Source organism: Muntiacus reevesi, chromosome X (genome assembly GCF_963930625.1).
Source record: "Muntiacus reevesi chromosome X, mMunRee1.1, whole genome shotgun sequence".
In the NCBI taxonomy this organism is placed as follows: domain Eukaryota; kingdom Metazoa; phylum Chordata; class Mammalia; order Artiodactyla; family Cervidae; genus Muntiacus; species Muntiacus reevesi.
In genome coordinates, this window is record NC_089271.1 from 103,663,835 (window position 1) to 103,732,866 (window position 69,032).

The 69,032-nt window shown below is 45.9% G+C and overlaps 1 protein-coding gene and 1 pseudogene across 1 annotated transcript; both read left to right on the forward strand.

The window, feature by feature from the left end:
• Positions 1–40,641: 40,641 nt before the first annotated feature.
• Positions 40,642–42,950, forward strand: LOC136154648 (heat shock transcription factor, X-linked member 3-like; annotated as a pseudogene).
• A 7,307-nt stretch (positions 42,951–50,257) lies between these two features.
• Positions 50,258–51,055, forward strand: LOC136153698 (melanoma-associated antigen 10-like). The gene has a single exon (XM_065915749.1). It carries the CDS (start codon positions 50,258–50,260, stop codon positions 51,053–51,055), a length of 798 nt encoding a protein of 265 aa, XP_065771821.1.
• Positions 51,056–69,032: the final 17,977 nt, after the last annotated feature.

A 69,032-nucleotide genomic window follows, 5' to 3' on the forward strand; every position in this document is an offset into this window, starting at 1 on the left:
ACATCTCATAAAGCTCTGTTTCTAGGCTGGGAGCAGAGATTGCTTCTCTCTCCTTTCTGTTTTAACTCTGATGGTAGTGCCTGGGATTTCATAGGTAGGGCTTGGCTACTGTTTATGGGAATGAAACGTATGTAGTTGACAGTGACATTTCTACATAGTTGACATTTCACCACTCTTTCCCCAGACATAGAAAGAGCCCTACTGTCTCTGTCACCCAGCACTCACCTCTGTGTATCTCCAGACATGGCCTTGGGGAGTGGAAGGTCGGCCTGGTGTGGAAGAAGGGGTGATTTTTGTCCCGTGCCACTGGTTTTCACCTCAGCTCCTCCTTCTCCTGATCCTAAAGCTCCCTGCTAATGAGTGGCCCGAGTAACTGCAGACACTGCCGCCCTGCTGTCATCTCCATATTGGTCTGGATTTAATCACACCCCTCCTTGCCAACTGGGTCCCGGATCTCTGCAGAAAAAGACCCAGAAACAGTATTCACATCCCTCAGCTCCTTCCTAGGTTACCCAGATAAGCGAGGGGAGGAAGAAAAACCAGGGCAGAAGGGCCAGTAGGTGCCGGTATGAACTCGAATGGGTCATCAGGTCTTTCTCGAACAGGAGTAACATCTTTAATTTGCACTTGGTGGTGGGCTCCCTCTCCAAGGTGAGCAGCCTGTGGCCAAGACATACAAATGGCTAACAAACACATGAAAAGGTGCTCAACATCACTCATTATCAGAGAAATGCAAATCAAAACCACAATGAGGTACCATTACACGCCAGTCAGGATGGCTGCTATCCAGAAGTCTAAAAGCCATAAATGCTGGAGAGGGTGTGGAGAAAAGGGAACCCTTTTACACTGCTGGTGGGAATGCAAACTAGTACAGCCACTATGGAGGACAGTGTGGAGATTCCTTAAAAAACTGGAAATAGAACTGCCATATGACCCAGCAATCCCAGTCCTGGGCATACACACCGAGGAAACCAGATCTGAAAGAGACACATGTACCACATTGTTCATCGCATCACTGTTTATAATAGCCAGGACATGAAAGCAACCTAGATGCCCATCAGCAGAGAAAGTATAAGGAAGCTGTGGTACATATACACAATGGAATATTACTCAGTCATTAAAAAGAATACATTTGAATCAGTTTTAATGAGATGGATGAAACTGGAGCCCGTTATACAGAGTGAAGTAAGCCAGAAAGATAAACACCAATACAGTATACTAACGCATATATATGGAATTTAAAAAGTACATAACATTAACCCTATATGCAAGACAGAAAAAGAGACACACATGTACAGAACAGACTTTTGGATTCTGTGGGAGAAGACGATGGTGGGATATTCTGAGAGAATAGCATTGAAACAAGTATACTATCAAGGGTGAAACGGATCACCAGCCCAGGTTGGATGCATGAGACAAATGCTCAGGGCTGGTGCTCTGGAAAAACCCAGAGGGATGGGATGGGGAGGAAGGCGGGAGGGAGGATCGGTATGGGAAACACATGTAAATCCATGGCTGATTCATGTTAATGTGTGGCAAAAACCACTACAATACTGTAAAGTAATTAGCCTCTAACTAATAAAAATAAGTGAAAAATTAAAAAAAAAATACCTGTATGAGAAGTCCAAAATATCCTATGATTAAATTGTACTTCTATTTGTTCACTAAAAAAACATAACTGAAGGATAATTGCTTTACAGAATTTTGTGGTTTTCTGTCATCCATCAACAAGAATCAGCCATAGGTACACCCATGGCCCCTCCCTCCTAGACCTCCCTCCCATCTTCCTCCTCATCCCACCCTTCAGTCTGTCGCAGAGCCCCTGTTTGAGTTCCCTGAGTCATACATCAAATCCCCATTGGCTGTCTATCTTACATCTGGTCTTGTAAATTTCTATGGTCCTCTCTCCATGCATCTCATCTTCTCCCTCCTCTCCTCCCCCTGTGTCCTTATTGGCTTTTCTTAGCCTGTGCTCTTGTATCACATCTCCATGATGGGTAGGTGTGTATGCATCAGGGTGGGGTGGTTTTAAGAAGTTGTCTTGTGCCTGAACTGCATGTTTCCTTAAGGAGCTGCTCTAATATCTGCTGTGAAGTTTACATGACCCATGGGGTTGTGGTTGGGGGAGTTGCTTCTGGATAGGAGGCCAAGTGACTATGAGAGAAACAGACTTCTGAGGAGCAATGCAAGCTGCACTCGGTGTGCAGTAAAGCTCTTGGTAAGCTGCTGACCCTAAGCCCTTTCTCATTACTCTCAGGCTGGTGTTGAGCATGTCAGAGGTTGATGTCTTCTCAGTGTCTATTCAGAACAATGCTAAGGACGTTCCACATTGAGTAACTTTCTACCTTCTAGGCTCCCTTAACCCCCTGAAAACTCTTTACAGCCAGGCCCACAGTTCTGGAATGAGGAGCCCTGGGACAAGGCTGTGGATGAATGTGTTAACCAGGCTTCACCCAACCATGCATGTAACTGCCGCAACTGGTTTGCTGACAGGATCACTTGTCTTTTCTCCAAGAGGAAAGGTTTTGTCACAGAAGCTATTTCTCTGTCTGATCTTTTGTGAATCTTTTTCTATCAGTGTATTAATCCTAAGAAGTATTGCTGGCTTAAAAGATTTATGTGAGTCGGCCAGGGGTCCACCACCATAGTGTTTAATCACCTTCATTGCCACGTGATCTTGAGCTCACAGCTGAAGGCCAGAACCACAGGTTTAAAGGGCCATGGGTGTTTCACTCCACACATCCCTGCTGAATTATTTACCTTCTGCTCATTGACTGGTAAAAAGGAAATAGTAAAGGTGTGTATTACTCTATTATTTTTCATCTAATTATTTAGAAAAGCCTCCCCTGTGAATTGATTAAGGTGATACACTGAGGGAAGATTTCAGATGGACTCTGGGTCAATCTAGAAACTCATGTAAATCCACCCATTACATCTAAATGTACTTCCTTTGAACCAGGTCACTCTGTAAATGTGATTGCCTCAATACTGTCTTTTGTTTAAACACATTTGTCAAGATAACTTCTCCTAGCAACCTGTTGGGGTATTAGTTTGCCCCTGATGCAAACGGAGTTAACTTTGAACTATGTAAAGCACAAAATCCCTTGTTTGGTTTCCCAAAATTCGTTTCCTAAAATTTAATAATATTTCCCAGTTTTTCTTTTGTTTGAATAACAGCAAAGGAGTTTACTGGATTAAAGATTGGACATTATCTTACTCTAGACAAAGGCACTGAGCACCAAAACTGTGTGGGGCTGCATGTTAAAGGGAGGGTCCGGTCCGAATCCTTTCTCATCTTCTGTTCCCATCTGGTCAGGTTTTTCTTCCAGAAGCTCATCTATTGTTTGCTTCTCCACTCCCACTTAGACTGTTTAATAGCCTCAGGTGTCATCACCTCAACTGGGGGTCCCTGTGGTTACCTCCAAGTCTGCTTCCTTGATCTTAATTCTAGATATACCAGGCAACTCTGCCTCCTTTTTCTCTGCTAATTATCCCTAAACATGCTTCCACTGTGTCCGTCCCCAACTAAGAAACATACTGTGCTCCCTATGGATTACCACACACCTTCCAGTTTTCTCTGCTGGACTTTTGAGGCCCATCACAATCTAGCCTGTCCCACACAGCACAGCATGCTCTCATTCTCCATTACTCAATGCACTTTGCTTTTCCCTCTTACCATGAGCAAATCAGGACCTTTTCTAGGACCAGTGGATATTGGTGTCCAGTTTGTGTACTGCCCCCGGCCCTGGGCATCATGCAAAGCTGGTCATTTCTACTTCCGTGATCTTCTTTCTTCCTACTGCTTGCCTGTCTGAATTCTTCTCATCCTTCAAAACATCCCTTAACCACGATGTCTTCCTTAGTTGTGCCAAGTTTCATTTGTCTCCTGTTTCTTTGAAGTTTTACAAGTCTGATAAGCTTCCCCCCCCCCAAAACAGTTCCTAATAAGAAAATATCCCTGCTATGGAGGGCATGTTGTTGTTGTTATTTAGTTTCTAAGTTGTGTCCAGCTCTTTTGTGACCCCATGGACTGTAGCCCGTCAGGTTCCTCTGGCCGTGGAATTTCCCAGGCAAAAGTACTGGAGTGGGGTGCCATTTCCTTCTCCAGGAGATCTTCCTGACCCAGGGAGGAACCCATGGCTGCAGCATCTCCTGCACTGCAGGCTGATTCCCCAAGGACATGTACCCTCACTTATCTTCCCATCCCAACAACAGAACACAGTAGGGCTTAGTGACTTTGAATAGTTTTTGCTCTTTTCAAATGTGATTATTTTAACTATCCCAAATTCTTTCTGAGTTCCTGGAGAGAATGAATACTACCATCCACATCTGTACTCAAACAGTGCATAGCACAGGATTGGGGTTCTATAAATATTGGCTCTTTGATTCCTCAGCATGATCTATAATTGAGACAGAAAGAAGGAAGAACATCAAAGGTTGATATGCTTCTTAAGGCAAAATCAGCATCATTCTTAGTCTGAGCCCAGAGATATGTAATGTGAGCTAAATGTGTGTGATCTTCAAGTAATAAGGCCTGTTCCAGGAAGTTGTCCACATTGTCCAGAGAGAAGAAAGACTTAATTATTTTTTCACCACCAACAACATAGTTGATTTCAAGCAAGGCAGCTTCAATTATTTAGAATACAGAGTAGTTATTCAGGGTTGTTAATAGGCAAACTAAAAGACAGAAACACTAGAAAAGCAACATCTCTGCCCTCTTGTTAGAGATTGAAATTTTATGAGGACTACCTGTTGTCATGGCAGAAAATTATTCTAAATACATACCCAACAGTAACTATGAAGAGTCATAAATTCTCTAGTAAATGCTCCAGAAAACAGGCACAAAATTCTGTCATCTCATCTGTCTTTTTCTTCTTACAGAGGGTCTGTGCTGCCTTTGAAAGAAAAATGCAAAATTGAAGCAGAAAGTAAAGCAAATGCCTCCTGCAAATGCCTTCTTTGCTGTCTCCCCCTCTAGTATTTTCCCTCTCATACCTGGTCCTGTGATGGTTGGTGCTTCTTTGTGGTGCTTTTAGGATGTAAGCATCAACAGAAATACCGGGTTTCCACTTGTTTTGCCCCTTCCCAGACTGCCTTCAATCCTTCTCAAAACCTCTTGGCCAGCAGATACCGGTCTACCTGATGACCACCAGTGTGGATTGTTCATTTTCAGGTTTATATCTTGTGGTAGTGGTGCTGGGTGCTGAAGGGAGATCCATTTGTACTAGATATGGGTCCAATTATGAAGAAGCAACCATTTACCTTGTGGTGGACATCATAATTAATGCTGCAAGTGTAAATGGAGCAGCTTGCATCTGTCTTCATCTGTGGTCTGTATATACACACTCACATTTAGAAAGTTAGGCTCAACCCAAGTGCCATGGGTCTTAGAAATTTTGTGATTAGGGTACCTATTTTGAAGAGGGGGGCACAGCAACCCGCTCCAGTATTCTTGCCTGGAGAATCCCGTGGACCGAGGGGCCAGGCGGGCTACAGTTCATAAGGTCACACACACATACCTATTTTGAAGATCTGATGACACCTATGTCTCTTTCATCAGAGAAGTATGCAGGCATTTTTCATATGACTTCAGGAAGTTCCCAGCCCTTTTTGAATCTCTATAGCTCAGATTGAAGAGTAATAAAGATATCCTCTCACAAACCTGTGCTCCTGACTGTGCCTTCATTGTTCTAGATACTTTACACTTACTCTCTCATGATTTCTCCACAGGGATCTAACGAGGCGGGTCATTCCTCATTATGCAGATGAAAGAACTGAGACCAAAGAGGCAGCTCATTCAGCTTCCAAAAGTGCTTCCAAGTCTTTCCTATGATTTCATGGACTCTTGAGTTCCTTCTCTTCTGATGTCTACACCATAAACAGAGGTCTAAAAAGTATCTTGTCCATACAGCTTAAGAGGAACTATTAAGACTTTACAAACATTAAGGCCTGTTGATCCTCTGAGTCTCCCTTGAAAATAAATAGGACGTTCCATTGTGAATGGTGTATGCGAACATGTATTTCAGATTGACATATTTGAAAAGTGAAACAGTATCAATGTTGATCTGAAATCATAAGAGTACATTTGCCTGTAATGCCCACCATGCAGAGAACAACACTGTAAGTGAGGGGGAATTGTCAAGGTATTTAGAAGGAATGATAGCAGCCAAAGAGGGGCCAAGGATAACAAATATGCATGTAACTCCGTGGGACCTTAACCAAAAACTGGCTCATCCTGAATCAAGTGGAGGGCGGAGTCAGGTTCTTTAAGCATTGACAATGCAGGTTTTGATGTTTCGTCGGGAATAAACAGGAACTTTATGACTAACAGCTTTTCGTACTTCTAAATCACTAGACATAAGAGAATTTCTGTAGATGAAGATTTCGTTAGTAGCTCTGCTATTAGCAGTTATACACTCTTACTCCTGCAAATGTCTCCTCCTCAAGTTCTCTTTTTCTCTCCTAAGAGACCAGGTCAAAGGGAGAGATCCAGATGTGTGTCACAGTGTAATTCTCTAAGAAAGTTCTTCATTGTTGCTCTTATCAACATTACTTTCATTTTTAAGTAAGTGTATTTACAAATAAAGATTGATATGTCATAGTGTTTCTCTTTATTATGTCTTGACTTCAGACTTTAGGAAAACTAATTGGGGGATTGCCCAGAAGACATTCACAAAGTTTGCGGCCTTGTAAAAATGTGTGCAAATTTCATGTTACTATCCAATCATGCACACATTTGCATGTGTGTATGTGTGGAGGTAATTTTTTCCCTTCCCTTATTTTTTTGACTGCATGACTTGCATTCAGCCTAAGTTTTAACAGTCTTAGTTCCCTGACGAGGGATCAAACCTGGGCACTTGGCAGTGAAAGCATGGTGTCCTGGTTAGGACTTCAGGGGGTTACCGGGAGATAATTTTGATTAAGCAGTCATTGTGGAATTTTTTAAGTTAGATCAGTTTTAAACATAAAATAGATGAGATTTATTAATGACAACTATATATGTTTATATGTGTGATATACAACTGTTTGCTCGGTGTTTTCATAGGCATTATTTACTTTAGCCTTCATAACCACCCCACAGACCAGGTTTTATTATTCCCTGTTTTATGGATGAGGAAACAGGCTCTAAGAGGTGAAGTGCTTGTTGAAGGTCACAAAGCTAATAAATCAATAAATGTGGGGCATGGCCTGGGTTTTTGATTTCACGTTCAATGTTTATTCTCCTCCCCCACAGCTGTATTCAGAGTAGAGAGGATGAGGAAGTTATGTTTCAGTGGTTGGTGGTAAAATAGGTGCATCAGGAATAATCAGTCTAAAGATTTGGGGTTTGTCTAGAGAGGGGATTATGTGGGGAGAGTTGGTGAAAATCACGTGTAGACCACCGTTTGTTCACCAGGTCATGCGGCTTCCCTGGGCCTCACCTGGGATTGATCAACAGTCACGTGGAGAGCTGTAATTTAAAAGGTATCTCACTGGGTTAGATTCTACACAAAGATCTTGTCTATATTCTCAACAACCTGGTAGTCTTAATAATACACAGAACAGATCATGGAGGCTCAGAGAGGCCAAGTAATTTAAAGCCTCTAGAAGGTTGAGAAATCTGGGTTCAAACTCAGGCTCATCTGATTCCAAAGCATGGGTCCTCTGTTCCACAACGCAGATACCTCTAGTAGCCACCTTTGTGGAAAACCCTAGTTCTGTGTCAGGCTGAAAGTGGTCTTAACTCAGGAAAGGTAGCTGGGAAGTGAGAGGGTAGAATGCTTTCTTTAGCCTGTTCACATCTCCCTACTTTCTTTCGTTTTTTCCTTTCTTTCTTCTTCGTTCCTTCTTTCCTTTCTCTCTCTCTTTTTTTTTTTTTTTTTTTTTTTTGTATTTTTTTTTCTTTATTTCAGCCATGCTGCATGGCTTCTGAGATCTTGGTTCCTTGAGTAGGGATGAAACCTGTGCTCCATTTGCTGGGAGCTCGAGCCCTAAACACTGGACCACCAGTGAAGTCCCTCCCTCCTTTCTTATCAGAGACAATTTTTTTTTTCTGACTGTTTTTTGGTCTTGAGACCACTTTAAACCTTTAAATTACTGAGGATCTTGAAGTCTTTTCTTCTTTGGGGGTCATGCCTGTGGATACTTATTATTTTAACGTTGAAAAGAGCAAAATCAAAAAAGAATATTAATTCATTTAATAAACTGATTATATGCTAATATAAATACATTTTATGAAAAATAATGGTTTTCCAAAACAAAACAAAGTTTAGTGAAAAGAATTGCCTTGTTTATATTTTTGTTAGTTTCCTTGATGTTTGGCTTAGTAGAATGTGCTGGAATCTATTCTCTGTTCCTGCATTCCATCTGCTGCAGTATCACATGGCCATAGCCTCTGGAAAATACCAGTGTATATCCTCTTGAGAAAATGACAACAGAAGAGACATAGCGTTTTGGCATTATTAAGAGAATAGTTATGACCTTATGAAAGTCCTGCAATGGTCTTGAGGATTCCCAGAGGTCCCCAGGCCACACTTTGAGAACTTCTGCTCTACATAACCACCTCAGTATTCACTAGGGCCAGTGAAAAAAACCCAATGCTTGGCTCAGATGAAACGTTCCAGGTCACTGAATCCAACCATGTATCTGATAAAATGAAATTCCATGAAGTCCCCTCATTTTGCTGGGGTAAGAATATCAGAGAAGGAAATGGCACTCCACTCCAGTATTCCTACCTGGAGAATCCCCATGGACAAAGGAGCCTTGTGGGCTGCAGTTCCTGAGGTCACAAAGAGTCAAACATGACTGAATGACTCACACACACAGACATACACACACAGACACACACACACAGACACACACACACACAGACACAAACACACACACACACAGACTGTTTAAGTTCAACATAGGTTTAAATGGATACAAAAGTCTTTGTTATGCTGAGAAATTTTACTCTGTAGTTTACATCTTCAGTCTTAACTCTGCTTAGAATGAATCCCATTTCTCCTCTGTATATTCCAGATACCTGAAAACGACAGCCCTTGCTGTCATTTTCTTCAGAAGACCTCCTTTATGTTTAAGGATTAGGAGACCTTCCTGCTCTGAGGGTTCTCTAGCCCCACATCGCTATATTCTCATCCAGATTTTCAAATGCCAATTTGAGCTCATACAATGTTGCCAGAATGCACTCAGGCAGATTTTCTCATGGTTTACTCTGTGCTTGGCTTAGATTATGGCTACAAATGCTTCACATTCACAGATAGGAAGAAACATTCTGAAAGGTCTCTGTCTTCTGGTTGGGCATGATCTTTGACACCCTATTTACTTTCCCACTCCTTCTGTCATTCTGGTTAAGGCTCCGCTTTCTGGACCAGAAAGGCATCATCTCATCTGTCCCTTCTCTTTCACCCCTACAGAAAGACAGTGCTGTAGGTGTAGTGCTTTGAAGTTTGCAAACAGCTTTATAAAAATCATCTCATTTAATTATCATGGAAAATCTGCACAGAATATTGTTGTTGTTCAGTCGCTAAGTTGTGTCCGAGTCTTTGCAACCCCATGGTCTGTAGCATGCCAGGCTTCCCTGTTCTTCACCATCTCCCAAAGTTTGCTCAAACACATATCCATTGAGTCAGTGATGCTATCTAACCATCTTATCTCCTGCTGCCCACTTCTCCTTTTACCTTCAGGCTCTCCCAGCATCAGGGTCTTCTCTAATGAGTAGGCTCTTCACATCAGGTTGCCAAAATATTGGAGTTTCAGCTTCAGCATCAATCCTTCTAATGAATATTCAGGATTGATTTCCTTTAGGATTGACTGGTTTGATCTCCTTGCATTTCAAGGGAATCTCAAGAGTCTTCTCTTACAGCACAGTTCAAAAGCATCAATTCTTCGGCACTCAACCTTCTTTATGGTCCAACTCTCACATTTGAACACTCTTGGGCATTTGAACACAAAGAATGTTTTTAACCAGTGTCCTACAGACTCAAGGGCCTGGTAAATGTGCACACCTGACCTAAAAAACTAAATTTCCAGCATGGTAACAGTCAGTGGCATATGAAAAGGCATGAACAGACAGATTTTGTTTCAAGAATATGAGTGTAAAGAATAGAAGACAAACATACAAGGAAGGGCACCCACCCTTATCAGTCGGTCTCTGGTTGGAGCCACCGATGCAAATAGTGTATGAAAAAAATGTTTCATCCCTGAGAGGGAATACTTGCATGATGCATAGCACATGATATACTACACAAACAATAGCACAACATCACACAGGTTAGTCATGAACCCTCTGATGGCAGACAGTCCTATTTGTGATTCTTGAAAACTGAAATAAAATGAGTAAGGCTTAACATTTTTAGGTTTGAAACATGTTTCATTATTTTGTGACTTTAATCTCAATTGAAGATTCATTCCATAAGCAAACATAAAAATAAATATTCGTGTCAAGCACACACTTCTGTGTGGCATTCTCAAGAGGCAGGGTGGGCAGTGCTGGGTTTCAAGTGCAAGCTCTGCCTCTGATCTCCCACTTCTGCCTTCGTCCTTGGGAAGGTCCCATCCAAAGCATCTTGCTCATTATATATTAAAGCATTAGCAGGCTTGAATAGAGAGGCAAAACTGTATTTAGATTTTCTTTTTCAAATAGCTGGTAAAGAAATGCAAAACATCTTAAATGGAGTAAAAATTAAAACAAGGGATGTTGGGAAGGGATGGGCACCAAGGAGAACTCATCAATGTCCTGGTAGCTGTGGGATTAGGAGACTCTAGAGTGTAACAGACATGGCGTACATTTATGGGGAGATAAGTAGGTACACGGAGAAGGCAATGGCACCCCACTCCAGTACTCTTGCCTGGAAAATCCCATGGATGGAGGAGTCTGGTAGGCTGCGGTTCCATGGGGTCGCTAAGAGTCGGACATGACTGAGTAACTTCACTTTCACTTTTCACTTTCACACATTGGAGAAGGAAATGGCAACCCACTCCAGTGTTCTTGCCTGGAGAATCCCAGGGATGGGGGAGCCTGGTGGGCTGCCGTCTGTGGGATCACACAGAGTCAGACATGACTGAAGTGACTTAGCAGGAGCAGAAGCAAGTAGGTACACAGAGAGGGTGAAAATACAGGGGAAAGCCCAGTTGATAGATGCTTTCCTTGGCATTCTTGACAATCACATGGACCAGAAAAATTAAAGGAAGAAAACAAAGGTGAGTCATTGCTTCAAATTCCATACAATAAGGATTGGAACATCGCCCACTGTGTGTGCTCCAAGGGCCCAGTGTAGCAAGGGGTGGACTGTCTCTGCTCCTCTGTCCTCTGAGCATTCCTGCCCAGTTCCATCCTTTACAATCAGATATTTGGAACCCAGCATCACCATTGCTCCTGTACTTTCTCTTGGGCTCCAGCTCATCCTCTGTTCTTACTGGTCAAATTTTCACTGGATGGGGTGGGGTGGGGTAGCTTCTAGTTTAGTGAGTTTAACTGCTGTGTAAACAAAACTCTCAAATCAGCTCTCCCTACCACATAAATTTTCTAAATCCAGAGCCATTTTTTAAAACAATTGTTTGAATAGGTAGTATGTTTTCATGTTGTTTTTTTTTTTTTTAAGTTATACTTGAAAAAAATATCCCTTCTTTCCTTTCCTCATGTAGCCAATTCCGACCACTTGCAAGAAGCTTCATGTTTCTTCACATACATGCAAATAGAAATATAAACTTTCTCTTTTTTCCTTTTTAAATCATAAAGGAGTATAATTTTCAGTTTTCATAACATGCGTTTTGGTCATTTATTAGTATGTAATGTGCATGCATGCTAAGTCACTTGTCAAGTCCAACTCTTTGCAATCCTATTGACTGTAGCCTGTCAGGTTCCTCTGTCCACGGGATTCTCCAGGCAGGAATATTGGAATGGGTTGCCACGCCCTCCTCCAGGGGATCTTCCTGACCCAGGGATCGAACCTGCATCTGTATGTAACAAATATCTCTAAACTGAGTGACTTAAAACTATTTACTGCTAACTCTCATAGTTTGGTGGGTTGATTGGGCTCAACTGTGTAGTTCTTGCTTTGGCTTCTCACTGTGGTTATGGTCAGATGTGGGCTAGTACAGAGGTCATGGGAAAGCTTGACTGGATTGGAGGTTCCAAACAGCTTCTGAATGGCTGGCAGTTATTCTGGTTATTGGATGGGATCTCAGTTGCCAGAGCACCTCTCTATAGACTGGGCTTCTCACAAGAAGCTGGTCTCTGAGTGGGAGCATCCCAAGAGAGCAGGAAGTGAAAGTTACCAGGTCAATGAAGGGCAACTTACAGAATCTGCACTGTTAGGTCTGCTGGATTCTGTTGGCCAAAGTGGTCTCAGGGCTAGACCAGATTCAAGGAGATGGAGAAAGAAACCCTGTTCTCTTCATGGGAGAGTAGCAATAGCAAGATTGTATTGCAGAAGATCTTGAGGTTAGGAGATACTGTCTTGGTCATCTTGGTAAAATACAATCTGTATCACCATCTGAAGTACTTTTCTACTTCTCCTAACACATGTCCAAAGCCTGAGGAGCTTTCTTTTATATGTCTAACATCTGACCTCTCCCTGTTTCCACCAACCCCACTCTTACAAACCTGCATTCTTTTGTAGTTAGGTAAATGCCAGAGTTACCTTCCTGGTATCTCACTTTCCTTCCCTGCAAATAGTCAATAAAACTTTCTTAACATTGGTGTTTACACAAACTTTAGCTTTGATGATGTCATTCTCCTAAGTAAAAATCAGATCTAATATCCCCAGTTGTTTTGTTTGACCTGTGCAAAGTTAGTATTGAATTTGCTTTTTTTTTTTTTTTAACATTCAACATTGCAAAATCAGGAGATCCAGATTCAGCTCCTTTTCAAAAACTAGGTCCTCATATGTAGAAAAAACAGATTCTTTGACTAATATGTTCTAGATACTGAACAAAAGGGAAAAGACAATCAGGATCTTGCGGGATTTAATGGACAATAGGGAAAATCGATAAATAACATAGATAGACTGATGGATGGCAACATTGGAGGGTTAGAAAGCAGACAGGGTAGGGGGCAGATGGGAAGGGCTACAATTTCAAATCACACAGTCATGGATGACCCTTCACTGAAACGGAGACATTTCAGTTAAAAAACTTAAGGCGTAGAGGAAGAGTAACATGAAATTCTAGAACTCTGCTTTCCAGTAGAGTAGCCCACAACCATATGTGGCTATCTTAATTTGTATTAATTAAAATTAAATAAAATTTAAACTTCAGTTTTTCAGGCACAGTAGCCATATTTCCAGTGCTCAAAAGTCGCCTATGACTAGCAGCTACAAAGCAGATATAGAACATTGCCACCATTACAGAGAGTTGTACTGAACAGCATTTCTGAGGTGGGGTATATCACAAAGATAGGACAGCAAGTGCAAACGTCCTGGGGTGAGTGGGACATTGCTTGATATGAGCTAGACAGTGGCACTGCTCTTCTGCTCACACATTCCTTCTATGCCATACTGTCTGTCTTATACCATAGCTATATAGCTGTTGTCATTTAGCACCTACCCCAAGCCAATTTTCCAAAGACCTTTGTTGATATTAAGTTTTAGACTTTTGGTCGATGCTATAGAATCTGAGGGTCAAGTCCCAAACTCCCTGGTCTTGTGTTGAGAAACTCTGTGAAAGAGCATGAAGTCCAAGGATCTGAACCAGGAGTCAGAACATGTGTGTTCTGTTTTAGAGCAGAGTAGTTTCATGGTGTGATTCAAAGGGTGTTCTCAGGGGTAACATGGCATAAGCATCCACTCCTCAGAGACACTGTTGGTCACAAGTGTCCTGGAGTGCCTTTACTGGACCAGGACCAAAAGTCTAGTGGACCTTTAGTTGGTATTTCAGGAGGAAATCTGGAGTATGGAGTATGACATTGATTTTTTTTTTTTTTTTTTTTAGTTGCTAAGTCATGTTCGATTCTTGTGACCCCATGGACGGTAGCTTGCCAGACTCCTTTGTCCAAGGGATTCCTCGGGCAAGAATACTTTAGTGGGTTCCCATTTCCTTCTCCAGGGGATCTTCCTGACTCAGGAATTGAACCCATGTCTCCTGCATTGCAGGCAGATTCTTTACCGACTAAGCTACGAGGGAAGCCCATGACATTGGGGCTCAAGGCAATGCCTAATGACCAGTGGGAGCAGAAGTACTGGAACATTATATAAGCCAGTACACTCTTACACGGTCCGTACAAGTGGAATTTCAGCCTTGAATAAACATATGTAATAGGTATTAGGAAACTGCAATGTCTGATAGGCTTTACTGGAGGGCCCTTTCCAGTAAACATCACAGCTTTCAGTGACAGGATATAAGGTGTCCAATATGTCACCAGCATCTATTCTGATATTTTCTCCTCCTCCTCCATCACAAGATCCCCCTCTCCCATCAATAGGACCCATTCAGGGCCCAATAGGTTCTGTGTCTTACCACCCTGGCATTTTTCTCATGTTTTTCCTTCTTACTTGAAGGACCAGCATCCTCTTTTCTGCCCGATTGAATCTTCTGCACTCAGCTTGAGAGCACAGCTCTAACTCCCTTCATCGACTTTTCTTTGCCCATCTCAGGTCAAAAGCATTTCCCTCCTCCTGTGAGCTGCAGTGCTCATTATTCACACTCATTTGGCGATTATCAAGACTACAACACAATATCTTTGTTTTTTTATATGTGTATCTAGTCCTGGGTCAAGTCTTACATTTGCGCAATCTCTGGGAGATAGTGAAGGACAGGGAAGCCTGGCATGCTGCAGTCCATGAGGTCACAGAGTCAGGCACGACTTAGCAACTGAACAGCAACAACAAGTCTTAAGATCGTTGAAGGCAGAGGTCACAGGTCATTCTTCTTGTTTCCTTGCATGGCCATATTTCCGTTTACATTTGCCAAGCTTCTGCCATATGAGGGCTGAGTGTACAGTGGTAAACCAACAAAGGGCCCTGATCCCTTGTAATCCTTGGTTGTCAACTTTATTTTTCCTAATGTGAGTAAGCTTATTCAGTTCATGCCAAGTCTTAGGCAAAGATAGGAACCCTGTGTCCTACTGATAAGGAGTAAAAGCAGCGGCTGCCCCTTGCTGAAGACAGATTGATCTGGAGGGTGAAGGTTAAGTCCCTGTTGGAAGAGTCTCACTGCTAGAGGTCCACTATTCCTGCCTCCTGGAATGGTGTGAACAATGATTCCACCATAGTAGGCCTTTACACTTTACCAAGCACATTCATTACATGCTTCAGGCTTTCAGGAAAGGTCAGCTTTCCACTTGTTCACAGAGAATCATCTCCAGGTCACCAGACTTGCATCTACTTTGCTCAGCACCCATGATACTGAACAAAAGTTTTAGACTTTAATGATGAATGTCCTCTCTTTGGAGAGGACAGCGTGGGGGCAATTCTAGTCGAGTGGTGTTTGACTTGTAGCAGGCTACAGAGCCTATTTTGAAGTTCTTCGGTAAAAGTCATTTCTGGGAACAGTGATTATGATTTGGGGTCAGGCTGTGAAGGGAAAAAAAAAAAAACCACCACCTTGCACGCCCAAGCTGAGTGGTGGTGTTCCCCACTTCTTAGCTCACTTGGTGGAAGTTCAGGTTGAACCCAGCATAGAGGAAAAGGGGGTGAAGCGGAGCTCTTCAGCCTAAAGGGAGTAGGGGGATGGGCAGGCAGTGTGGTGGTTTTGGTGGTGGATTCTGGGAATCCCTCACCTGTGGAAGAGGTTCAGGGAGTGGCTGCGGGGGCCCAGTCCTCAGGCAGAGGTGTGTAGCAGGGAGGGTAGGGCGCGGGCGAGGTGAGGTGGGGCGAGGCGGGGCGGGGCAGGAATGGGGCTAGGCGCTCCAGGGTGTGGCCGGGCGAGGCGAGACAGGGACTGGAGGGGCGGGGCCAGGCAAACCTGGGCGGAGAAGGGCTGGGGGCAGGGGACAGGGGGCGGGGGGCAGGGGGCGGGGGGGGGGTGGAGATGGAGAAGGCCGGGACGGGTCGAGCCGGGTGGGGAGGCACGCGGGGCTGAGCTCCGCGGGGCCGCAGCGCGAGTCAATGGGCAGCGTTTGGCAGCGAGCCCCATGGCCGAGACGCGGTTGCACTCTCTTGCCTAACGAAGGTCTAGAAGGCGCGTGGAGCTGAGCGCGGGGAAGAGCCGCTGGCGCCATAGCCGCCGTCAGGGCATGAGGACGGCCGTGGGCTGCGTCAAGATGCAGCTGCTGTGAGAGAGCCGGGTCCTGGCCGCGGTGGCGGCTGTGATGGCGGCGGACGGCGCCCTGCGCCACAGCCCCAGCGAGCGCGAGCACGGTTTCCAGCAGCTGCTGGTGCCTCCGCGACCAGGGCTGCGGGACCTGCCAGCGCTGCTGCGGAGCGGGCTCACCCTGCGGTGGAAGCGTGACGTCGCTGTGGTCCCGGTGAGTGGCCGGGTCCTGCGCAGCCAGAGTGGGCGTGGGTGGCGCGCGCGTGGAGCCCGCGCCCACCCTCGGGGCGGTCAAGGAGGGCATCTGGAAGTTGGGAAGGTGCCGGTAGTGGAGCCCTTGTGCAGGCCTAGGCAGAAGAGGGGCCCGGGAAGACAGGGTCGCGGGGTGACCCCCGCGGAGCGGCGTTTTCCCTTTACCCTAGATACACCTGACTTATCCCCAGAGCACCTGGATTCTAGCTGCGGGACCCTGAGCATCGCCTGAAGAAGGGCAGTTTGCCTCTCCCCAGAGCGGGAGCTGCAGGTGTCCGATGCCAAACAGCCGGCCCTGTCACGACGACGAGCTCAAGGCCCCACACGCGGGACCTCAGTTAGCAGGAGGCAGGAAACATGTGCACTGCTGTCGGACGCCTCCTTGCAGCTTTGGGCACCAACACTGGCTCTGGCCTTCTCCACGGCCGAGGGACAGACGCCGGAGTTGGAAGTTCTGCGGCGAGCTCTAGCTCCTGTGCTCCCCAGTCACCAGCACTTACTTCTCCTCGTCACCCCCAGAATCTTAAATATTGCCTTCCTGCTTGGTGTGTTCGGCAGGATTTCTGGTGGAGGAGTGTCCCTCGTTGGGTTCTAAGTACATCTAATGGCCCGAGAAGGTCAGATATGTTTTGTGGTGAAGAAAAACGGGACGGCCTGGGATCTCTCATAAGTCACTCCGAAGGCCCTGCTGCCTTGTCAGGTCTCCCTGCTCACCAGGGCCTTGGGCACCTTTGAGGGTTTTTACTCAGCTTTTAAAAACCTGGCATCATTTAGGACACTTTACTGAGAAGGTACCACAAGGTAGATATTTTGGTCTGTAATTTTAAAAAGTAGTCTTCGTTGTCTGCCTTAAAAGATCTTGCTTGGGGACTTTCAGCTCTAGAAAGATATGTTTGTGAAACTTGAGAGTCAGGGAGAAACACTGGGTTTGGTATGGCTTCCTTTGGGCAGGAAAGGGTCTGAACTGACCATTGTGTCTTTGGCCTTTCTAGTCTGTGTTCCTCGTTCCCTGAGAATTCTTCCCACGTAGAGATGACTATCCATGCTCTACCTGGATGTTTTGAGGGTTAGCTGAGCAGGAATAGGACATCTTTAGGTCAAATGACCAGGGGAGTTTAGGAATTACCTCGAAATGACCTTAACGTGTGGAGTACAGGGTTGCCTGTACAGAAAGGGAGGAAATGTGTCCCCGGAATTGTGATAGGTAAATAAACACAAAAATCAGAGACTTTTCAAGAGTCTATGGGGAATGTAGGTCAAATTGTATATTTGGTATCCTTGACAGTTACTTTTTCACTGCACAGAATACTGACGCCATGAGGGCAGCCAGGCAGTCTGTGATGAGGATTGCCCAGGGTTTCCGTGTAAATAGATCTGGAGTGTTCATCTGCGTAGAGGCTTGTGTTTCCCCCTGCCTGGGATGATGTTGTGGTGTACCTTGCCACAATACATATTTACTCTAATAAATTATTCTGAATGCACTTACATCAAACAAGGTGTACTTTATCAGCCCTTTGGTTCTAATACTGCATTAACTCTCCTTGCAACATTCCAAACACATTACATAAGTGCATGTTTGTTTGTTTGTTTGTTTGTTTGTTTTTTTAATTGGGGGAAGATTGTAGAAATTTCCAACATTGGAAACCCATAATTTTCAACTGTTTTCCCTCCTGTGGCTCTGGAACCACCTTTTAAATTGTGGAACCTTCCCATCAAAGGAGTTGGAAAGGGTTTGAGAGAAAGAGAAAAATAGGTGAAGTATGTATTAGTTTGTTCAGGCTGCCATAACAAAATACTATAGACCTGGTGGCTTACATAGCAGAAACGTATTTTCTCACAGTTTTGGAGGCTGAGAAGTGCAAGATCAAAGTGCCAGCATATTTAGTTTCTAGTGAGAATTCTCTTCCTGGCCAGTAGACAGCCACCTTCCCTCTATGTCCCCATGTTACCATTCCTTGTTGCCTGTGAAGGAAAAGAGATCTCTATCTTTTTACTTTTTTTAAACTGAAATATAATTGACATTAACATGATGTTAGTTTCAGGTATGCCACATACTGATTGGTATTTGCATACATTGGAAAAGGATGACTCTAAGTCTAGTTACCATCTGTTCCCATACAAAATTATTACAGTTATTAGTTACCACATTCCTTATTGTGTATATGACATCCTCATGGCTTATTTATTCTATAACTGGAGGCTTATATGTCTTAATCTTGTTCACCTGTTTTGTACCAACCCCCATCACTAGTTTATTCTCTGTATCTTTGTCTACTTTGATTTTGTTTTGGTTTTTAGATTCCACATGTAAGTTAGATCATTCATTATGTCTTTCTCCAACTTATTTCACTTAGCATAATATCCTCTAGATTCATCCATGTTGTCACCAATGGTAAGAATTCATTTTTTTAAATTGCTGAGTAATCTTTCACTGTATGTATATACGGTATCTTCTTCATTCATCCATCAGTGGACACTTCACTTAACTTCCATATCTTGGCTATTGTAAATAGCATGACAGCGAACATAGGGGTGCATGTATCTTTTCCAGTTAGGGCTTTTGTTTACTTTGAATAAATACCCACCTGTGAAAATCCTGGATCATATGGTAGTTCTATTTTTAATTTTTTAAGGGCTCTCCATACTGTTCACAATAGTGACTGTGCCAATTATAACCTTAACCAACAGTATGGGAGGATTCCCTTTTCTCTGTATCCTCACCACCAACTTGTTATTTGTTGTTGTTGTTGTTGTTGTTGTTGTTGTTTTTGATGATAGTCAGTCTGACAGGTGTGAGGTGATATTTCATTGTGATTTTGAATTGCATTTCCCTGATGATTAGTGATATTGAGCATCTTTTCATATTCCTGTTGGCCGTCAGCATGTCTTCTTTGAAAAAAAAAGTCCCTTCAGGTCCTCTGCCAATTTTTTTTTAAATGGGGTTACTTTTGTTTTTGATGTTGAGTTGTATGAGTTCTTCGCGTATTTTATATTGACTCTTTGTTGGGTATATCATGTGCAAATCATTTGCATACTCCCATTTAGTAATCTGCCTTTTCATTTTGTTGATGGATTCTTTCACTCTGAGAAAGCCTTTTAGGTTGATGCAGTCCCTTTTGTTTATTTTTCCTTTTGTTTCCCTTGCCTGAGAAGACAGATCCAAACAGTATTGCTAAGACTGATAGCAGAGTGTATTGCCTATGTTTTCTTCTAGGAGTTTTGTAGTTCCTGGTCTTACATTTAGCTCTTTAATCCATTTTGAGTTTATTTTTGTGTATGGTTTTAGAAAGTGTTCTAGTTTCATTCTTTTACAAGTGGTGGACCAGTTTTCCCAGCACCATTTGTTAAACAGGTTGTCTTTTCTCCATTGTATTTTCTTGCCTCCTTTGTGAAAGATAAGGTGTCCAAAGGTGCATGGATTTATCTCTGAGCTTTCTATTTTGTTCCATTGATCTATGTTTCTGTCTTTGTGCCAGTACCATACGGTTTTGATACTTGTAGCTTTGTAGTATAGCCTGAAGTCAGGCAGGTTGATTCCTCCAGTTCCATTCTTCTTTCTCAAGATTGCTTTGGCTATTCGAGGCTTTTGTATTTCCATACAAATTGTGAAATTATTTTTTTTAGGTCTGTGCAAAATACTGTTGGTAGCTTGATAGGGATTGCATTCAATCTATAGATTGCTTTGGGATAGTATACTCATTTTCACTGTATTGATTCTTCTGACCCATGAACACGATATATTTCTCCATCTATTTGTGTCCTCTTTGATTTCTTTCACCAGTGTTTTATAGTTTTCTATATATAAGGTCTTTTGTTTCATTAGGTAAATACATTCCTAAGTATTTTATTCTTTTCGTTGCAATGGTGAAGGGAATTGTTTCCTTAATTTCTCTTTCTATTTTCTCATTATTAGTGTATAGGAATGTATGGGATTCCTGTGTGTTGATTTTATATCCTGCAACTTTACTATATTTATTGATTAGCTTTAGTGATTTTCTGGTGGAGTCTTTACAGTTTTCTATGTAGAAGTCCGTGCCATCTGCAAACAGTGACAGTTTTACTTCTTCTTTTCCAATCTGGATTCCTTTTATTTCTGTTTCTGCTCTGATTGCTGTGGCCAAAACTTCCAAAACTATGTTGAAAAGTAGTGGTGAGAGTGGGCACCCTTGTCTTGTTCCTGACTTTAGGGGAAATGCTTTCAATTTTTCACCATTGAGGACAATGTTTACTGTGGGTTTATCATATATGGCTTTTATTATGTTGAGGTATGTTCCTTCTGTGCCTGCTTTCTGGAGGGTTTCTATCGTAAATGGATGTTGAATTTTGTCAAAGGCTTTCTCTGCATCTATTGAGATAATCATATGGTTTTTATCTTTCAATTTGTTAATGTCATGTATCACATTGGTTGATTTGTGAATACTGAAGAATCCTTGCACCACTGGGATAAAGCCCACTTGGTGATGATGTATGACCTTCTTAATATGTTGTTGGATTCTTTTTGCTAGAATTTTGTTAAGGATATTTGCATCTGTGTTCATCAGTGTTATTGGCCTGTAGTTTTCTCTCTTTTTTTTTGGCATCTTTGTCTGGTTTTGGTATTAGGGTGATGGTGGCCTCATAGAATGAGTCTGGAACTTTACCTTCCACAGCAATTTTCTGGAAGAGTTTGAGTATGATGGGTGTTAGCTCCTCTCTAAATTTTTGGTAGAATTCAGCTGTAAAGTTATCTGGACCTGGGCTTCTGTTTGTTGAAGATGTCTGATTACAGTTTTGATTTCTGTGCTTGTGATGGGCCTGTTAAGATTTTCTATTTCTTTCTGGTTCAGTTTTGGGAAGTTATACTTTTCTAAGAATTTGTCAATTTCTTCCAAGTTGTCCATATTATTGGCATATAGTTGCTGATAGTAATCTCCTATGATACTTTGTATTTCTGTCTTGTCTGTTGTGATTTCTTAATTTCATTTCAAATTTTGTTGATTTGATTTTTCTCCCTTTGTTTCTTGATGAGTCTGGCTAATGGTCTGTCTATTTTATTTATCTTCTCAAAGAACCAGCTTTTAGCTTTGTTGATTTTGGCTGTGGTCTCCTTTGTTTCTTTTGCATTTATTTCTGCCCTAATTTTTATGATTTCTTTCCTTCTACTAACCCTGGGGTACTTCGTTTCTTCTTTTTCTAGTTCCTTTAGGTGCAGAGTTAGGTTATATATTTGATATCCCTCCTGTTTCTTGAGGTAGGCTTGTATTGCTATGAACCTTCCCCTTAGCACTGCTTTTACTGAATCCCATAGGTTTTGGGTTGTTGTGTTTTCATTTTCATTCGTTTCTATGCAGATTTTGATTTAGTTTTTGATTTTTTTCTGTGATTTGTTGGTTATTCAGAAGCATGTTATTTAGCCTTCATATGTTTGTATTTTTAATAGTTTTTTTCCCCGTAGTTGACATCTAATCTTACCGCAGTGTGATTAGAAATGATGCTTGAGATGATTTCAGGTTTTTTGCATTTCCCAAGGCTAGATTTATGGCCCAGGATGTCATCTATCCTGGAGAAGATTCCGTGTGAATTTGAAAAAAAAATATGAAATTAATCGTTTTAGGGTGAAATGTCCTAGAGATATCAATTTCATCTAACTGGTCCATAGTATCATTTAAAGTTTGTGTTTCCTTGCTAATTTTCTGTTTAGTTATTAAACAGAAGTCTGAGTGGAGTATTAAAATATCCCCTCATTATTGTGTTACTGTTAATTTCCCCTTTCATACTTGTAGCATTTGCCTTACGTATTGCGGGGTTAGCATTTGTCTAACACAGGTGCTCCTGTGTTAGGTGTATATGTATTTATAATTGTTATGTCTTCTTCTTGGATTGATCATTTGATCATTATGTAGTGTCTTTCTTTGCCTCTTTTCATGACCTTTATTTCCAAGTCTATTTTATCTGATATGAGTGTTGCTACTCCTCCTTTCTTTTGGTCTCCATTTGTGTGAAGTATCTTTTTCCAGCCCTTCACTTTCAGTCTGTCCCTAGGTTTGAGTTGGGTCTCTTGTAGACAGCATATATAGGGGTCTTGTTTTGTATCCATGCAGCCAGTCTTTGTCTTTTGGTTGGGGCATTCAGCCCATTTACATTTAAGGTAATTATTGATAAGTATGATCCAATTGCCATTCACTTTGTTGTTTTGGGTTCAAGTTTGTATACCTTTTCTGTGTTTCCTATCTAGAGAAGATCCTTTAGCATTTGTTGGAGAACTGGTTTGGTGGTACTTGAGATTTTGCTTGTCTGTAAAGCTTTTAATTTCTTCTTCCTATTTGAATGAGATCCTTGCTGGGTACAGTAATCTGGGTTGTAGGTTGTTCTCTTTCATCACATTAAGTATGTCCTGCCATTCCCTTCTGGCGTGAAGAGTTTCTGTTGAAAGATCAGCTGTTATCCTTATGGGAATCCCCTTGTGTGTTATTTGTTGTTTTTCCCTTGCTGCTTTTAATATTTGTTCTTTGTGTTTGATCTTCGTTAATTTGATTAATATGTGTCTTGGGGTGTTTCTCCTTGGGTTTATACTGTTTGGGACTCTCTGGGCTTCTTGGAATTGGGTGACTATTTCCTTCCCCATTTTAGGGAAGTTTTCAACTGTTATCTCCTCAAGTATTTTCTCATGGCCTTTCTTTTTGTCTTCTTCTTCTGGGACTCCTATGATTCGAATGTTGGGGTGTTTAACGTTGTCCCAGAGGTCTCTGAGGTTGTCCTCATTTTCTTTTATTATTTTTTTTTCCTCTCTGTTTCGTATATTTCCACCATTCTGGAATTGTACCACTGGATTGCCATGTTTGCTGCTGAGTGAAAGAGAAAGCACAGAAAAGGCATACTGGCACCAGACGTGACAACAGTGCTCCTGCTCGTATCTCGATAGCAATGGCTAGTCTCATGACCCTTCGAAACTACAAATGGAAGGCAATGTAGTGTCCCCTGTGTCTGGGATGGAGGAAAGGAAGACAAGATATAGACGAGCACTTGTAGTCTCTCTCATGCAGTGATTCATAGTAGGCGCTCAGTTAAGAGTGGCCATTATCATTTGTCATGACTAGCTTCTTCATTTCGTGGAAGAGTTTCTGAGAAAGACAGATTTGCCTTGATATCCTCCAGATATTCAAGTGCCTCTGATACGGCAGATGTTTTCAAACACAATGTCATGTTAATCTTAACACTATCGTGTAAATGTCAGTCAGGTGGATTTGCACATCACCACATAGCATCATTTTGTACTTCTCTTTGCCATCCTGACGATAACATGGACTAACATCAGTCAGCTGAGAACACTCTCCTTCTCATGCACGGGTGTCTTCTCCTGAGAGTCTTGTCTGCCTCCACACAACTGGACTTGCCTGAGCCCCTGCCCAGGTACCGTCAGGCACACTGACAACCATGACCTTCCCGTGGGTCAGGTACTGGACAACATGCCAGGGAAGGCTGGCTAATTATTTTTTTGTTCTTTTAAAACCTGAGCTATCAAGGAGCTATTTTTTCACCTCAGATGAGGATCCCACACTTTTGTTTTCAAGAGTTCAGCTTTGAAAACCTTGGCTCCACTTCTGTGGTCATTCCTCATCTACCACGTAGGATGGAGGCTTTGGGTTTTGACCACCTAGGAAGCTCATTCATCTGGGCGTGTGTTCGGTGGCCAGTTTCAACGAAGACACCCCATTAAAATATGGCTGCAAATGTTGAAGGGGTTTAAAAATCCCTCTCTTTAACTTCAGGTTTATATCCAAAGGACCAGCTGATTATGTGGCAAATCAGAGTACTCACACACTCAACGGGAAAACATTTGGAGAATGTGTTGAAGTTTCCCAGAAGGATTACTAGGTGTCTAAAGGTTACTATCCAAAGCAAAGGGACTGTAGGTATCAGAGGGGTTCCAGAGTAAGGGCTGGGACAGCGGGAGGACTTCTGCAGGGAGTCAGAAGCTCTGTGTAGGGAATGACAGGAGATCCTCCTGTGCAGCCCTCAGAAGGGGCAGCAGCAAGGAGCTGGTCAGCCTGGCAGGTGCAGTTGGGCAGGAAGCCCCATGGCAGCAGCAGGGACAGGGCACCGCCCTCATGTGGGAGGCGCTGGGACTGGACAGAGACCCTGGCCCCCGACAGAGTTCAGTTCTTAGCAAACCATAGAGCAACCCCACAGTGCTTCTGATTCTCCTTGTCCCCATCCTTCCGCGGGCCTGCTTTTTGTCACCTCAGAGGCGTCGTGTAGCACTGAGAAGAGGAAGGCCTCAGAAGTCAGAAGGTGGGGCCTTGGCCTGGGGTAGGCAGGAAGGGTAGGGGCTCCAGAGGAATTGAGACCAGGGCTCTGAGCCCACCCCGGCCCTCACTAGCACGTGGTCCTGGGAAGATGCCCAAGCCCCGTGACCTCAGTTCTTTATCTTGGTGGCAAGCAGGTTTGAGGAGCCCTGTGTGTTGGGCTGCAAGATGCAGCTGAGGGACGAGACAGAGCTTGCAGTGTCTGGCGGCTGTTGGCCCTGGGATGGCAGGGCAGGAATCTCTCATGCTGTTGCCCCCAGAGACTCCCCCAGGCTTTCCTCTTGGTTTTATTTTATTATCCTGTTCAACAGTGAATTCAGTCTTCTCGAGAGGCTTCTCATGTTTTGTTGTTTAGCTTTTGCTGTCGATATTGTGCTTTTCATTTGCTTCATTTTCTCTTCTTTAGTTTTCCGGGGTAGATTTTGAAAACAGAAGACAACAGTCTACCCTTCAAACCATCTTGAGAGATAGAGGTAAAGCACTAAATCTATAAATAATTTAAGCAGACTTGACATCTTTATACCAGTTTTCCTCCATAAATGAATATGCTATACTTCATTGGAAGGACTGACGTTGAAGCTGAAACTCCAGTACTTTGGCCACCTGATGCAAAGAAATATTCACCTCTATTTGCTGCAGTGAAACAGAAATCTTCAAACATGGAAAGCTATAAAAGGGATCATGGTGTAAATAGAGAATATATGGGGGTTTGTGTCCAACATAGAGGGAACCTGAATATCAGAGGAAGGGGTATGGACCTTATTTTACATGCTAAGTTGCTTCAGTCGTGTCAGACTCTTTGTGACACTATGGACTGTTGTCCTCCAGGCTCCTCTGTCCATGGAACTCTCCAGGCAAGAATACTGGAGTGGGTTGCCATTTCCTTCTCCAGGAGATCTTCCCAACCCAGGGATCGAACCTGCATCGCTTATGTCTGGCATTGGCAGGCAGGTTTGTTTCCACTGGCACCACCTGGGAAGCTTTGCTTTTATGGGTGGTAGAGAATTAAGCAGCAGAGTGACATGATGACACCTGGGCTCCTTTCATCCTCCTCAGTTCATTTGGGGAGTGGGATTTGGATCTGTTTTCTTATATACTATCCTCACTGGAAGGCTTAAATGTTCTCAGTTTGCGATGTACTTATGAATACAACAAAAGAAGGGCACCATTTAAACTCTCATCTAAGAACAATCCTTAACTCATTTTGAGATCAAGGTGTTTCAGTAAGACACACTTTCAGTTCTCCTGTGTTCTCTTTTTTCTTTCAGGTCAAACTGCATCCAGTGACTGTTTGGCATCATGGCCCCAAACCCAGGAAAGCATGAAGTTTTGATGAACAGCTGAAAACACCACCTGAGCATCCTCATTGTGTATTATGGACTCTTGAACCTATGGTCATGTGCACCATTGCATTTCCATCTGAATTGTGGTCATAGGCCTATTTTTGTCCTTAGGTATCTATCACCTTACTCTCTTGACCTCTCTGTTGCTAGAAGGGTGGATTTGCTCACCAAACACAGTCTCGGGTCCTTTTGACTTAAGCAAAAGTGAAACAGAATTACTAAACACTTGTGTCATACACTGCCTTTTCTGTAATAGTGGCAGGAAGACCAGGCCTGGAATTCGGACTTTGCAGGCACTTGTTTCTTCTGTACTGACATACATTTAACACATACACTATCAGGGAAGGGCCAGAATGTTTATTTTCTTAGAAGAGTCAAAGGTCTCTGTGTCTTGAATGTGCCAGAGGATAAGGAAAGGACTGGGTTTTATACTTCTGGAAGTCATCAGAATATTGCACTCCTCCAAACGTAAATTGCCTTCATATTTCGCCTGGTTGGTCATTTCCTCCAAAATGCCACTTTGGTTCTCCCAGCAGTTGGAGGACATGGGCTCAGCTTGTCATTCTATGAGGAACTCTTTCTTGCCATCATTTTGTACTTTCACAGCAGTCATCAGACTTTCAAAAAAATGGGATTTTTTTAAAGCTACACATGGGCTAAAATGGTTCTGTCTCTGTTGGCTGTGTAAGTGTCAGGCACCTCTCCACAGATGTTTGCAGAGGTGTACTTGTATCACTGCTCCTGTTTGCGTTTGTGGTTTGTGGTCGTGTTGACATTTTACATGTATTGGGGGCCAAGTTGATTGATAAGATTGATCCAACCAGATTGCAGGAGCTGTGAGTAAGACATTATTTAGCGAACTCTTTCTGATCTCCCACGGAGTGCCAAGGCCCATGGTGGACACCAGGACCACAGAGCATGACCAGTAGCCCTGACCCAGAGGAGCTCACAATCTTGATAGCTTAGTTGGTGCAAACTTTTACTATTCTTCAGAGTTCTGATAAAGTTGGTTCTGACAATTTCTGCTTGAGTTTTTGATGTTTCTGAGGTTCTAAAGGTTTTGTTTTTAGAAAATTTAAAAATATGATATCCATTCTCTAATAGTTGTAGTACTATGCAGGTTATTCATTTCATCAGGGGTGAGTTGGGTACTTTCTGGATTTTGAGAAATTGTACAGTTCCATTTAAGTTCTTAAATTTATGTACTGTACATAGGTTTGTTCTTAGTGTTTCCTTTTTATCCTTCCAACATGTTTAGTGTAGGGCTTGTTGAATTATAATGATAGTATTTCATTTCTGATATTAGTAATTTGCCTTCTCTGTTATGATTTTATCTAGGCGTTTTATCAATTTTGTTGATATTTTCAATGAACCAGTTTTTTCCCATAATTTTTTTCCTAATTTCTGATTTCAATTTTTTTCCTCTTCTGTTTTTGGTTTTTTTCTTTGCAGATTGTTTTGGGTAAAGTTTTCTCTTGTTTTTCTACATTAAGTTGGAAGCATAGATTATAGCTTGAGGTCTTTCTCCTTTCTTAATCTAAACATGAAATGCTATAATTTTCCCTCTTAACATTGATTCAGCTGCATCCCATAAATTATAATACATTGCACTTTCATTTCAATTCATTCCAGTGCAGTTTATACTTCCTCAAGAGTCTCTCTTTGAAGTACGGATGTTTGTTTAATTTGCAAGTGTTTTGAGATTTTTCTTTTCCTTCCATATAATTTGATTTCTAGTTTGATTCTTTTCTTTTCAGAGAACATACTCTGCATCATTTAACTGCATCATTTAAATTTGCTTTGATGATATAGGATGCTATCTTGGTGAATGTTTCCCATGTGTTTGAAATAAATGTGCATTTTGCTATGGTTAATGCAGTGATATTTAGATCCATAGTGTTTGTGAATCACATAGGTCCCAGCCTGCCCCTTGGGCAATGGTTCAGATCTCCATGCTTTTGGTATTTGTCTGGTGAGATTCCTGCCTGCACAGCTCAGGTCGAACTCAGGAGTTCCTACAACTTTCTGGAATCCCTTTCTCATATTTGCTCTTCTCCACTACCTGCCTTCACTCTTTGGCTACCAGAAGACTCTCCTTCTGGTCCTCTCACTCAGAGTAGTGGGTATTTAGTTTCCTCACTCTGTTGTGTACTTCCCTTGAATAGATTCACCTAGATGACCAAGTGGTGAGATAATACAAAAATATCACAAAAGTCACTTCTCACAAAAGTTTATCTTTACAGAGAGAAATACCGACCTCCCTCAGAGTTTTAGGTGTCTGCCATGTTGTTATTGAGTCTTCCATCACAGGGTTACAGATCTGGGCCTGGGGCTTTTGCTTCTACCCATGTTATATATACCTCAGTATATTCATCCTATTATGCTTTACGCCAGGGATCAGCAAATTTTCATGGGAAATGGCTAAATTGAAAATATTTTTGATTTCATAGGCCATATTTTCTCTGACATAGATAGGTTTTGTATTATATTTTTGTATTGTATTCATAGTAATTTTGTGTTTAATGTATTCATATTTTATGTTTATAATTAATTTAGTTACTTAGTTGATAGATTTACTTAATATTAAGATTTATTTAATATTTATAATATTATAATAGTAATTAGCTTATATTATATTTTTATATTTATTCTTTACCTCGTGTTCATTTTTCGTTAGAGGGTCATTTCACATCAAGCATCCCACAGTCCATGTAGCTGTCCGAGTTCCTTAAACTTGTCTTTGCAGTGACAGTTTCTCAGACTTTCCTTTCGTTTGTTTGTTTGTTTGTTTGTTTTGATGACATTGACAGTTTTGAGGTGTACTGGCTAAGAATATTATAGGGCCTTCCCTCATGGTCCAGTGGTTAGGACTCAGTGCTTCCACTGCAGGGGGTACAGGTTTGAGCCCTGGTCAGGGAACTAATATCCTGTATGTTGAGTGGCCAAAAAAATGTAAAACATCAAACTAGGTTTTGGCAACCACAAGTCCTTCTTTATCCCTCACCACCTTATGCTTGAGTTCCACACACTGCAGGACAATCTGGCTGTCCACTGAGTTAAGGGTGTAGTGCACAGAGATTTGAGTATCATGGTTTTTTCTCACCTTAAAGGACAATTACGTGGACTCCTCAAGAAAGTGATGGAGTTCTAGGAAATAAATTACAGCCAGTCTCAGTTCAACACAGCTTCTGTAGACATTGGAGTTTACTCATCACAGGAGCAACTGCTAACAGTCAGGGGGAGACATGGAGTTACCATGTTACAGATCATTTCTCCAGTTCCCAGAGGGGGAAAAGAGTGTCCTCAAGATCTCACCTTGGAGAGCCAGCTTTCTGTGTAGCCCCTCCAAGCTGGCAGGGGTTGGCAAAAAGAATGTTGTGGAAGAAGAGTGGGAAAGACCTGGATACAGTTGGAGCAGGGATAGAGTGGCCCTGGTCCTGGCCTCTTTAAAATTAACTTTGGGTTCAACCCTAGAGCTGAGGAAATGGCCTGGGATGCCCACGGTCAGGGCAATGTGACCTAGAACAAAGACTCTGCTACATCAAGAATGAAGGTTTCTGTTTATTATATCTACAGATATTGCAACATAGATGCTTATCTCTTTGAGAGAGATTCTGGCCCCTGACCCCTGGATGGGGAGGACTTGGTTGTAATCCAGGGCAGGTGGGTCTCTCTCTGAATCTCTTCATTCAGATAACTGGAACCAAGAGTAATTCATCACTTTTTGAAGGATTAATCAAGTGCGTTTCAAGTTCACTTCAAAGACAGTCCAATTCATGAAAATATGCAAGACCCATTGCACTTGAAGGCCATAGACCACGTGCAAAATTCAGAATAAGACTTTAGGAGAGCAGAGCACTATGGACATACTGTTAGACAGCCTTCATTTATGTCTGCTGCTCTGTTGCATCTTGCTCTGTCATGTGGTGTTTACTAAACTTGACTCTGTGGTGGTAATTGTCAAAGCTGGGAAATGGACTCACATTGTTCTCTTTTTACATGTGGGGAGAGAGGTGATGCTTTCTGAGTAATCAATCTTTGAACCAGGAAAACAATTCTTAACCTGCAAGTGTCCTCTAGTTCCATTAGGTAATCCTGCTGTTCAGTCAGGAAAGGTGAGGGAATTTGAAATCTAAAAAGTCTAACAATGTACGGATGCCAACTTTAAAAAATTAATACAAGCAGAAAAGGATTCTGATCTACAGATTGGTTTCCAGAGTGTCGTGTGAGATGCTGCACTGGAGCCAGAAGCGACAGCATCTCATAAGGGACGTTTAAAATTTTGCTCACACTGAGAACTGTTTCTTGATGAAATCTGGAAGCATCACATGGGTGAATGACACCACCATTGCAGTTAGGTTTAATCCACTAGAAGAGAATCCTCGCTAGCAAGGAGGGATGGAGTTCAAGCAAAAATCTTGACATGTTGTTATGATATATTTATAAATGGTGAAATGATTACTGACAGAGTATTAGCTACCAACTCCATCCTGTCACATTTCTTTTTTGTGTTGAGAATGTAGAAATTCTACTCTCTTAGCAACAGTCAAGAATTTGACAAAGAATTGTAAGCTATAATCATCCTCCTGTACACTGGATCCCAAAACTTCTTAGTGTTATAAGTGGGGGCTGGTACCCTGTGAACAATCTCTCCCTATTTCCGCATCCCCTAACCCTTGGTAAGCACCACCCTCTCCTCTGTTTCTCTGCTTGTCCTTTTTACTTTTTAAATTTATTTTTATTTGTTTAGTTAGTTTTGGCATTGCTGCTTAGCATATCAAATTCATGTTCCGTACTTTGGAAGTGTGGATTCGTAGCCACTGGACTGCCAGGGAAGTCCCGGTTTGTCCTTTTTAGAATCCACGTGTGAGTGATAACAAACTGTATTTATCTTTTTCTGTCTCACTTATTTTACTTAGCATAATGCCCTCAAGCTCCTTCCAAGTTGTTGCGAATGGCAGGATTCCATTCTCTCACATGGCTGTTTACTGAATAGGTCGCAACTTCTTTATCCATTCATCCACTGATGGGCGCTTAGGTTGTATCCATATTTCACCTATTGTGAACAGTGCTGCAGTAATTGTAGGAATGCAGATATCTTTTAGATATTCTATTTTCATTTCCTTTTGAATATACCCAAAAAAGTGGAATTGCTGGATCATATGGTAGCGTCCTTGAATGTGTTCTTTGATGCACAGACTTTTTCTTTCCTTTGATGAGGTCCAATTTATCTGTTTTCTTTCTTTTTTTTTTTTTTGCCTCTGTTTTTGGTGTCATATCCATGAAATCATTACCATCTAAAATATTTCTAGATATATAAATAAACACAAGATAGGAAGTACACATATAATTCTTTGCTTTGTCAACCAAGAGGTCCCCAGAACCAATGACCCTTCAGTACCAATGAGCACACTTAGGGCACAGATCTTGTTTTGTCAATAACATTCGACAATAAAAGGAACAAGGGCTCCATGGAAAAACTGAAGATTCTAGAACCGGGACAGGAAATAGGAAAATGAGCCTGGAACATCTTTGTAGGGTGTGAAAAGAAGTGCTCAAAAATATTTCAAAGAAAGAAGCAACATTTCCAGGGGTATTTCCAAAGGTATATAAAAAGGGAGCTGACAGGAAGAGCTCCCAATGGCCAGTCCGAGAACAGTTTGAAAATAAAAATATATAAAGTTGTATTGGATTTTAACCCAAAGTGTAACATAAATACCATGATTCCATACTGAGAAACATAAAGGATTTCTTAATTACACAAACAAGGATGGACAAATCTCCTACAGACAAAAATTCCAATTTATGCAGACACTCCCACTTGTAGAAAGTGGAGCATAACTGCCCACCCCTGAAGCATGGACTGCACATCGTGACTTTCTTCCAAAGAGGACAGGCTGGAAAGGGGGCATTAAGCAATCACTTTATCGCATAGACACCTGACAAGCACTACCTCAGCAAGATGATCAATGAGAGCATCATCAGTGATCAGTTGTGCTAATAGTAATACACTTGATACAGTGTGATGAGAATGGGATTTTACATCTGTCGTATACCTCCCCCAAACTCATAATCCCAGACTAGGTACAAGTAAAATATCAGACAAATCCCAGTCAAGGGACATTGTAGAAAACATCTACTGAGTACTCCTCAAAGCTCTCAAGATCATCCACAACAAAGAAATGTTAAAGCTAAGAGGAACCCAAGGAGACATTACAACGAAAGGTTAGGGTAGTTTCCTGGCCAGGATCCTGCAGTGGGTAAAACCTATACAAATCTGAGTAAAGTACGGACTTTAGTTGATAATAAATAATGCATCAATACTTCCTCATTAATCATAATAAATGTATTAATATAAGATATTAGGAATAGGGGAAACTGAGTGAAGGCATATGAGAATTCTGCTATTTTCACAAATATTATACAAATTTTAAAGGGTCAAAAAGGAAAAGTTCAAGATAAACTCTATTGACAGTTGCAAAATAAAAAAGACAAGGAAACTTTGGGCAAAAGATAATGAGTATGTTAAAAAAAAGGAAATAGAAAGGCAACCAAACACAAGCACACAGAACCTGTAAGTGTGAAACAACCCTTCCTAAATTATCTTCACCTTTTCCTCTCCCTTAACTTCCAACCCTATGTAATAGACTAACCTGGCCTCTTCCACCACAGAAATTTCTCTGGATCCACTTTTTTCTCAAGCCCCACAAACACTGCCCTGATCCAAACTCATGGATATTTTGCCTCGATATGGCAAGAGCCACCAACAGAGGCCAGGTGTAGACCTGGAACCCTATACTTGCGCAAAAACCACTTTAAGACGTCTGCCAGTGTTATTTGCCACAGAAGAAGTCTGTCAAGATCCAGGCAGGGGTCAGGGTCTTGCCAAAGATACAAGGGTCCAGAGCAAACCTTTACCTGTACGTTTGTGTGAGCATGCTCAGTAGCTCAGTCGTGTCTGATTCTTTGCGACCCCATGGACAGTATCCCCCTGTGCTTCTCTGTACATGGGATTTCCCAGGTAAGAGTACTGGTGTCGGCTGCCATTTGCTCCTCCAGAGTATCTTTCCACCCGAGGATCGAACTTGAGTCTCCCACATTGCAGGCGGATTCTTTAACACTGAGCTTCCAGGGAAGCCATTAGGAAACACACAGACTTCTCAGAGGAGCAGAACATTCACTGAGAATCCTTAACTCAGGGGAGGTGCCTGTCCAATCTGTGATGCCCTGGGCAAGATCAGCTTGGGAACAGGGTGCTATGTGTCCACACAGAAGCTGCTGCTAAAGATGCTGGATCTTGGAAACGACCTCCAGATAAGTCGGTGGGGGCAGGGGGCAGTTTGGGCCTCCTAGCAATCAGAGGCCTGAGGTTCTTATGTACCCAGAGCAAGAACCCAACCACACCTAACAGTCATATCCATTGAGGGGCATGAGGAGAATCTGTTATGAGAGCTGTCACGTATCCATCCTGGACTGCCCCCTTGGGCTGTGGTCCCGGCCTTGGCCCCAGAGCACAGACGTCCTCATGGAGACCGGGGTGGCAGCTGACCTGCAGCGGCATCTGCTGCCCCCTCCCTCTCCCAGACAGCCCCGGGAAGGCCAGGGGCTTGCTGCTTCCACCTCTCTGGGGCGGCCGACCCTCTTTGAAGTCTGCACCCCTGGGACCTCCGAGTCCTCTCCTGCCTGGCTCCTTTCCAAATCCTCATTAGAGTCTGGGGCTTCTGGCACCTAGGAGAGCATCCTGGGTACCACCTGTGCCATCTGCTAGAACCTGTCCTCTGCTCAAACAGCTGGGTTGTCTCCTAGCTGGCTCTGCAAGTGGCTGAACAGATACCCCACTGCCTGCCACACTCAGGCTCAAAGCCAAGATCTCACAGTCACATTCAGAAGACCCTGAGTTTACTCCAACACGTGGGATTCCACAGGGAATGGTCTGATATACCTCGGGATCATATAGATGTGCCTCACACTTCCACGGCAATGATTACTACTGACCCACCACGGGGAGACTCACCCAGGGGCTGCGTCAAATCCTGCAGGCTGCACCTGAAGCACCTTGGAAGGGGGATGCTGCCTTGGGACTTCCAGATAAAGATACACACATGAGGTCATCAGGACCAGGGCCTAAACCACTCAGTGAGGGGGCAGGCAGGACAAACCCCAAGGCCAGGTTCCGGGGGAGAGGGGGTGCTGTGGGTAGCAGGGGTGGGGGGACTTGGGGCTGGGCCCCATGAGGAGGATGCCCCCAACCTCAACAGGAAACGTTGGCATCTGGCTGCTGCCCTCCTGGTGGAGACTGAGCACAGCCCCAAGGGGGCTGACAGTGCAGCTCAGGGGGCGTGGGGGCGGGGTATGGGTCTCTGGGGCGGAGGTGGGTGGGTGGAATTCCTGCAATCGGCTCCCTGTGGGGCAGCTTCTCTCAGGGTTCAGAGGTGAGGGGATTTAGTCTCTGGGAGAGGAACCACACGGAGTGGTCTGTGTCTGTGTGTTGTCCTGGCTTGAGGATTAACCCCCAGGTGCCTGTGTCCCTTCAAAACAAATGGTCCTGACAAAAAATGCTTCTGCTCAAAATTCACTGGTCATGGGTAATCCCATCATCCTTCTTAAGTGAAGAGGCCTTGCAGGGTCATGTCCCCATGTGTGCAGGGAGAGAGTAAGACAACAGGTGACTGAACACCTGACATCTCTTCATAGTGCCAAGCAAATGCTCAACAAAGAGCAGCAGTTAGAATTTATAATTAAAAAATCTTTGTTTTGGGGAGGAGAGTCTGAGTGGGTCACATGGGTCTTGAAATTCTCCACCTTTTCTAAGTGTCCACTGCCTAAGTGACAGCTGCCACATATGTGGCCAGAATCACATCTCCTGTTCTCATTGTTCTCTGGCACTCAGCAGGAAGAGCTGCCCTTTCAGCCCCCTGCACCCTTCTGCACCCCCCACCGTAGTGACCTCACCACCTCCTTAGGCCCGGAAGTCGCTCCTGTCTTTTGATGCCAGGCACAGCGTTAACCTGTGAGTTCCTCTGTTGCCTCCACACTTCTCAACCTGCCTGAACCCAAGGACGGTGGCAGATGTTACATCTTTACTGATGAGTACTTATTTCTAGTGTTATTCAGATCGCAGACTGTCCCTCTTTCCTCTGGAAATTGTTTTGTTTTCAAGACACCTCTGAAAATCGGCAGCTCAATAGGAAGCAGAATAGAAAACCATTCAAAATCACTGCTCTGAGTGTTTTCCTCCTGGGGGATATATTATTCAATTTGGGTGTTTGTGTGTGCTTGGGAGTGGGGAGCAGTGTCTTTCCCAGCTGGGAAACTTTGAACTCACTAAAAGTTCCCACGATTCCAGTCACCCGGCATGTCCTGTCCACATTTGCAGCTTCTCTTCACACATTTCTTCCCACTGAAATCTAAAACATGCTCACAACTGGCCAAAATAAAGTCCAGATGACAAAATAAATTGTCATTTCAGTGTACTTGGTAATCAGATTTCTCAGGGCAGAGAGGATGGCCAGCCCAGGGAAAACAGGGCCATACTTCAAAGAGCAAGATTCATGTTTCTCCAGGATTCCTAGCAGACGGGGGGTGGTAGAAAACACCTCCTTGGTATAAGGGTTGGGGCGTTAGTAGGGCAGAGGAGAGAATCTGAAGTCGTACCTGGAGATAAGGTGAGGTCCCTGGGGGAAGGCTGAAGGGACCCCAAGTGAAAACTCTAGGGATCCCAAGATAAGAGTGATGGAACCCCACAGATCCCTGCCCCTGCCATTGGCCCTGGGAGCCCTCGGGGTGAGAAAAGCACACTAGGTCTGTCCTGAGTTCCTGACGTCCAGCTCTGTGATACAGGGGACTTGGTGTGAGGACCAGGGACTACGGTGGGGAGAGGACAGAGACTAGGTCCTCCTGGAAGTCAAGGTGAGGATGCTAGGGAGGACTGAGTGTAGTCAGATCTCAGAACAGAGGGAACCATGGCAGTCTCCGGGAAGGACGACCTCATGCCGCATTGCCTGACAACCCTGGCAGAGAGACTGGGGACCTGTTGAAAGCAGCGGAAACTCCGAATGGCGGACGGGACCCTTGCAGGTCTTGTCTGCAGGCTAGGCTCCATGCAAGTAAGAACCGAGGTGGTTAGACCCCAACAAGGATGGATCTTGGCCTTTGCAGGAGGGTCTTGGATGGCCCAGAGCAGGGTGAGCAGGGTGAGCCGTTTCTTGACCTCTGGCTTAGGGACCTCAGGAGGTGAGGTCTTTCAGGTGGAGTGGGGGAGGCTTCAGGTTGGCAGAGGATGGACTCCCCAACACCGAGGGAGGATTGAGCAGAACCCCGCCTCTGTGGTCAGTGCTGGGAGGCCAGGCAGGATGTGAGGAGGAGCTGAGGACCGAGCATCTCCCCAGCCTAGGACCCACGGGAGGCCCTGGGCCCGGAGGAGGGGCAGCTCTTGGGCGATGAGACGGGAATGCTGCACCTCCCTTAGCCTCCCCCCCTCTCCCCAGTCTCCTGCTCCACCCTTGCCGAAGCCTTGCCCCAGGAAGCTCTGAATGAGATGGTGGCTAACCTGATGAAGTTCCTGCTCCTTAAGTGTCTGGCCAAAGAGCTGAACTCCTAGGCGGAAATGCTGAAGAAGGTCCTCAGGGATAACCATGAACACCTCCCAGTGGTCTTCAGTGAGTCCTCAGAGTGCCTGAAGCCGGTCTGTGGCATCGAGGTGAAGGAGGTGGACCCCAGCAAGTACATCTACATCATGGTCCCCACCCTGGGACTCACCTGCGATGCGATGCTGAGCGGTGGGCAGGGCCTGCCCAAGGCCAGCCTTCTGGTGCTGGTCTTCAGCCTGATCATGAGGAATGGAGACTGAACCCCTGAGGAGGTCTGGGGAGCACTCAGCAGGATGGGAGTGTGTGTCGAGAGTGAGCACTGCATCTTTGGGGAGCCCAGGATGCTTCTGACCCATGTGTGGGTACGGCAGGGGTACCTGGAGTACCATCAGGTGCCTTACAGCCAGCCTGCCTGCTATGAGTTGCTGTGGGGTGCCCGGGCCTATGCAGAGACCAGCAAGTGGCAAGTCATGGCGTTTCCGCTCAGGTTCAAATGAAGGGCTTTGAAGGCCTTCCCACTGTAGTCTACAGAGGCTTCGAGGGAGGAGGCTGAGGAGGCCTGAGCCAGAGCCGCAGCCAGGCTGATCCTTCCCTCTGTGATTGACGAGGGAGTGGTCAGCCTTCTCAAAAGTGAGGGCTGGGGCAGTTTGGGGAACTGGTGTATAGCATCTTTGGGTTCCTGTTGTCTACAATTACAATGACATGGAGATTCATCTGTTTTCCTTACAAAATTTTCAAACTTTGATTGTTTTCATAGAAGGCTAAATAAATTTCAGTGTCTTAGCTTCATGAATGATGTTGATCAGTGTGTTTGTACTTACCTAGTTCAAAAGCAAGAGTTTTGCTGTTTCATAAAAGAGATTGGAAACTCTTCCATTGTGTTTTGTGGTCCTGAACAGGATGCAATGGAATTGGAATTAGAACTGTTTTGGAACAGTGAGCTTACTTAGCAGTAATATTGGTGGGGGAAGAATTAGCTGATAAAAGTAATCGTAGTGAATTCATGCTTCTGTCCTTCTTGTGTGTCATTTTCAAAAACTAAATTATCTCTTGTTCATTTGGATTTGCCTGGGTTATTTCAAGAAATAGCAGATAGTTAATTGAGCCCCCTGCTCACTGGCTCATGTATTCCAAAGACCTTTATGGAGCCTCTGCTCTGTGAAAGGCCGTGTTAGCAGTGGGGACCCTAGGAGAAGCTGGACACCCCCAAACAATAGAGCAATGGTCTAGGAGCCGCAGTCACACAAGGAAGGTGGAAAGATGTCCCTTAGTCACACTGAACAAGGCAACACAGGGCGGGGTGGTGGGGCTCCAGGAGGAGCGCTGGAGTGTCAGTGCCTGAGCCAGGGCGGTTTGGGGCTTTGACAAGTTAAATTCCTTCTGTGGGATGTGATTTTGATGAGCCTGGGTGGTTGCAGCCCTCAGACTTGCAGACAGTGTGTCTTGGGGGTGACTGGAAATTCTGAAACGGATCGTTGCTGTGAGGTGTCTTTTACATCTTGGATAAAGCCTAGGGAGATCTCTCTCTTGGGCATGAAGGAAGAGGTCCTATCTCTTGTTGCATTGCTGTTGATCGCAGGGGCAAAACAGGTGTTTTCATACCCCATATCTGCTAGGAATTCTGCAGAACTCGGTTGCACCCCTCCCCCCTTGAAGTAGTGCCCAAGAAATCCATGAAACTACCCTCTTTTTCCTGGTCCAGGGCATCTAGAACCCAAGGTGTTAATTAGCTTTAAATTATCTTGATTGCAATTGGCCACTGTAATCAAGGACTCGACCTTTGTTGGGGCTGCAATGAAGGAAAATAATGGCTTGGATGGAAGACCAGCTAAGGCAGAGGCGAAGAGGGTTTCTTGCTTCTATTTCCTAGAGCAGCTTGGGTCCTGCTGGAACACTCCTCCACACCCAAATTCAACAGGTTCTCTTACTGGAAATGGGCCTTACTGGGTAGCTAAATGATGAAGAATCTACTTGCATTGTGGGAGACCTGGGTTCGATTCCTTGGTCAGGAAGATCGCCTGGAGAAGGGCATGGCAACCCCCTCCAGTATTCTTGCCTGGAGAATTCCATGAACAGAGGAGACTGCTGGGCTATAGCCCATGGAATTGCAAAGAGTCGGACATGACTGAGTGACAAACACTATGGTCTAAGTAGAAAGCTTTCTTAGTTTTACTTATTAAACATCCTGTTTGGCTGATTGGCTATTCCACATCCTATTGAGGGTCATATCCTCTGACATGCCTGGACCACAAAGCAGCCAACCTGATCCCACAGTGGAGAGTGGAGGAGTGTCTGGGGGCAACAGTGTGAGAGATTCCTGTCCAGCCATCACAGAGCCAACAGCCATCAGGCTCTACCACCTCTGTCTTGTCCCTTCCGGCCCATCCTGCAGCCCAACACACGGGGCTCCTCACACCTACTAGCCTCCCAGATGAAGAACTGAGGCTGTGGGGCTTGGGCATCTCCCCAGGATCACCTGCTAGTGAGGGCCGGGGTGGGCTCAGAGCCCTGGTCTCAATTACTCTGGACCCCCGCCCTTCCCACCCACCCCAGGCCACGGCCTGACCTTCCGTCTTCTCACGACTTCCTCTTCTCAGTGCTACACGATGCCTCTGAGGTGACAAAAAGCAGGCCCGCGGAAGGAAGGGGACAAGGAGAATCAGAAGCACTGTGGGGCTGCTCTGTGCTTTGCTGAGAACTGACTCTATCTGGAACCTTGGATGTCATGAGGACTTGCGTGTGCACAACGCAAGTGTCCTAAGCCACAGCTGACAAAGACTCCTCAGTGCCATGCAAACCCTGCCAGGACCCGGGTGGTGCCTGGAGGAGGGGGACCAGCAAAGGCAGCTCCCTCAAACCCAGGGGGCGAGGAGGAGCCCCGAGCGGTGGGGGCAGGAAAGGCCTCCTAGCCAGGCTGCCCACAGATACCACAGTCTTCGGTCCCCTTCAGAGGAGCCACCAAGGGCCCCCACCAATGATCACAGCCTCCAGGGGAGTGTCCCAGTCAGATGAACTGACCTGAAGGAATGCTTTGTTAACCTGTTTAGGAGTGCAAAGGCAAGTGAGCAAGCCCAAGTCAAGGCCTGCAAGCTCCATTCTGGCTGCCAGTACTCAGGCCGAAAGGCCCTCGGAGAGCCTCTTCCACACCCTCTTAGATCTTCCCTTTCATACACCAGGCCGTGGCTCTCACACAGGGCAAGTGACCCTGCTGAGTGGCAGAATTAGGGGGACACCATCTCTAGTGGGACAGAGCCCTAGGGTCCTCACACGCAGGCCTTTCCAAGGTGCCAGTCTGTCCCCCACATGGTGATTTTGAAGAACAGTGGCCCACAAAGGTCAGAGAACACGCATCTCCAAACCCACTGCCCTATTGTCTATGTGTGGTGAAGATCAGTAACTCTCACTCAGGTTTCATCCAGTCCCACACCTGGACTCTCATCCATTTTCAAATACAGGTAGACGGGGTCTTCCTTTGGTCACATTTAGCTCAACAAGTCAGACGTGTCCCTGGGAGTGAGTGTGTGTAAAGGAGGCCGCTTGAAAAGCACCTTACCTGTGAGCCAACAAAATCATTCAATGTACCTGCCATCTGGGTAAGGGAGAACAGGTCCACTCCACAGTGGCGGTGGGGACAGGGGCAGGGTTGGAGAAGATCAGAGCTGGCCTCGGAAAAGATCAGTGAAGTGCTTGTTTTCAACAGGACAGGCTGTATGTTGAGCCTCCAATCAAGTCCTTCAAAGGGCAGGTACCCATGGAGACCCAAGTTGGACATGGCAGGCCAGGACCGGGGACAGCAGAAGCCAAACCACTCCACTTATGAAAGGAAACAGGGAGTTCAAGGCATCCTCCAGGGAGGCTGAATCCGAGTCTGAGACTCTGGGAAGGGGATGGGAAAAGCATACACACAGATGTTCCCAAGTTGAGCACTCGAGGGCCATGAGAGCAGTCTTTATAGGAAGAAATGGAAACTGAAGCCAACGACCTGTGATCTGTAGCGGGATGTCGTCTGGGGGTGGGCAGAGCTCAGGAGGCTGCAAGCTCAGCAGAGCGCCTGGCTGTGCCCTCCCACATGGCGTCATGAGGAGTCTGTGTCTCAGGTGCTTGGGGAACAGTCAAGGGGAACGTGAGGTCACTCCCACTGTGCTCAAGCACAGCCCTACTCTGGGGAGAGCTTGACCTGGGGGGTGGCGGGGGCAGGAAACAGGACTCTGACTTTGGGGCCATCTGAGCAGGACCTACCAACCAGCAGTACCAGTTGGAAGAGACCAAAGCCAGAAGGACAGGGATGGGGAGTGGGGGCGGGGTGGGGCCACCAACTCAGCCTAGGCCATCCAGCCTGCTACGAACCCCGTCTTCTGGGTGGGACAGTCGCCAGTGGCCCATCTGACCCCTAGGGTGTCTCTCAGTGGTAGCTGAGCCAGGACTCGCCAGGGCCTGGCCCTTTAGCAGAAGCTAGCCACAGGCCTGCCCATTGGTAGGGAGGGGTGTGGATCGAGGGGCATGTTTGTCAACCCGTCCAGGGCCTGGCCTCCTGAAACAAGGTGCCTGGCAGCAGATGGGAGCCTTTGCAGGCAACCCGAAACATGCTTTTCTGTACTTTCAGAAAAGAGACAATCTGGGGATCCCATCTCCACCTCTGTCCCACCTCCCCTACACTGGGCCAAGGCAGCCTCTCCACATCACCACTGTGACATCCTGAATCAGTTAAGGAAGTGGACCACTTACTTGGCTGCCAGATTCTAGAATCTCCAGACAGTATTTATTGGGCACCACGACCCTGGTCTGAGGCCCTTCTGCCCTGAGCTTTCACTACTTGGGTAGAGAATGCTCCTGAGCTAGACTGGCTCCATAGATAGTCAGAGTTCCAATGAGGCACTGCAGCCCCACTGGCCCCATCAACTGACGGGGAGCCCACAGCAGGGGACCCCCCTGATTCTTCCCCGATGCAAATGTGAATTCAGGGGAGGTTTTGGTGAAGCAGGGTGACCAACCCGAGAGCCCAGATCTGGGCTCCCAAGAAAACCTGTCCCCACAGGGCCCGAACCCAGAACGGCTATCAAGGAAGAGAACAAGGCTGTCCTTCCCCAGGAAGCTCTGGATGATCGTGGAGGATGCGGCCTTCACCTCTGTGTGCTGGATCAACAAGGGGGACATGGTGGTCATCGAGGCAGATCTCTTCCAGACGGAGGTCCTCCAGGGCAGAGGCATGGACAGGATCTTCGAGACAGACAGCATCAAGAGCTTCATCCATGAACCGAACCTGTATGGGTTCAGTAAAATCCATCCTTTGGGTCTCTCTTTGGGGAAGAGGATGATGGTAACGTAGAAAGCCCTTCTGGGGAGGCTAGACTAGATGAGCCGAGTGCTGGATGGGTTTCATTTCCCAGGAGAACTTTTTTTCTCTTGAGAGGGTGGTTAAGGAAAGAGAAGAAAGCAGGGTCTGTCGTGTTCCACAAACCCCCTTAGACAGGATCCACAGGGTTGACTCCAGAACCTGAGAGGCCACTTGATGTCAGGGAGGACCAGTAACACCTCAAGCGAGGCTGGCCCTGGGGGAGCTCTAGGGAGCACACTTACTAGGGGCTCATAACCTGCCAGGAATGAAGAGACCTTGTCTCCCTCCTTAGGGAAGGCCAGTACTGTGGTGGGGAGGAGGGCGGCGAGGAACGGTTATTCTCCCCCTACGATGGCTAAAGTAATCCATTTCCTTTCAGATTTATCACAACTCCAGCTTTCAGAGAGACAAGCCTCTCCTCCTGCAGAACATCTGGAGGAAAGGTGACCCCATAACAACTGCTCAGCCCACCACAGGCACAAGAATGACTCCAAAGAGAAAGAAGCCAGTGGTGATGACCAGACGCTCTCCTTGATTCCATCACAACGAGTCCACCCAAGAGGCTGACATGAAGGCCCAGAAGGGAACCCTGACTGCTCATGGAACCCCTGGATGGCACTCTTTGGTGTTCCGTGGCCTTTGGTTTATGGGCAGTGTAGCTGTACAGGCCAGGGCAAACCATCTCCCCAGCGAACAGGGTGGCCCCAGTGGAGAGGGTCCATCCAGCAATGCCACGTCTGTACCCCCAGCTACTGCTGGAAGGAACAGCGCAGGGGAACTGCCCAAGAGCCCCCTAGAGTACCCAGTTCATGGTTCGGTGATGACTATGTACAAAACCTATTATTCCATCGTGAAGGCGGCCGTTTCAGTTGCAGCCCCAAATGAGGCCCCTGAGGTGGATGAGGAGCAGGAGGAGTCCTCACATTACAAGTGTGCCCTCTGTAAGCAGTTCAAGGACAACCCCAATCCCTAAGCTGCCAGCTCCCCAGGGACACTCAAAAGCATTCTCTTGTAATCAAAAATCTATTTCTGGCTCTAATAAAGTAAAGCAAAACTTCACCGGAGTAAATAAAGAATCGAACAAGAACTACAAGTCTGTATTCTTTCAGTCTGTCTGTGCTATTCACACACTGAACCGGGTGAACCACATGAGGCTGGAAGCCCACACCCCAGGCAGGCTTCGGTCTAGTCCTCGTGGTCCCTTTTCATCTGAAGTAGCAACATCTCACATGCTCAGCCAGGGGTCTAACCCACAAGCCAAGGGCTGAGGCGAGCCCAGGAGGGGCTGCTCCCTGAGCCTTGCCTAGCTGCTCAGCAGACAAGCCAGCCGGGCTTCTGACCTTGGGGGTGTCACCTTCCATGAGTGATGCACCCTGAAGCAGAAGGGGCTCCTCCTGGGTCCCCCGATGTTGCCACAAGTTTCTGATCAGCAGCTGAGTGTTTCCAGCTCCCGATCCAGGGGCCTCCTCAAGAGGCCCATCAGAAAGCAGGGTACTGCACCAGCCAAGGGCCTTGCAAACACATGACCCCAAACCCAAAGACAAGTACAATGTTTCCACAAGTTGAACACCAGTCCTTGTCACTCTGCCCTCACAGCTGTATTCAGGGGCCTGTCCTTGGACACAGAAGAGCCAGGCACCGCATCCAACAAACACTTTGTGAGCCAAGGGACACCTTACAGTAGTGCAAGGGTCACCTGGAAGGACAAACCACAGCCTGTTTCTGGGCCCGTGGGCCTCTCCAACAGTCTGAGGCCTTGCCAGCTTCTGATGCTCAGCCCAGCCCCCGGCCTTTCCCTATCACCCTCTGGACACTCTTCTAACATCAGGGAGTTCGGGCCAGAACAGAGAGGGAAAAAGACTAGCTGGTTTCTTAACACACTCTCAACCACCCAGACACAGCAGGGCCAAAACGAGTGGTGACACCGTCATTTCCTAAAGGTCAAAGTCCCGGAGACTCTCGCTGAGTCCAGAGCAGCACTGCACAAGGAGAGTCCCGGCCTAGCCCCGCCCCAAGTGGGCAGCCCACTGCAGGGCACGGTGGTGACTGGACGGTGTCACCATGAGCTGGTCTCTCAGTCACCTTCGTCTCGAGAGCCCAGTCTGGACAGGCCTCCTGCCCAAAGGGGATCAGGTGCTTGGGGATGTCCACCTGGAAGATGTACTTCCCGGCCCTCCCCCGGATGGGTTGCAGCAGACAGTGGGGTTTGGCAAGCGCAGTCATGTAGTTCCATCACAGGTCCGGCAGCAGGGCTTGATTCTCCCGCTCCTTCACCTCGTCGGGAACTAGGTTTTCTGGGCACAGCAAAGTGTCCCCAGTGTCCACAAGACCTGTGTGCAAGGACAGGACACAGAAGGAGGACAAGGTGATTCAAAGTCACGCCTACCAGAGACTAAGACCGCATTACCGAAGGGAACCTAGGTGAACTGGATCCTCTGGCTGAGCATTTCAGACAGGCTCACCTCTGCAGAAGGAATTCGGGCCGAGGCCAAGCGAGGGACGGAGCTAAATGAAAGGGAGAGGTCTGGTGCTCCACGAACCCACCAGGCCATGGGCAGCTCTCAGTCTGACCACTGCAGGCCACAGGGTCAGAGCAGGAGGGCCCTGGTGGGGAACGTGTGGACATCAGGTCCCCAAGTGATTCACCATCAGACAGGTGTTGCTGTGGGGCCTCACCCCTGGGGAGTCAGGGAACTTGCTCAGGCCCTGCTGCAGGCAGTGGGGATGGGGAACCCAGGCTGGGTGCTGTGGTGCCTCTCATGGTCTCTGCCGGGCACACACACACACACACACACACACACACACACACACAGACAGACACACAGACAAGTGCCACATGCAGACCTAGATCTGGGCGAGGCTCATCCCCAGCCTCTGTTCCAGTAGCTCCCACCAGGCTGCGTACTTCTAATCCAGTGTCCGATGTGGATGGCCAGGGTACAGTGCCGGGTCCGCATAGCACAGACCGCCACCACGTCTCCAGGGCCTTGACACCATTTAAGAAGAAACCCGAGTGAGGCTTTCAGAAGGACAGACAGCAGAACTTCATCTACCAGGGCTCCCAAGGCTTCACGTGGCTGTGGAAAGACAGAACCACAAAGGCCAGGAGCCTGACACAGTGGCCTCCAAGCTCACAGCCCTGGGCCAGACATCAGCCCCACCTGTCCAAGCATCCTCCAAGTCTGCTGACACAGAGGGGAGTGTCAGAGAGCTGGCTCCTTCCATCTGTTTCCACGTGGTCCGCCGACGGGGAGTGGCGACCCAGAGGACCCGTGAATCACATGCAGCCTGTGGGGAGGCCAGGAAGAGAGGCAGTGAGGCACGAGGTGAGTTCCAAGACAGAGGGACTCAAAAGCCTGGGAGCACTGAGGAGGGAGGGCGGGTACCCTGTCTTCACAGCCCTGTGGCCGGGCTCTGGTCCTCTCCCAGCACAGACAGGCACAGTCCTGGGCTTTGTTTCCCCCACTCCCGGCCCCCACCCCACCCCTCAGCTCTCCGGCCCCATCCATGCCCATGCTCTGCAGATCCCCCATCTTCGCACAGGGCTGCTGCGTGCGCAGATCCGTGCTTACCAATCTGGCCTCGACCCTGGGGCCGCCCTTGACCTCAGACGGCCCTGCCAGGAGTCTTCTCCACACCTTTGGGAGCCAGCTTCCACCCAGCCCTTCCCACACCACTGCCTCCCCTGTCACCAGATGCCCTGGCCCCTGCCCAGAGCCTAGAGAAAAAACGGAGAGCAAGAACTACTGGGACAGGTGTGCTCCGTGTCCTTGCCAGGGCCTGGGATGGCACCATGAAGGGATCACAGAATTCAAACTTCAAATAACCCGCTAGGCTACTGTCACCTCGTTTGACCACTGAAGAGGAGCCGAGGGATAGAGAGAGAGCCCATGACTGCAGGGGATCTGACCACACGCACCTCCATTCTCACTTCTTTCCTTGTACCTAGAGGGGAGTCCCTGTTTCCTGAAGGAAGTGGAGGCACAGGATCAGAGCCGCGGGCCTGAACCTCAGCAGTGGCTCAGCACCTCGCAGGGAACCTCCATTTCCACATGGCTTTGAGGACTGGGACAAGGTCCCAGAGACACCCAGCTCAGGGCCTTCTGGGCCTTTCCTTCCCTGAACCCAGCAGAGCCACAGTTCTCACAGGCCCAACGTGACCTGGCTCCTACCCTGGTGGCCTGCTCTCCTCACCCCTGGATTCACCCCTGGTAGCTATGAAGGCCATTCTTCCATCCTTAGAACATTCCAGTGTGTTCCTACCTGAGAGCCTTTGTAAGGTGTGAGGAGTGACATCGTGTCCCCTCAGAGTCAGGTGCTGGAGTCTCAATCCCAAGTACCTTGGCATGACCTTACAGACAGAGGAAAGGTCTTCACAGAGCTGATGGAGGTCAAGTGAGCTCATTAGGATGGACCCTCCTCTAACAGGACAGCTGTCCCCATACAAAGGACACATTTAGAGGCAGACAGACACAGAGGAGAACTCCAGGTGAAGAGGAAGGCGGACCTCTTCCAGACACGCCCACCATGGCCAGCAAAGCCCTGGAAGTGAGGTGGGAAAGATGGGACAGACTCTCCACATCCCTCACGAAAACCAACGTCAGTCGACACCTCGACCTCGGCTCTCGGCCTCCTGAACCAACACAGTTTGTAGTTAGAGCCACGCAGCTTGTGTGACCCTGACACAAAACTCTTTCTCCAAAAAAGACCCTATCTCCAAAGACGACATAGATGGCCAACAGGCACATGAAAAGAAGCTCAATATTCCTAATTATTAGACAAATGCAAATCAACACTCCAATGAAGTATCACCTTACACTGGTCAGAATGGCCATCATCAAAAAACCTATGAAGAATAAATGCTGGATAGTGTGCAGAGAAAAGGGAACCCTTGTACACCGTTGGTGAAATGTAAATTGGTGCAGTCAATAGGAAGAACAGTATGGAGGATCTTTAAACAACTACAAACAGAACTACCAGATGAGCCAGCAACCCCACTCCTAAATATATACCTGGAAAAGACAGAAACTTCAATATGAAAAGATACATGCACCCCAATGTTCATTGCAGCACTATTTACAGCAGACAAGATACGGAAGAAACCCAAATGTCCATCAACAGATGACTGGATAAATAAGATGTGGTTTGCGCGCGCATGCGCGCGCACACACACACACACACACACACACACACACACACACAGGAATACTTCTCAGCCATGAAAAATAATGAAGAAATATCATCTACGGCAACATAGATGGACCTAGAGATTATCATATTAAGTGAAGTAAGTCAGAAAGAGAAAGACAAATATTCTATGGTATCACTTATATGTGGAATCTAAAAAGATGATACAAATAAAATTATTTACAAAGCAGAAACAGACTCAGAGAACAAACTTATGGTTACCAAAGAGGAAAAGCAGGGGAAGGGATAAATTAGGAGTTTGAGATTAACAGATACACATGACTATGTATAAAATCGTACTACTGTGGTGCTGGGGAAGACTCTTGAAAGTACCTTGGACAGCAAGGAGATCAAGCCGACCCATCCTAAAGGAAATCAACTGTGACTGTCCACTGGAAGGACTGATGCTAAAGGTGGTCACCTGATGGGAAAAGCCGACTCACCTGGGCTCTGTCCTCTCCGCCCCTGAGTCCCTGCTCCTCACACCAGGTCCCCAATCTCTCAGAGACCAGGATGTCAGGAAGTCAGGACAGGTCCAGTGTGTTCTTCTCACCCCAGGGGCTCCCAGGGCTGACGACAGAGGCGGGAATCTGTGGGGTCCCTTCAGTCCTCCTCAGGGACCTCATCTTGTCTCTGGGTAGGTCTTCGGATTCTCTCCTCTCCCCTACTAAGCCCCCAGCCCTTAAACCAGGACTCCAGTCACCCTGAGAACCAGATGTCAGGAAGTCTGCTCCCTATATTAGGACCCCAGTCTGAACCCCGTATGTTAGGAAGCCAGCTGCCTATACCAGGTCCCCAGTTTGAGACTGGATGTCAGGAAGTCAGCCCCCTATACCAGGTCCCCAGTCTCTCTGAGACCTGGATGTCAGGAAATGCAGCATATGTTCATCCACCCTATGTCCTCCCAGAGCCCACTCTGCTCTGGGGTTCAGGGTCCCCTCAGTCCTCCCTCAGCATCCTCACCTTGACCCTCAAAAGAACTAAGATCTTCTCCTCTGCCCATCTGAGGCCCTGCCCCTTCTGACAGTTGCCTAATGTATCTGAGACACAGATGCAGAAGTCAGAACAGGCTGCCAAGTGCTCATCCCACCACCAGGGTGGCCCAGGGCTGACAGCAGGGGTAGGGAATCTGTGGGGTTCCTTATATCCTCCCTCAGGGACCTCATCTTGAGCCCTGGCAGATCCGGGGATGCCCCGTGTGTTGACCAGAGGCGGGACCCTCACATCAAGGCTCAGGGAGCACAGAGGGTGGATGAGCACATGCTGCATTACCTGGCATCCAGGTCTCAGAGAAACTGAGGACCTGGGAGAGGGGGCGTGTCCTCAGGTGAGCAGAGGGAAGAAGCCCAGCTCCCGAGGAGTTTCAATTTGGGGACTCTGAGGGAGGACTGAGGGGACCCTGACCCCAGTCGAAAGAGACCTCAGAGAAGCCTGTAGTTGCTGTTGGTCCTTGGCGGCCGTGGGGCAGGATGAGCCCAACATGCGTGGTCTCACTTCCTCACATCCGGATCTCAGCCTGGGGACCTGGTACGGGGGCTGACTTCCTGACATCCGGGTCTCAGACTGGGTACCTTGCATATGGGGCGGGGCCTCAGGTGGTCCAATTCCCAGGTCCGCCGGGGGTGTCAGGTTGAGGACCCTGAGGAGGAGAACTAGAGGACCCTGGACCCTAATCAGAGGACACTTCAGAGAAGCTCGTTTCTGTTGTCAGTCCAGGGCAACCGTGGGGGTTGAATGAGCGCAGCGGGCATGGTCTGACTTCCTGACATCCGGGTCTTGGAGAGACCGGGCCTGGGTATAAGGGGCGGGGCTTCAGTTGGGGAGAGGCGAGAATCCCAGGTCCTGCTCGAGGCAAGGTGAGGTGCCCGAAGGAGGGCCGAGGGGACCCTGCGTGAGGACCAAACGAACCCCGCAGGTCCCCGCCCCTGTAGTCGGCCCTGGGAGCCTTTGGGGTGAGAAGAGCACACTCGGCCTGTCTGCCTTCCTCACATGCGGGTCTCAGAGAGACTGGGGACGTTGTGAAAGCGGCAGGGTCTCAAAATGGCGGACGGGACAATTCCCAGTCCTGCCTGGAGCCCAGGCTCCATGTGAGGATGGACTGAGGCAGATAGACCCCAACAGGGAGGCAGGGATCCTGGCCCTTGTGGGGACTTTTGGAGGCCCTAGAGCGGGGTGAGCAGGATGAGCAGTTTCTTGACCTCTGGCTTAGGGACCTCAGGAGGTGAGGTTTTCCGGGCAGAGGGCGGAGGCTTTAGGTTGGCAGAGGCTGGACTCCCCAAACCCGAGGGAGGACTGAGCAGACCCCTGCCCCTGTGGTCAGTGCTGGGAGGCCAGGCAGGGCGTGAGGAGGAGCTGAGGACCGAGCAGCTCCCCAGTCTAGGACCCGCAGGAAGCCCTGGGCAGGTGCGGCCGCATGTGGGGCCCCTCAACACTTTCTATTCAGGCTCGGATCTTGTTCTGAATTTCCATGTAGGTCCTCAGAGGGGAGGCACCAGGTCGTGCCAGCGGAAAGGTGAGCACTACAAGGGAGCCCTGAGGGGACCTGCCACCACACAACTGGGGAGACCTCACAGAGTCCACCCATCGTATTGTCACGGAAGGCTCAGGGCTGTGCCACAGGATACCCCCTCCCTTTCTCTCACAGGAGCTCCAGGAACCAGGAGGCGAAAGCAGAGGACTGGCACTCGTGTCCTGAGGGCAGAGAGCAGAGTCCAGGCAGTACCAGGAGTCAAGGTGAGGAGGGTTCCCTGAGTGTGCACCAGGGGCTCCCCATCCCAGAACAGTGGGGACCCCACAAGGGCATAATCCCTCACCTTGTCAGCCCCGGACATCTCAGTCTGTGCTGGCTGCACCCCGGGGAGCCTCCTTCAGGTATCCGGGGGACTGGCTGTCCCAAAGGCTTGCCCCTATGAGGTCTGAGAGCACCCCTCAAGAGGAGACCTGTAAGTGGCCTGTGTCAGACTGCCCAGCGTGTGGTCCTCAGCTGAGGCCATTCACAACCCCTCTTTCCCCCAGTCAGGCCGGTTGTCCCCGTCTGACCCCTGCCTCACTCCTGGCTGTGGTTTGATCCCAGGCATCCCGCTCGTGGTTGAGATGAGTGAGCTGAGCAAGCCCGAGGAAGACCACCTTCAGGACCCAGGCGAGGCCCAGGGCCCGGAGGAGGCGCAGCTCTTGGGGGCTGAGGCGGGGGAGGCTGCATCCACCTCGGCCTCTTCCCCCAAAGTGTCCTCCTCAGCCACTGGGGAGTCCTTGTCCCTGGAAGCTCTGAAGCAGATGATAACTAGGCTGATGAAGTTCCTGCTCTTCAAGTATCGAGCCAAGCAGCTGACCTCCCAGGCGGAAATGCTGAAGAAGGTCCTCAGGGGTAACCAGGAGTACTTTCCTGTGGTCTTCCCCCAAGCCTCGCAGAGCCTGCAGCTGGTCTGTGGTGTGGAGGTGAAGGAGGTGGACCCCAGGGAGCACACGTACATCATGGTCCCCATCCTGGGCCTCACCTGTGATGAGATGCCGAGCAGTGGGCGGGGCATGCCCAAAGCTGGCCTCCTGGCAGTAGTCCTCAGCCTGATCATGTGGGGTGGAGACCGTGCCCCTGAGGAGAAGGTCTGGGGAGCACTCAGCAAATTGGGTATGTCAGGGGGGAGTGTGCACTGTGTCTTTGGGGAGCCCAGGACCCTTCTGACCCACGTGTGGGTGCAGCAGGGGTTCCTGGAGTACCGGCAGGTGCCTTACAGCCACCCTGCTCGCTATGAGTTCCTGTGGGGTCCCCGGGCCTATGCGGAGACCAACAAGCGGGAAGTCATGGCATTTCTGCTCAAGTTCAAACAAAGGAATTTGAGGGCCTTCCCACGGCAGTCTGCAGAGGCTGCGAGGGAGGAGGCTGAGGAGGCCTGAGCCAGAGCCGCAGCCATGCTGATCCTTCCCTCTGTGATTGACGAGGGAGTGGTCAGCCTTCTCAAAAGTGAGGGCTGGGGCAGTTTGGGGAACTGGTGTATAGCATCTTTGGGTTCCTGTTGTCTACAATTACAATGACATGGAGATTCATCTGTTTTCCTTACAAAATTTTCAAACTTTGATTGTTTTCATAGAAGGCTAAATAAGTTTCAGTGTCTTAGCTTCATGAATGATGTTGATCAGTGTGTTTGTACTTACCCAGTTCAAAAGCAAGAGTTTTGCTGTTTCATAAAAGAGATTGGAAACTCTTCCATTGTGTTTTGTGGTCCTGAACAGGATGCAATGGAATTGGAATTAGAACTGTTTTGGAACAGTGGGGGAAGAATTAGCTGATAAAAGTAATCGTAGTGAATTCATGCTTCTGTCCTTCTTGTGTGTCATTTTCAAAAACTAAATTATCTCTTGTTCATTTGGATTTGTCTGGCTTATTTAAGGAAGTAGCAGATAATTAATTGGGCCCCCTGCTCACTGTCTCTTGTATTCCAAAGACCTTTATGGAGCCTCTGCTCTGTGAAAGCGTGGGTTAGCAGTGGGGACCCTAGGAGAAGCTGGGGACCCTAGGAGAAGCTGGACACCCCCACACCTTGAGCAATGCTCTAGGAGCCGTAGTCACACAAAGAAGGTGGAGAGAAGTCCCCCAGTCGCACTGAACAAAGCAACACAGGGCGGGGTAGTGGGGCTCCAGGAGGAGCACTGGAGTGTCAGTGTCTGAGCCAGGGCGTTCTGGGGCTTTGGGAAGCTGGGTTCCTTCTGTGGGACGTGATGGTGATGAGGCTGTGTGGTGACATCCCTCAGACTTGCAGACATTGTGTCTTGGGGGTGATGGGAAAGTCTGAAATGGATGATTGCTCTGAGGTGTCCTTTCGCATCTTGGATAAAACACAGAGAGGTCTCTTTCTGGGGCAGGAAGGAAGGGGTCCTGGCTGTTGTTGCACAGCTGTTGACCACAGGGGCAAAGGAGGTGTTTTCTACCATACCCCCACCATCTGCTTGCAATCCTGGAGAAATGCGAATGTTGCTTTGAAGTGTGGCTCAGTATTCCCTGGACTGGCCCTCCTCTCTCTGTCCTGGGAAAGCTGATTACCAAGTATATTGAAATGACTATTTATTTGGACATCTGGACTTTATTTTGTCCACTTGTAAGCATGGTCTAGATTTCAGTGGGATGAAATGAGTGAAGAGAAGCTGCTAAGTGGACAAGACCTGCTGGGTGACTGGTTCCTGGGAACTTTGAGTCCCAGCTGGGAAAGACACTGCTCCCCACCCCGAAACACACACAAACACCCGAATTGAATAATATATCCTCCAGGAGAAAAACACACAGAGCAGCAATTTTGACTTGTTTTCTATTGAGCTGCCAATTCTCTGAGGTGTCTTGAAGACAAAACAATTTTCAGAGGAGAGAGGGACAGAGTCTTGAGATCCGAATAACATGAGAAATAAGTGCTAGCCAGGGAAAGATGCAACATCCAACAGCGTCCCCAGGTTCAGGCAGGTTCAGAAGAGTGGAGGCAGCGGAGACTCACAGGGAAACGCTGTGCCTGGCATCAAAAGGCAGGAGCGACTTCCGGGCCTAAGGAGGTGGTGAGGTCACTGCAGTCGGGGGTGCGGACGGGTGCAGGGGGCTGAAGGGGCAGCTCTCCCTGCTGAGTGCCAGAGAACAATGGGAACAGGAGATGTGATTCTGGCCACGTATGTGGCAGCTGTCACATAGTCAGTGGACACTTGGAAAAGGTGGAGAATTTCAAGACCCACGAGACCTGCTCAGACTTTCTTCCCCCAAACAAAGATTTTGTCGTTATAAATTCTAACCACTGTTCTTTGTTGACCATCTGTTAGGCAGTGCGGAATTGGAGAGATGTCAGGTACTCCGCCACCTTTTGTCTACCTCTCTCCCTGCACACATGGGGACACGACCCTGCCGGGCCTCTTCACTTAGGAAGGGTGATGTGATGACCCGTGACCAGTGAATTTTGAGCAGAAGCATTTTTGTCACGACCATTTCTTTTGAAGGGACACATCCGCCCGGGGGGAAGGTTAATCCTCAGTCAGCACAACACACAGGCACAGACCACTCCGAGTGTGATTCCTCTCCCAGAGACAAAAGTCCAGCACCTCTGAACCTTAAGAGAGGCTGCCCCACAGGAATTCCACCCACCCTCAACACACACCCACAGCCTGTCCCCTCCCACCGTGAGCTGCACTGTCAGCCCCCTCAGGGCTCTGCTCAGTCTCCATCAGGCCAGCAGCCAACTGCCAAAGGCCCCTGTTGGGGCTGGGGGCATCCTCCTCATGGGGCCCAGCCCCGAGGCTACCCACCCCTCCTGCCTAAAGCTCCACCTCTCCCCCAAAACCTGACCTAGGGTTTTGTCCTGCCTGTCCGCCACCCCCCACTCCACCACTGAGAGTGGATTAGGCCCTGGTCCTGATGACCTCATGTGTGTATCTTTATCTGGAAGTCCCAGAGCAGCATCTCCTTCCACGGTGCTTCAGGTGGAGCTGACGGGACTCGACACAGCCGCTGGGTGAGTCTCCTCGTGGTGCGTCAGTAGTAACCATTGCCATGGAAGTGCGGGACACACCTCTATGATCCCGAGGTGTATCAGACCATTCCCTGTGGAATCCCACGTGTTCGAGTAAACTCAGGGTCCTGTGAATGTGACTGTGAGGTCTTGGCTTTTGACCTGAGTATGAGAGGCAGAGGGGTGTTTGATCAGTCATCCACGCAGCCTGCTAACCTTGGTGTCCCCAGTCAGGCTGCTTGAGCAGAGGGCAGTCTCTAGCAGATGCCTGGGAGGACACTCTGCCAGGCACCAGAGGCCCCAGACTCCAATGAGGATTAGGAAAGGAGCCAGGCAGGAGAGGACTCGGGAGTCCCAGGGGTGCAGGCTGCAAAGAGGGTCAGCTGCCCCAGAGAAGTGGAAGCAGCAAGCCCCTGGAGATGCCATCAGACTTGCCCGGGGCTGGCCGGGAGAGGGAGTGGGGAGCAGATGCTGCTGCAGGTGAGCTGCCGCCCCGGCCTCCATGAGGACGTCTGTGCTCTGGGGCCAAGGCCGGGACCACAGCCCAAGGGGGCAGTCCACGAAGGATACATGGCAGCTCTCTTAACAGGTACTCCTCTTGTCCTTCAATGGATATGACTGTTAGGTGTGGTTGGGTTCTTGCTCTGGGTACATAAGAACCTCAGGCCTCTGGCTGCTAGGAGGCCCAAACTGCCCCCTGCCCCCACCGACTTATCTGGAGGTCATTTCCAGAATCCAGCATCTTTAGCAGCAGCTTCTGTGTGGACAGACACCATCCTGTTCCCAAGTTGATCTTGCCCAGGGCATCATAGATTGGACAGGCAACTCCCCTGGGTTAAGGACTCTCAGCGAATGTTCTGTTCCTCTGAGAATTCCGTGTGTTTCCTAATGGCTTCCCTAGAGGTTCAGTGTTAAAAGAATCCGCCTGCAATGTGGGAGACTCAAGTTCGATCCCTGGGTGGGAAGATACTCCAGAGGAGGAAATGGCATCCCAGTCCACTATTCTTGCCTGGGAAGTCCCATGGACAGAGGAGCCTGGGGGAGGAGGGAGGGGCGGTGTTACAGTCTATGGGTTCGCAAAGAGTCGGACACATCTGATCGACTGAGCACTCACACGTACGCACAGCTAAAGGTTTGCTCTGGACCCTTGTATCTTTGGCAAGACACTGATCCCTGCCTGGATCTTGACAGACTTCTTCTGTGGCAAATAACACTGGCAGACGTCTTAAAGTGGTTTTTGAGCAAGTACAGGGTTCCAGGTCTATACCTGGCTTCGGTTGCTGGCTCTTGCCATATCCAGGCAAAACATCCATGAGTTTGGATCAGGGCAGTGTTTGTGGGGCTAGAGAAAAAAGTGGATCCAGAGATGTTTCTGTGGTGGAAGAGGCCCGGTTAGTATATTATATGGGATTGGAGGTTAAGGGAGAGCAAAAGTTGAAGTAGCAAGAGTTGTTTCACACTTAGAGGTTCTGTATGCTTGTGTTTGGTTTCCTTTCTATTTCCTTTTTAACATACTCAGCATGTTTTGCCCAAAGTTTCCTTGCCTTTTTATTTTGAAAATAGACTTCATTTTCACCTTTTCCTTTGTAACCCTTTTAACCCTTGTAACTTTTTAAGATTTGAAAAAAAAAAAAATGTGAAAATAGCAGAAATCTCTTATGCCCCTCACCCAGTCTCCCCTATTCCTAATATCTTACATTAATATGATACATTTATTACAATTAACGAGGAAGTATTGATGCATTATATATTATCAACCAAACCCATACTTTACTCAGGTTTCTATAAGTTTTACCCACTCCCAGATCCTGGCCAGGAAACTACCCTAACCTTTAGTTGTAATGTCTCCTTGGGTTCCTCTTAGCTTTAACATTTCTTTGTTGTGGATGATCTTGAGAGTTTTGAGGAGTACTCAGTAGATGTTTTCTACAATGTCCCTTGACTGGGATTTGTCTGATATTTTACTTGTACCTAGTCTGGGATTATGAGTTTGGGGGAGGTATACGACAGATGTAAAATCCCATTCTCATCACATTGTATCAAGTGTATATACTATTAGCGCAATTGATCACTGATGATGCTCTCATTGATCATCTGGCTGAGGTAGTGCTTGTCAGGTGTCTATGTGATAAAGTGATGGTTTTATGCCCCCTTTCCATCCTATCCTCTTTGGAAGAAAGTCACGATGTGCAGTCCATGCTTCAGGAGTGGGGAGTTATGCTCCACTTTCTACAAGTGGGAGTGTCTGCATAAATTGGAATTTTTGTCTGTAGGAGATTTGTCCATCCTTATTTGTGTAATTAAGAAATCATTTATGTTTCTCAGTATGGACTTGTGGTATTTTTATTACACTTTGGGTTAAAATCCAATACAACTTTATATATTTTCATTTTCAAATTGTTCTCAGATTGGCCATTGGGAACTCTTCCTGTAAACTCCCTTTGTATATACCTTTGGAAATACCCCTGGGAATGTTGCTTCCTTTTTTGAAAGTTTTTTGAGCACTTCTTTTTTTTTTCACAATGTACAAGATACTCCAGGCTCCTTTTCCATATTTCCTGTCCCAATTCTAGAGTCATAAATCTTTCCATGGAGCCCTTGTTCCTTTTATTGTCGAATGTTATTGACAAAACTTGATCTGTGCCCTAAGTGTGCTCATTGGTACTGAAGGGTCATTGCTTCTGGGCACCCGTTGGTTGACAGGGCAAAGAATTATATGTGTACTTCTTATCCTGTGTTTATTTATATATCTAGAAATATTTTAGATGGTAATCATTTTGTGGATATGACACCAGAAACACAGGAAACAAAAAAAGAAAAACATAGATTAATTGGACCTCATCAAAATAAAGAAAAAATCTATGCATCAAAGAACACAATCAAGGATGCTACTGTAAGATCCAGCAATTTCACTTCTGTGTATATTCAAAAGGAAATGAAAACAGGTTATCAAAAAGATATCTGCACTCCTAAATTTATTGCAGCATTGTTCATAATAGCCAAAATATGGATACAACCTAAGTGTACATCAGTGGATGAGTGGATAAAGAAGATGCAACATATTCAGTATACAGCCATGTGAGAGAAGGGAATCCTACCATTTGCAACAACCTGGAAGGAGCTTGAGGGCATTATGGTAAGCAAAATAAGTGAGACAGAAGAAGATAAATACAGTTTGCTATCACTTACACGTGGAATCTAAAAAGGACAAACCGGGACCTCCCTGGTAGTCCAGAGGCTAAGACTCTGTACTTCCAATGCAGTGGATTTGATCCCTAATTAGGGAACTAAGATCCCACATGCTGAGCAGCAAGGCCAAAAATAAGAAAATAAAAATAAATACAAAATAATTTAAAAAGTGAAAAGGGCAATCAGAGAAACAGAAAAGGGAGTGGTTCTTACCAAGGGATGGGGAATGTGGAAATAGGGAGAGATCGTTCACAGGGTACTAGCCCCAACTTATAATACTAACAAGTTTTGGGATCCAGTGTGCAGCAGGATGCTAATAGCTCACAATTCTTTGTCTAATACTTGACTATTACTAAGAGAGTAGAACCTCTACTTTCTCAACATAAAGAAAGAAATGTGACAGGATGGAGGTGGTAGCTAATACTCTGTCAGTAATCATTTCACCATTTATAAATGTATCAGATCAACATGTCAAGATTTTTGCTTGAACTCCATCCCTCCTTGCTAGCGAGGATTCTCTTCTAATGGAGTAAACCTAAGTACAATGGTGGTGTCATTCACCCATGTGATGCTTCCAGATTTCAACAAAAAACAGTTCTCAGTGTGAGTGAAATTTTAAACGTCCGTTAGGAGATGCTGTCACTTCTGGCTCCAGTACACCATCCCACATGACACTCTGGAAACCAGTCTGCAGATCAGAATCCTTTCTGCTTGCTTTAATTTTTCAAAGTTGGCATCTGTACATTGTCAGACTTTTTAAATTTCAAAATTCCCTTACCTTCCTTGACCGAACAGCAGGAATACCTAATGGAAATAGAGGACACTTGCAGGTTAAGAATTGTTTTCCTGGTTCAAAGATTGATTACTCAGAAAGCGTCACCTCTCCCCCCACATGCAAATAGAGAACAATGTGAGTCCATTTCCCAGCTTTGACAATTACCACCACAGAGTCGAGTATAGTAAACACCACGTGACAGAGCAAGATGCAACAGAGCAGCAGACATAGGTGAAGGCTGTCTAACAGTATCTCCATAGTGCTCTGCTCTCCTAAAGTCCTATTCTGAATTTTGCACATGGTCTATGGCCTTCAAGTGTAATGGATCTTGGATACTTTCATCAATTGAACTGTCTTTGAAGTGAACTTGAAACACATTTGATTAATCCTTCAAAAAGTGATGAATTACTCTTGGTTCCAGGTATCTGAATGAAGAGATTCAGAGAGAGACCCACCTGCCCTGGATTAGAGCCAAGTCCTCCCCACCCAGGGGTCAGGAGCCAGAATCTCTCTCAAAGAGATGAGCATCTATGTTGCAATATTTGTAGAGATAATAAACAGAGACCTTCATTCTTGATGTAGAGGAGCCTTAGTTCTTGGTCACATTGCCCTGACCGTGGGCTTTCCAGGCCATTTCCTCAACTTTAGGGTTGAACCCAAAGTCCAGGTTTACAGAGGCCAGGACAAGGCCGCTCTACCCCTGGTCCAACTGTATCTGGGTCTTTCCCACTCTCCCTCCACAAAACTCTTTTTGCCAACCCCTGCCAGCTTGGAGGGGCTGCACAGAGAGCTAGCTCTCCAGGGTGGGATCTTGAGGACACCCTTTTCCCCCTCTGGGAACTGGAGAAATGATCTGTAACATGGTAACTCCATGTCTCCCACTGACTGTTAGCAGTTGCTCCTGTGATGAGTAAACTCCAATGTCTGCAGAAGCTGTGCTGAACTGAGACCGGCTGTGATTTATTTCCTAGAACTCCATTGCTTTCTTGAGGAGTCCATGTAATTGTCCTTTAAGGTGAAGGAAAAAACCGTGATACTCAAATATCTGTGCTTAACTCAGTGGACAGCCAGAATGTCCTGCAGTGTGTAGAGCTCAAGAGTAAAGTGGTGAGGGATAAAGAGGAACTCATGGTTGCCACAACCTAGTTTGATGTTTTACATTTTTTTGGCCACTCAGCATGCAGGATCTTAGTTCCCTGACCAGGGCTCAAACCCGTGCCCCCTGCAGTGGAAGCACAGAGTCCTAACCACTGGACCATGAGGGAAGTGCCTACAATATTCTTAGCCAGTACGCCTCAAAATTGTCCATGTCATCGGAAAAAAAAAAAAAAAAAAGGAAAGTCTGAGAAACTCACTGCAAAGAGAAGTTTAAGGAAATATGACAGCAACATGGACTGTGGTAAGCTGGATGTGAAATGATCTTCTAACCAAAAAGAACATGAGGTAAAGACTAAATATAAAAATATAATATAAGCTAATCATTGTTATAAGATTACAAATATTAAATAAACCTTAATATTAAGTAGTTCGATCAATCAAGTAACTAAATTAACTTTGAACATTGCATATGAATACATTAAACACAAATTATTATGAATATAATACAAAAATAAAATATAAAATCTATCTACATCAGAGAAAATATGGCCCACAAAGTCAAAAATATTTACCATTTAGCTATTTACTGGGAAAGGTTCTGATCCCTGGTGTAAAGCAAAGCAGCATTAATATACTGAGGGATTTATAGCATGGGTAGAAGCAAATGCCCCAGGCCCAGATCTGTAACCCTGTGATGGAAGACTCAATAACAGCATGGCAGACACCTAAAACTTTGAGGGAGGGCGGTATTTCACTCTGTAAAGAAAAACTTTTGTGAGAAGTGACTTTTGTGCTAGTTTTGTATTATCTCACCACTTGGTCATCTAGGCAAATCCATTCAAGGGAAGTACGCAACAGAGTGAGGAAACTAAATAACCTCCACTCTGTGTGAGAGGACCAGAAGGAGAGTGTCCTGGTAGCCAAAGAGTGAGGGTAGATAGTGGGGAAGAGCAAATATGAGCAAGGGATTCCAGAAAACTCTAGGAACTGGACTTCGACCTGAGTGGTGCATGCAAGAATCTCACCAGTGACAGAATACCAAAAGCATGGAGAATTGAACCATTACCCAAAGGGCAGGCTGGGCGCTGCATGATTCACAAACACTACGGATCTAAATATCACTTCATCAACCACAGCAAAATGCACATTTATTTCAAGCACATGGGAAACATTCACCAAGATAGCATCCTATATCAGCAAAACAAATTTAAAAATTTAAATGATGCAGAGTATGTTCTCTGACAAAAAAAGAAGCAAACTAGAAATCAAACAATAAAGAAGGAGAAGAAAAATCTCAGAACACTTGGAAATTAAACAACCATCTGAATGTCAAAGAGAGATTCTCAAGGAATTAGAAATTTCACTGGAATGAATCAAAATGAAAGTGCAACGTATTGCAATTTATGAGATGCAGCTGAATCAGTGTTAAGAAGGAAAATTATAGCATTTAATGTTTAGATTAAAAAAGAAGAAAGTCCTCAATCAATAATCAATACTTCCACCTTAACTTAGAAAAAGAGGAGAAAACTTTACCCAAAGCAATCTGAAAAGAAACAAACCAAAAACAGAAGAGAAAAAAATTGAAATCAAAAATAAAGAGAAAAAAAAAACAAAAAAAACCACCCTTCGGGGTTGGGGGGGAGAAACTGGTTCACTGAAAAGATTAACAAAATTGATAAAACTCTAGCCAGATAAACAAAAATCAAAAAAGAGAAGACAAATTACTAATATCAGAAATGAAATACTATCACTACAATTCTTCAAGCCCTACACTAAAGATGTTGGATGGATATAAAGGAAATACTAAGAACATATCTATGTCCAGTAGATAAATTCAAGAACTTAAATGGAATTGTACAATTTCTCAAAATCCAGAAAGTACCCAACTTGCCCCAGATGAAAGGCACAACCTGTATAGTACTACAACTATTAAAGAATGGATATCACATTTTTAAATTTTCTAAAAACAAAATCTTAAAACCTCAGAAACATCAAAAACTCAAGCAGAAATTATCAGAACCAATGTTATCAGAACTCTGAAAAACAGTCAAAAGTTTGCACCAACTAAACTATCAAGATTGTGAGCTCCTCTGTGTCAGGCTTACTGGTCATGCTCTGTGGTCCTGGTGTCCACCATGGGCCTTGGCACTCAGTGGGAGATCAGAAAGAGTTCGCTAAATAATGTCTTACTCACAGCTCCTGCAATCTGGTTGGATCAATCTTATTTGGGCCCCAATACACGTAAAATGTCAACACGACCATAAACACAAACAGGAGCAGTGACACAAGTACACCTCTGCAAACATCTGTGGAGAGGTGCCTGACACTTACACAGCCAACAGAGACAACTGTTTGAGCCCATGGGTAGCTTTAAAAAATCTCTTAAATGCCACTTTGGTTCTCCCAGCAGTTGGAGGACATGGGCTCAGCTTGTCATTCTATGAGGAACTCTTTCTTGCCATCATTTTGTTCTTTCACAGCAGTGATGAGATTTTCATGATAAATGGGATTTTTTTAAAGCTACCCATGGGCTCAAACAGTTGTCTCTGTTGGCTGTGTAAGTGTCAGGCACCTCTCCACAGATGTTTGCAGAGGTGTACTTGTGTCACTGCTCCTGTTTGTGTTTATGGTCGTGTTGACATTTTACGTGTATTGGGGCCCAAATAAGATTGATCCAACCAGATTGCAGGAGCTGTGAGTAAGACATTATTTAGCGAACTCTTTCTGATCTCCCACTGAGTGCCAAGGCCCATGGTGGACACCAGGACCACAGAGCATGACCAGTAAGCCTGACACAGAGGAGCTCACAATCTTGATAGTTTAGTTGGTGCAAACTTTTGACTGTTTTTCAGAGTTCTGATAACATTGGTTCTGATAATTTCTGCTTGAGTTTTTGATGTTTCTGAGGTTTTAAGATTTTGTTTTTAGAAAATTTAAAAATGTGATATCCATTCTTTAATAGTTGTAGTACTATACAGGTTGTGCCTTTCATCTGGGGCAAGTTGGGTACTTTCTGGATTTTGAGAAATTGTACAATTCCATTTAAGTTCTTGAATTTATCTACTGGACATAGATATGTTCTTAGTATTTCCTTTATATCCATCCAACATCTTTAGTGTAGGGCTTGAAGAATTGTAGTGATAGTATTTCATTTCTGATATTAGTAATTTGTCTTCTCTTTTTTGATTTTTGTTTATCTGGCTAGAGTTTTATCAATTTTGTTAATCTTTTCAGTGAACCAGTTTCTCCCCCCCAACCCCGAAGGGTGGTTTTTTTTGTTTTTTTTTTCTCTTTATTTTTGATTTCAATTTTTTTCTCTTCTGTTTTTGGTTTGTTTCTTTTCAGATTGCTTTGGGTAAAGTTTTCTCCTCTTTTTCTAAGTTAAGGTGGAAGTATTGATTATTGATTGAGGACTTTCTTCTTTTTTAATCTAAACATTAAATGCTATAATTTTCCTTCTTAACACTGATTCAGCTGCATCTCATAAATTGCAATACGTTGCACTTTCATTTTGATTCATTCCAGTGAAATTTCTAATTCCTTGAGAATCTCTCTTTGACATTCAGATGGTTGTTTAATTTCCAAGTGTTCTGAGATTTTTCTTCTCCTTCTTTATTGTTTGATTTCTAGTTTGCTTCTTTTTTTGTCAGAGAACATACTCTGCATCATTTAAATTTTTAAATTTGTTTTGCTGATATAGGATGCTATCTTGGTGAATGTTTCCCATGTGCTTGAAATAAATGTGCATTTTGCTGTGGTTGATGAAGTGATATTTAGATCCGTAGTGTTTGTGAATCATGCAGCGCCCAGCCTGCCCTTTGGGTAATGGTTCAATTCTCCATGCTTTTGGTATTCTGTCACTGGTGAGATTCTTGCATGCACCACTCAGGTCGAAGTCCAGTTCCTAGAGTTTTCTGGAATCCCTTGCTCATATTTGCTCTTCCCCACTATCTACCCTCACTCTTTGGCTACCAGGACACTCTCCTTCTGGTCCTCTCACACAGAGTGGAGGTTATTTAGTTTCCTCACTCTGTTGCGTACTTCCCTTGAATGGATTTGCCTAGATGACCAAGTGGTGAGATAATACAAAACTAGCACAAAAGTCACTTCTCACAAAAGTTTTTCTTTACAGAGTGAAATACCGCCCTCCCTCAAAGTTTTAGGTGTCTGCCATGCTGTTATTGAGTCTTCCATCACAGGGTTACAGATCTGGGCCTGGGGCATTTGCTTCTACCCATGCTATAAATCCCTCAGTATATTAATGCTGCTTTGCTTTACACCAGGGATCAGAACCTTTCCCAGTAAATAGCTAAATGGTAAATATTTTTGACTTTGTGGGCCATATTTTCTCTGATGTAGATAGATTTTATATTTTATTTTTGTATTATATTCATAATAATTTGTGTTTAATGTATTCATATGCAATGTTCAAAGTTAATTTAGTTACTTGATTGATCGAACTACTTAATATTAAGGTTTATTTAATATTTGTAATCTTATAACAATGATTAGCTTATATTATATTTTTATATTTAGTCTTTACCTCATGTTCTTTTTGGTTAGAAGATCATTTCACATCCAGCTTACCACAGTCCATGTTGCTGTCATATTTCCTTAAACTTCTCTTTGCAGTGAGTTTCTCAGACTTTCCTTTTTTTTTTTTTTTTTTCCGATGACATGGACAATTTTGAGGCGTACTGGCTAAGAATATTGTAGGCACTTCCCTCATGGTCCAGTGGTTAGGACTCTGTGCTTCCACTGCAGGGGGCACGGGTTTGAGCCCTGGTCAGGGAACTAAGATCCTGCATGCTGAGTGGCCAAAAAAATGTAAAACATCAAACTAGGTTGTGGCAACCATGAGTTCCTCTTTATCCCTCACCACTTTACTCTTGAGCTCTACACACTGCAGGACATTCTGGCTGTCCACTGAGTTAAGCACAGATATTTGAGTATCACGGTTTTTTCCTTCACCTTAAAGGACAATTACATGGACTCCTCAAGAAAGCAATGGAGTTCTAGGAAATAAATCACAGCCGGTCTCAGTTCAGCACAGCTTCTGCAGACATTGGAGTTTACTCATCACAGGAGCAACTGCTAACAGTCAGTGGGAGACATGGAGTTACCATGTTACAGATCATTTCTCCAGTTCCCAGAGGGGGAAAAGGGTGTCCTCAAGATCCCACCCTGGAGAGCTAGCTCTCTGTGCAGCCCCTCCAAGCTGGCAGGGGTTGGCAAAAAGAGTTTTGTGGAGGGAGAGTGGGAAAGACCCAGATACAGTTGGACCAGGGGTAGAGCGGCCTTGTCCTGGCCTCTGTAAACCTGGACTTTGGGTTCAACCCTAAAGTTGAGGAAATGGCCTGGAAAGCCCACGGTCAGGGCAATGTGACCAAGAACTAAGGCTCCTCTACATCAAGAATGAAGGTCTCTGTTTATTATCTCTACAAATATTGCAACATAGATGCTCATCTCTTTGAGAGAGATTCTGGCTCCTGACCCCTGGGTGGGGAGGACTTGGCTCTAATCCAGGGCAGGTGGGTCTCTCTCTGAATCTCTTCATTCAGATACCTGGAACCAAGAGTAATTCATCACTTTTTGAAGGATTAATCAAATGTGTTTCAAGTTCACTTCAAAGACAGTTCAATTGATGAAAGTATCCAAGATCCATTACACTTGAAGGCCATAGACCATGTGCAAAATTCAGAATAGGACTTTAGGAGAGCAGAGCACTATGGAGATACTGTTAGACAGCCTTCACCTATGTCTGCTGCTCTGTTGCATCTTGCTCTGTCACGTGGTGTTTACTATACTCGACTCTGTGGTGGTAATTGTCAAAGCTGGGAAATGGACTCACATTGTTCTCTATTTGCATGTGGGGGGAGAGGTGACGCTTTCTGAGTAATCAATCTTTGAACCAGGAAAACAATTCTTAACCTGCAAGTGTCCTCTATTTCCATTAGGTATTCCTGCTGTTCGGTCAAGGAAGGTAAGGGAATTTTGAAATTTAAAAAGTCTGACAATGTACAGATGCCAACTTTGAAAAATTAAAGCAAGCAGAAAGGATTCTGATCTGCAGACTGGTTTCCAGAGTGTCATGTGGGATGGTGTACTGGAGCCAGAAGTGACAGCATCTCCTAACGGACGTTTAAAATTTCACTCACACTGAGAACTGTTTTTTGTTGAAATCTGGAAGCATCACATGGGTGAATGACACCACCATTGTACTTAGGTTTACTCCATTAGAAGAGAATCCTCGCTAGCAAGGAGGGATGGAGTTCAAGCAAAAATCTTGACATGTTGATCTGATACATTTATAAATGGTGAAATGATTACTGACAGAGTATTAGCTACCACCTCCATCCTGTCACATTTCTTTCTTTATGTTGAGAAAGTAGAGGTTCTACTCTCTTAGTAATAGTCAAGTATTAGACAAAGAATTGTGAGCTATTAGCATCCTGCTGCACACTGGATCCCAAAACTTGTTAGTATTATAAGTTGGGGCTAGTACCCTGTGAACGATCTCTCCCTATTTCCACATTCCCCATCCCTTGGTAAGAACCACTCCCTTTTCTGTTTCTCTGATTGCCCTTTTCACTTTTTAAATTATTTTGTATTTATTTTTATTTTCTTATTTTTGGCCTTGCTGCTCAGCATGTGGGATCTTAGTTCCCTAATTAGGGATCAAATCCACTGCATTGGAAGTACAGAGTCTTAGCCTCTGGACTACCAGGGAGGTCCCGGTTTGTCCTTTTTAGATTCCACGTGTAAGTGATAGCAAACTGTATTTATCTTCTTCTGTCTCACTTATTTTGCTTACCATAATGCCCTCAAGCTCCTTCCAGGTTGTTGCAAATGGTAGGATTCCCTTCTCTCACATGGCTGTATACTGAATATGTTGCATCTTCTTTATCCACTCATCCACTGATGTACACTTAGGTTGTATCCATATTTTGGCTATTATGAACAATGCTGCAATAAATTTAGGAGTGCAGATATCTTTTTGATAACCTGTTTTCATTTCCTTTTGAATATACACAGAAGTGAAATTGCTGGATCTTACAGTAGCATCCTTGATTGTGTTCTTTGATGCATAGATTTTTTCTTTATTTTGATGAGGTCCAATTAATCTATGTTTTTCTTTTTTTGTTTCCTGTGTTTCTGGTGTCATATCCACAAAATGATTACCATCTAAAATATTTCTAGATATATAAATAAACACAGGATAAGAAGTACACATATAATTCTTTGCCCTGTCAACCAACGGGTGCCCAGAAGCAATGACCCTTCAGTACCAATGAGCACACTTAGGGCACAGATCAAGTTTTGTCAATAACATTCGACAATAAAAGGAACAAGGGCTCCATGGAAAGATTTATGACTCTAGAATTGGGACAGGAAATATGGAAAAGGAGCCTGGAGTATCTTGTACATTGTGAAAAAAAAAAGAAGTGCTCAAAAAACTTTCAAAAAAGGAAGCAACATTCCCAGGGGTATTTCCAAAGGTATATACAAAGGGAGTTTACAGGAAGAGTTCCCAATGGCCAATCTGAGAACAATTTGAAAATGAAAATATATAAAGTTGTATTGGATTTTAACCCAAAGTGTAATAAAAATACCACAAGTCCATACTGAGAAACATAAATGATTTCTTAATTACACAAATAAGGATGGACAAATCTCCTACAGACAAAAATTCCAATTTATGCAGACACTCCCACTTGTAGAAAGTGGAGCATAACTCCCCACTCCTGAAGCATGGACTGCACATCGTGACTTTCTTCCAAAGAGGATAGGATGGAAAGGGGGCATAAAACCATCACTTTATCACATAGACACCTGACAAGCACTACCTCAGCCAGATGATCAATGAGAGCATCATCAGTGATCAATTGCGCTAATAGTATATACACTTGATACAATGTGATGAGAATGGGATTTTACATCTGTCGTATACCTCCCCCAAACTCATAATCCCAGACTAGGTACAAGTAAAATATCAGACAAATCCCAGTCAAGGGACATTGTAGAAAACATCTACTGAGTACTCCTCAAAACTCTCAAGATCATCCACAACAAAGAAATGTTAAAGCTAAGAGGAACCCAAGGAGACATTACAACTAAAGGTTAGGGTAGTTTCCTGGCCAGGATCTGGGAGTGGGTAAAACTTATAGAAACCTGAGTAAAGTATGGGTTTGGTTGATAATATATAATGCATCAATACTTCCTCGTTAATTGTAATAAATGTATCATATTAATGTAAGATATTAGGAATAGGGGAGACTGGGTGAGGGGCATAAGAGATTTCTGCTATTTTCACATTTTTTTTTTTTTCAAATCTTAAAAAGTTACAAGGGTTAAAAGGGTTACAAAGGAAAAGGTGAAAATGAAGTCTATTTTCAAAATAAAAAGGCAAGGAAACTTTGGGCAAAACATGCTGAGTATGTTAAAAAGGAAATAGAAAGGAAACCAAACACAAGCATACAGAACCTCTAAGTGTGAAACAACTCTTGCTACTTCAACTTTTGCTCTCCCTTAACCTCCAATCCCATATAATATACTAACCGGGCCTCTTCCACCACAGAAACATCTCTGGATCCACTTTTTTCTCTAGCCCCACAAACACTGCCCTGATCCAAACTCATGGATGTTTTGCCTGGATATGGCAAGAGCCAGCAACCGAAGCCAGGTATAGACCTGGAACCCTGTACTTGCTCAAAAACCACTTTAAGACGTCTGCCAGTGTTATTTGCCACAGAAGAAGTCTGTCAAGATCCAGGCAGGGATCAGTGTCTTGCCAAAGATACAAGGGTCCAGAGCAAACCTTTAGCTGTGCGTACGTGTGAGTGCTCAGTCGATCAGATGTGTCCGACTCTTTGCGAACCCATAGACTGTAACACCGCCCCTCCCTCCTCCCCCAGGCTCCTCTGTCCATGGGACTTCCCAGGCAAGAATAGTGGACTGGGATGCCATTTCCTCCTCTGGAGTATCTTCCCACCCAGGGATCGAACTTGAGTCTCCCACATTGCAGGCGGATTCTTTTAACACTGAACCTCTAGGGAAGCCATTAGGAAACACACGGAATTCTCAGAGGAACAGAACATTCGCTGAGAGTCCTTAACCCAGGGGAGTTGCCTGTCCAATCTATGATGCCCTGGGCAAGATCAACTTGGGAACAGGATGGTGTCTGTCCACACAGAAGCTGCTGCTAAAGATGCTGGATTCTGGAAATGACCTCCAGATAAGTCGGTGGGGGCAGGGGGCAGTTTGGGCCTCCTAGCAGCCAGAGGCCTGAGGTTCTTATGTACCCAGAGCAAGAACCCAACCACACCTAACAGTCATATCCATTGAAGGACAAGAGGAGTACCTGTTAAGAGAGCTGCCATGTATCCTTCGTGGACTGCCCCCTTGGGCTGTGGTCCCGGCCTTGGCCCCAGAGCACAGACGTCCTCATGGAGGCCGGGGCGGCAGCTCACCTGCAGCAGCATCTGCTCCCCACTCCCTCTCCCGGCCAGCCCCGGGCAAGTCTGATGGCATCTCCAGGGGCTTGCTGCTTCCACTTCTCTGGGGCAGCTGACCCTCTTTGCAGCCTGCACCCCTGGGACTCCCGAGTCCTCTCCTGCCTGGCTCCTTTCCTAATCCTCATTGGAGTCTGGGGCCTCTGGTGCCTGGCAGAGTGTCCTCCCAGGCATCTGCTAGAGACTGCCCTCTGCTCAAGCAGCCTGACTGGGGACACCAAGGTTAGCAGGCTGCGTGGATGACTGATCAAACACCCCTCTGCCTCTCATACTCAGGTCAAAAGCCAAGACCTCACAGTCACATTCACAGGACCCTGAGTTTACTCGAACACGTGGGATTCCACAGGGAATGGTCTGATACACCTCGGGATCATAGAGGTGTGTCCCGCACTTCCATGGCAATGGTTACTACTGACGCACCACGAGGAGACTCACCCAGCGGCTGTGTCGAGTCCCGTCAGCTCCACCTGAAGCACCGTGGAAGGAGATGCTGCTCTGGGACTTCCAGATAAAGATACACACATGAGGTCATCAGGACCAGGGCCTAATCCACTCTCAGTGGTGGAGTGGGGGGTGGCGGACAGGCAGGACAAAACCCTAGGTCAGGTTTTGGGGGAGAGGTGGAGCTTTAGGCAGGAGGGGTGGGTAGCCTCGGGGCTGGGCCCCATGAGGAGGATGCCCCCAGCCCCAACAGGGGCCTTTGGCAGTTGGCTGCTGGCCTGATGGAGACTGAGCAGAGCCCTGAGGGGGCTGACAGTGCAGCTCACGGTGGAGGGGACAGGCTGTGGGTGTGTGTTGAGGGTGGGTGGAATTCCTGTGGG

Excerpts from the sequence above, each read along its gene's own strand:
- LOC136153698 (XM_065915749.1), top strand. The coding sequence starts at position 50,258 with ATGAGTGAGCTGAGCAAGCCCGAGGAAGACCACCTTCAGGACCCAGGC.